The sequence below is a fragment of the Telopea speciosissima genome, chromosome 8, assembly GCF_018873765.1.
Source record: "Telopea speciosissima isolate NSW1024214 ecotype Mountain lineage chromosome 8, Tspe_v1, whole genome shotgun sequence".
NCBI classification, from domain to species: Eukaryota; Viridiplantae; Streptophyta; class Magnoliopsida; order Proteales; family Proteaceae; genus Telopea; species Telopea speciosissima.
Genome location: NC_057923.1, coordinates 27,374,152 through 27,446,240, shown reverse-complemented (window position 1 = coordinate 27,446,240; position 72,089 = coordinate 27,374,152). Strand labels below are relative to the sequence as shown.

At 42.6% G+C, this 72,089-nt stretch overlaps 1 protein-coding gene and 1 pseudogene across 1 annotated transcript; both read right to left on the bottom strand.

The window, feature by feature from the left end:
• Window positions 1–4,462: 4,462 nt before the first annotated feature.
• LOC122672217 lies at window positions 4,463–7,056 on the bottom strand. The gene is made up of 5 exons (XM_043869710.1): window positions 6,644–7,056; window positions 6,480–6,553; window positions 5,757–6,111; window positions 5,580–5,637; window positions 4,463–5,443 (listed from the first exon to the last, which is right to left on the bottom strand). The coding sequence occupies exons 1-5, from the start codon at window positions 7,054–7,056 to the stop codon at window positions 4,463–4,465; spliced, it is 1,881 nt and encodes a 626-aa protein (XP_043725645.1).
• A 20,697-nt stretch (window positions 7,057–27,753) lies between these two features.
• Window positions 27,754–60,158, bottom strand: LOC122672215 (annotated as a pseudogene).
• Window positions 60,159–72,089: the final 11,931 nt, after the last annotated feature.

Below are 72,089 nucleotides of genomic sequence, written 5' to 3'. Positions count from 1 at the left end.
GAAGAAGAAGGAGAGGAAGAAAGAATAAGAGGAAGGAAGGAGGAGGAGCTACCACCCCCAACCAAGGCTGGTTTGAGCTCTCTCAGACCTGCTCAGGTATAAAAATACTTGTATATGCCTGCTGTCCCCATTTCTTCTCTATGTTTGATGTGTCTCTGCTCCCTGTCCAGCCTAGAATAGCTAGGGTTTGCCCTGGACAGCTCCAGATCTACCATGCAAGCATAGAGCATGGAAGATCTATAATTTTTCTTAAATTTTATGAGTCTGGTTTATTGTTCTTGGAGCCAAATTCTGGCTGTGCACAACTGCACTGCCAGATGCTCTGTTGCTTTATGATTTGGAACCCTGGATGCAAGCTAAGGCTACACAGACCTAGCCCTAGGTGGTAGCAGCCCCAGAACCATGTTGCATGTGTAAATCCAGCCCTACATGTGGCTGAAACTGAGATCCATGCTTGAAGAAAACCCTGTGATACTATTCACTGGGTTGTCTAGGCAGCCTCTGGCAGCCAAATGGTGGGTCTGATGGAGGATCCATTTGGATCATGGGGTAGACCATCCCAGGGGCTACCTGACCCCCTAATATGTAGAGGGATCAGATCTAAGCATAGCCTAAAAAGCCCAACCTTGGGAACTCAGCCTAATGTCAATTTGAGGGCACTGGGCGATGCACCCAACGCCCAGAGCCATCGCCCAGTGAAGGAAATGCTACTATTTTTGCAATCAGACCTGGGGAATTTCACCCATTGGCTGTGGGACTGTGTGGGAAGGTGGGAAATGACATGAATGCCCTTCCCCACATCTGTCCATATTAAAGAAATACTTTGAAACCCTAGTGGACCCCGTAGGTAAAGGAAACCCTACTGTGCCTGGTCCTATAGCTCAGACAAGCTATGGACAGCACTGTGAACCTAATCTGACCTAGGGTCAGGTATAACTATTAGAAATGACCATTTTACCCTTATGCCACTGACTCTGGCCAAAGCACCGGGACATGAGCCTAAGGCCCAGTGTAAGGCCCAGTGATTCCAAGTGAGAACCAACTGAACACCCGATCAACCCAGCAAGCTTAGGCTAACCCTAGGATTGCCAGTGATAGACTAAAAACTTAATAAGACATTATCTGATTTGTATTTAGGATTTGATCCCGCGCTCGAGGTCAACAACCAGTCTACTTTTGAAACTGAGTTTGCAACTGAGGTCTTATAACCCAACTCAGGTGAGTGAATAATATTATCATATATGCATGTGTAATTATGATGCTATGCTGGAAATTAAGAATTTTAATCATGAATGCTGTGTTACTTACTTCTGATTAAAGTTACTCAAATCACTGCATAATGACTGTCTGTTGATCAACACTGTGAATTCTTATATAATGATTGTGAATGTTAGATTAGATGCCGTAGTCAGCTTGGAAATGAGGCTTGTGGTAGCCCGTAGAATGGGATGCGATTGATACCACCCGACTCATACGATGCCATATAGACATGGGGCTAGAGTTTCATCACCTGTGCTACGCACCCTTGCCAACAAGGGTTTAGGTGTTGGATGCCTGTGAGGGTGACCATATGAATATGTGAAAAGAGAAAAGAAATGAAAAGAACACCAGAATGGTGAATGAATGAGAAAGAACACCGGAATGGTGAATATGGGTTGTATGCCAAAGAAAAGAAAAGAAATGAGAAAAGAAATGGATTGCCCTACACGTTACGTTAATCAAAGAGGGATGGTCGGGCTGACCTTGGTGAACGAATGCGGGAGCTGACTGGTCCTCTTCGAGAACTCAATGGGTGTATCGCGGGAAGGGGTTAGAAGCCCGCACCAGGGATACAGGGTATTGTAGTAGCACTGACCTGACTTAGTTGTATTGCTAGGTGGCTAATAAATAATTTGGACTTGCATATCATGTAGGATCATATGAACTGTGAATTGTGATTGCATGTGCATGCATGATGATATGATTTGCTCACGAGCTCGGTGGGGCTCACACTCTGTTATACATTGTTTTTCTTAGATGATTTTATAGATCAATGCTGCTGTGGCATGGAGGCTCATCTCGAGGAGGAGAGTCCTGGTTGTTACGATGATGTTGGTGTGGACCCTGACGGAGGTCATACCGATCCTGCGTACATTCTCGGTGGTCATTGATGAAGACCGTTGAGGAGTACACGTGATGCTTTTTATCTTGGGGACTCCTTTTTATTTTTGTTAGGAGTTTATCCCTGTTTCTATTTGAAGTTGGTTGTAGTTCTTTTCTTTCTTTTTGGGGTTGAGTTATCTCACCCTGTATATATATATATGTATATGATAGTTCTAGCTTTGTTTCTGTCAGCTTTGTTCTTACTTTGTGGGTTGTTGGGAAATGTATCAGTACAATCTTACTTATGTATATATTATTGTTTGAGTTAAAATAAAACCGCAAGCATACGGGTCAATCGTAGCTACGAGTCGAACACGAGGAGATATACGCCACTCTATTTAATTAACTAAAAAGTAATGCAAAGTGTACCAAATTAAAGTGTTAAATTAAACTAATTAAACTAATAAAAATTAATGCATCATAACTCATAAGCATCTAACAAAATTAAGGGATTAAATTGGCGTCCTAACACATGAGCATCTAACCTATCAAACTAAAGCGAATTGAAAGGAATAACAAAAACGCAACCACGCTTCATAATCACATAAAAAGAAATAAGGGAATAAAAGTGCATCCACATACCACAAACACATAAAAAAAATAAAAGAAATAGAGGGAGAAGAAGAAGAAGATAGAGAGAGATAGAGGAGAGGGAGAATGAGATTGAGAGTTTAGATAGTAAAACCTTGATGTGCTTACATGAATGTAATTGAAAACCTTGAATACTTCATAAACTTACCTTGGCCTCCTCTTCTAAATCTTCAAGTCTTGTCATCAACTTAAGAACTTAGACTAGAAGGCTTAAAACCTAAACTAGAATTAAGAAATTACAACCCAATTGAAGACTTAAATTGAAATTAAAGCATAAACTAAACCTATTACAACCATTAAATAAAAATCAAAAAGCAAACTAGAACTTATAAAAGCCAAAAATCACAACTTAGAAGGAGAAGAAGAAAAGAAATTTTACTAAGTGAATGAACTAAAAATTACACTAAAAACTGAATTAAAATTGAACTAGAAACTAACTAAAAACTGAACTAAAAAACTAACTTCTTACAACCCAGAGGGCAAGGGGTATTTATAAGGGGAAGAGAGGAGAAGAGAGAAGAGGGAAGTGTAGGAGAAATATTCCCTAAGAAAAGAGAATATTCTCTTCTCCTTCCTCTTTTACAATGCCTTGAATCCTAAGAAAAAAGAAAAAAATAGAAAGAAGAAGAAGAGAAGATTGTTTACATAGACCTTCTATTTCTAGAAAAATAAACTTCCAATTCTAACAAGTGCTTCCTTTTCTTTGTAGATATCTTCTCCAAGCAATAAAATCAAAGCATCTTTGATTTTTCAACTTTCCATAGGTGAGAGAATATCTTTCAAAATAAATCTATCCCAAGTAGAATTCCAGAAGTGCCCTTGAGAAGTTGGAGGAGAGAGAGAGTAAGGGTGATGACTAGGATTCCTTCAAGAATAAATAAAATACCCATTCTGTCCTTCAGAAAACGTGGAGCATGGGGTGCTTATATAGGCCTCACCATTGTGTTCCTTGTGAAAAATCACCCAAAATAAACCCAAATTTCGTCCAATTTGGAGTTTGGGAGCCCAAGATATCTCAAGTTGAAGTTGGACTGTCCAGAGTCCTCCAAATGGAATCTTTCGGGTACAAGAAATATAACTTCTGGTTATTGCGTTAAGACCCCTAGCATCTGAACTTTTGCTTCATTTTGTCCCTGTCCGACTGTCAATAATTATAAATAAACCCTTACAGACCATTTTCGCACTTCGTTATGGAAACGGCCGTAACTTCTTCGTTTCAACTCGGAATCAAGTGCCTTTTGAACCATTGCGAAGCTGACTCGATGGGCTACGCATCCAAGCCATTAACACCTCTAAACAACTTAAAAACATTTTCTTAGCATCATCTCCTCCATTTTCACAAGAATTCACCTAAAACCTGAAAAGCACAAGAAAGCACCGAGTAACTCTGTCCAATGTGGTAAAATATATGTTTTATGCCCTAAGATTTCACACATAAGTGTGCTCATCAATTATCATCATTTCCCGTATCACTATGCTTCCTTTTATTATTGCGATTTGTTGTTTATCGGCAGCACTCTGATCTTGCTTATGGTAAGGAGATGAATGTGGTTCCATGAATGTAAGTACTGCTTCTAGATCCGTGGGATTTGGCGGATTGCCGTTACGTAATTTGGGTGACCTACCCAATTCCTCCTAGGTGGTGGTTTGGGGTGTGACATCTTCTGTCTGTCTTGTGCTGCCTTGATTCTTTTTTGTATGAGCTGTATTTTCTCCTGAGCTTCTTGTATCAATTCTGGTCCCATAACTTTCCATTCACCAACCTCATTCCAATGAAGAGGAGATCGACATTTCTTACCATATAATGCTTCATATGGGGCCAACCAATGGTAGCTTGAAAACTATTGTTATATGCAAATTCAACCAGAGGTAAGTGTTTCTCCCAACTTCCTTTCAAGTCTAGAGCACATGCTCTCAACATGTCTTCAAGTATCTGTATCACTCTCTCTGACTGTCCATCGGTCTGTGGGTGATAAGCTGTACTAAACTTTAGTCTTATCCCCAAGGCTTCATGTAGACTCTTCCAAAATCTGGACGTGAACCTCGGGTCTTTGTCTGACACTATCGAAACTGGCACCCCAAGAAGTTTGACTACCATATCAATATACAACTGCATCAACTTCTCCCGAGAATGCTTCATAGAGTAAGCAATGAAATGTGCCGACTTGGTCAGATGGTCTACCACTACCCCAACTGAATCATGTCCCTTAGGGGTCTTTGGTAGTGTCATGACAAAATCCATACTTATATGTTCCCATTTCCATTGCGGAATTTTCAATGGATGCAATAATCCTGATGGTCTCTGATGCTCAGCTTTCACTTGTTGACAAGTCAAACATTTTCCTACATACAGAGCAATTTCTCTCTTCATATTATTCCACCAGTAATGTTCCTTTAGATCCCGGTACATCTTGGTACAGCCCAGATGAATGGTGTAAGGAGAATGATGAGCCTCCTTCAAAATTAAATCTCCCAGCTCAGTGTCATTTGGCACATACAAGCGAGTGCCATACATCACAACCTCGTCCTCTGTCAACTGGAATAGTGTTTGTTTCCCTGCTTGGATTTCACCTCTGACCTTCATTATGTAAGGGTCTATAGTCTGAGCTGATTTAATTTGGTCAATCAATGATGGTTTGATAGTCAATTTGGCAAATAATGATGTGGGGCAACTGGCAATAAGTTCTAGTTCCAGGCTCCTTATGTCCTCCTAAAGTTGTATTTGTTCAGTCAAAATGGCTGCTAAAAATCCTTGTGACTTTCTGCTCAATGCATCTGCAACAACATTCGCCTTCCCTGGGTGGTAGTGAATGTCACAATCATAGTCTTTTATTATCTCTAACCACCGTCTCTGTCTCATATTCAGTTCTTTCTGGGTAAAGAAGTACTTTAGACTCTTGTGATCTGTGTAAATCTTACACTTCTCACCATACAAGTACTGCCACCAAATTTTTAGCGCGAACACCACCACTGCCAGTTCTAAATCATGTGTGGGATAGTTCTTCTCATGATTTTTCAATTACCTTGAAGCGTAGGCTACCACCTTAGCATATTGCATAAGTACGCAGCCCAAACCTCTGTGTGAAGCATCACTATAAATAACCATCCCTCCAATTCCTACTGGTATCGTCAACACTGGTGCTATCACCAATCTGTGCTTCAATTCTTGAAAACTTTTCTCACATTCCTCTAACCAATCAAATTTCACACCCTTCCTGGTAAGTCTAGTAAAAGGCATAGCAATTTTGGAGAAGCCTTCAATAAACCTTCTGTAATAACCAGCCATACCCAAAAAGCTTCTGATCTCAGTAACTATGGTTGGTCTAGCCCAATCTGTAACTGCCTTAACTTTAGCAGGATCAACTGAAATCCCACTAGCTGATATAACATGACCCAGAAATGTAACTTGGTTGAGCCAAAAATCGCACTTGCTTAGCTTGGCATACAACTATTTTTCTCTGAGTCTTTGCAGTACAGTCCTTTAATGTTCCTCATGATCTTCCTTGTTCTTGGAATATATCAAGATATCATCAATAAACACAATAACAAATTTGTTTAGGAAGTCATGGAATACCCGGTTCATCAAGTCCATAAATGCAGCTGGAGCATTAGTCAACCCAAATGGCATAACCACAAATTCATAGTGGCATAACAGGTCCTGAATGCAGTCTTTGGTATGTCTTCACCCTTGATCTTCAACTGATGGTACCCAGATCTCAAGTCAATCTTGGAAAAGACACTTGCACCTTGCAACTGATCGAACAAATCATCGATCCGGGGTAAAGGGTATCTGTTCTTGATGGTCACCTTGTTCAGTTCTCTGTAGTCAATGCACAATCTCAAAGTCCCATCCTTTTTCTTCACAAATAAAACTGGTGCTCCTCAAGGAGACACACTAGGTCTAATATACCCTTTCTCTAACAATTCTTGCAGTTGGTCTTTCAACCCTTTCAGTTCTAATGGTGCCATTCGGTATGGTGCTTTAGAGATCGGCGCCGTACCGGGTACTAGATCAATGATAAACTCCAATTCCCTATCGGGTGGTAACCCAACAAGGTCATCAGGGAACACATCTGGAAAATCCCTAACGATATGGATATCCTCCAACTGTTGCTCCTCTTTCTTCAAATCAACTAGAGAAGCCAAAAATCCATGGCAACCTTGAGCAAGTAACTTCCTTGCACGCACTACTGATATCAGAGGCGATGCAGGTTTACCCGTCCTTAACCCACTAAACTTAAATTCAGTCTCATTCTTGGGTTTAAAAACTATCTCCTTCTCATAACATTGTATACTGGCGTGGTAAGTAGACAACCAGTCCATGCCAAGTATGACATCAAAGTCTGTCATGTCTAGAAGAATTAAGTTTGCTGGCATCTCTCTACCCTCTATCTGAACCAAACAAGACTCAAACACAGTGTCTACAACCAAATTCTCTCCAGATGGTAGGGTCACTAATAAGGAGGGTTTCAATGGTCTAGGGTCAACACTAATATTCTCTAAAAATAATTTAGATAGAAAGGAGTGTGTCGAACCCGAGTCAAATAATACGTTGGCAAATATGGTAGAAATGTTCAGTGTACCTGAAAGATGTTCTAGGTTTTAGTTTTCATTTCCTAGTTTTAGATGCAATTCATTAATCACTCAAAGAAGTCATCAGTTATACTGTAAATCAAATCCTTAGATATAGGTTTACCTGTAACCATTATGGGTGAAGCCTCAACATCCTCTATCGTCAAAGCAAAAACTCTGGCCTGAGCCTTTTATGTTTCAACTGTCTGCGCAGTCTGATGTATCTGCTTTTGTTGGCTGTTGGTGTCCCTGGTGTGTCTGATGTGGATGTTGCCCCTGATATGGTAACCTCTGTGGTATCTGTTGCTGCCCATACGGTTGCATCTGATGCTACCTCTGTGGTGGTGTTGTTTGTTGTCCAAGTCGTGGTGCTTCACGAGGTAATGACGTAGGGTAGTCCTTCACCATGTAACCTCGTCCTCCTCATCTATAGCAGTTATCAGAATTCTATCTACACTGCCCACTGTGATGCTTGCCACAGGTATGACAAGGAGTCTGTGTGGTCTGCTCATAGTGAGTCCTCTGATGCCTCTGGGGTCTATCATCCCTAGAGTGTTGACTGTCAATAGGCCTCCTTCTCTGTACCTCACTCGAGTTGCCCTGTATAGTACCCTTCTGACTATCCTCCAATAATAGTGCTCTCTCTAACACCTCAGCATATGATCTCAGCTTCAATACTATGATGGATCCCTTCAATTGGGGATTCAAACCTCTCAAAAATTTCTTACCCCTTTTAGCATCAGTATCAATGTGTTCAGGTGCAAACCAAGCTCATTCTTCAAATTTCTTTTTATAGGCCATCACTGAATCTGATCCCTGAATCAATTGTAAAAACTCCACCTCCTTTCTCTCCCTAAGGCTTTCAGGGAAGAAGTTTTCGTAGAAGGCCTCTAAGAATCTCGCCCATGTAATTATTGGATCTTGAGCTTCCAGAATCTACCTCGAAGTCTTCCACCACATATTGGCTTCTCCCTGTAGCATGAATGTGGCGCAAGTGACCTTCTGGTGGTCGGTGCACTCCAAGACTCTGAAGATCTTCTCCATCTCGTTAAACCAAACTGATGGCCATAAGGGATCTGTACTCACTCCCTTGAAGACAAGTGGTCCCAATTTCTTGAACTTTTCCATCACCCTGTTGGTATCCTCTCTCCTTGGGGCTTGTTGCCCTGGTTATGGTTGGTTACCGCCAACTGTAGCCTGTTGTTGCACAAAATTCATAAAATTTATAGAAGCTCCCATAAAATCCTGTGGCGTAACCTCAGGTACAATAGGTGGTGGTGGGGGTAGATTCTCCTCAGCTGGTGGTGGTGGTGGAGGAATTGAGCATCCTCTGCGGGGAGGCATTGTACCTAACAATAAGAGGTACACTTTAGTCCAAAGCAGTATATCACTCCCATGCAAAAATTTCTAGTACACAGGAAACCAAGACAAACTACCCTATTGATTGGGGTTTAATCCTAGGTGTAATATCTCTATGATTAAGATCCTATGCCACCAATTCTAGTTCATACTCTACTCTAAAACTCCATTCTGATACCACCACTGTAATGCCACCAACACCTTAGTTTTGAATATTTGAATTTATATTAATCGAATGTTGAATTTAACTGCTTAAGTCTTCCACTGTGTTATATGATGGTATTATTGAGGATTTATTTGGGGATTATAACTAATGGTTCAATTTTGGTTCATCTATCTAAAACCATTTTGATCTTGTGGATTTATGTGATGACCCTTACCCCTAGGCCGGTTTGGGGCCGTTACAGGCGGTGCCTCACAGATGAGGACCTTCCTGACCCTGAGGCTAGGCAGGGTGCCTCACAGGTGAAGTCTTTGTTTCCTCACAGATGAGGACCTTCCTGACCTTGAGGTCAGGTAGGTTGCCTCACGGGTGAGGTCTTTGGCTCCTCATGGATGAGGACCTTCCTGAGCCTGAGGCCGGGCGGGGTGCCTCACAGGTGAGGTCTTTGGTTACTCACGGATAAGGACCTTCCTGACCCTGAGGTCAGGTAGGGTGCTATTTGAGTTAAAATAATACCGCAAGCGTACGGGTCAATCGTAGCTACGGGTCGAACACGAGGAGATATATGCCACCCTATTTAACTAAGTTAAAAGTAATGCAAAGTGAACCAAATTAAAGTGTTAAATTAAACTAATTAAACTAATGAAAATTAATGCATCCTAACTCATAAGCATCTAACAGAATTAAGGGATTAAATTGACGTCCTAACACATGAGCATCTAACCTATCAAACTAATGCAAATTGAAAGGAATAAAAATGCAGCCACACATAATAACCACATAAAAAGGAATAAGGGAATAAAAGTGCATCCACAAACCACAACCATATAAAAAAATTAAAGAAATAGAGGGAGAAGAAGAAGAAGATCGAGAGCGATAGAGGAGAGGGAGAATGAGATTAAGGGTTTAGAGAATGAGATACCTTGATGTGCTTGAACCGGATTGAACTTGCTTCCTCTTCTAAATCTCCAAGTCTTGTCATCAACTTAGAAACTTAGACTAGAAAGCTTGAAACTAAACTAGAATTATTACAATCATATTGAAGACATAAAATTAAAGCATGAATCAAAAGCATCACAACCATGAAATTGAAAGCATGAAATCAAACTAGAACTTAGAAAGCCAAAAACTAGAAGAAGAGAAGAAGAAATTTCACTAATTAATTAAACTAAAAACTACACTAAAAACTGAATTAAAATTGAACTAGAAACTAACTAAAAACTGAACTAAAAACTAACTTCTTACAACCCAAAGGGCAAGGGGTATTTATAGGGGGAAGTGGTAGAAGAAATATTCCCTAAGAAAAGAGAATATTCTCTTCTCCGTCCTCCTTTACATTGCCTTGAATCCCAAGAAAAAAGAAAAAAAATAGAAAGAGGGAGAGAAAAGAATCCTAGATACATAAACCTTCTATTTATTAAAAAGTAACTTTCTAATTCTAACTTGTGCTTCCTTTTCTTTGTAGGTGTCTTCTCCAAGCAATGAGATCAAGGCATCTTTGACTTTTCAACCTTCCATAGATGAGAGAATATCTTTCAAAAGCAATCTATCTCAAGTAGAATTCCAAAAGTGCCCTTGAAAGGTTGGAGGAGAGAGAGACAGAGCAAGGGTGATGACTAGGATTCCACTCATAATTAATAAAATGTCAAATCTATCCTTCAAAAAATATGGAGCATGGGATGCTTATATGGGCCTCACTGTTGTATTCCTTACGAAAAATCACCCAAAATAGACCCAAATTTCGTCCAATTTGGAGTTCGGGAGCCCAAGATATCTCAAGTTGAAGTTGGACTGCTCTAGAGCCTTCCAAATGGAATCTTTTGGCTGACAGAAAGATAACTTCTGATAATTGCTCTAAGTCCCCTAGAATCCGAACTTCCGTTTTACTTTGTCCTCGGCCGACTATCAATAATTACAAATAAACCCCTATCCACGAAAATGACTGTAACTTCTTCGTTTTAACTCTGAATCAAGTGTCTTTTAAACCGTTGCGAAGCTGACTCGATGGGTTACGCATCCATACTATTAACACCTCAAAATTATGCTAAGGGACCCACTGTAATCACATTCAAATTTGATTGATTGGCGTGATTCTTTCAGAGCTCAATCCAAACTTTATTTTCTCGACTCCTAGGTGCTTCCGGCTATTCGTAGCATCTTTTGCTTCATTTTCACAAGAATTCACCTAAAACCTAAAAAGCACAAGAAAGCACCGAATTAACTCTGTCCAATGTGGTAAAATGTATGCTTTATGCCCTAAGATTTCACACATAAATGTGCTCATCAGATTATCCCACACTTGAATGTTACTTGTCCTCAAGTAAAGCAAAAGAAAAACTAATCTAGAATGCAAAAAATCTTCACTTACTTTCGTAGGAATCACGGTTGCACTTAGCATGTGCAACAAGCTTTTAAACCCCTAGGTTACCCCTGGTGGACGAGTTTTGTCTCATGGACATTTGCAGTGAATATACACCCAAAATTCAATTGTAAATAAATGTTGTAAATTTTAATCATGGCATAAGTAGGACAGTGCACATAATCCCAAAAAGTGCTCAACTAAAGATCAAGGAGCCAAAGGTTCCCCCACACTTGAATTTTATCACCCCACATCAATTCAACCAATAAGCATGTATCAAGATTAAGGGATCTCCTCATATCTTCTGAACACTACTCACCTTCAGGTAAACCACTCATAGCATCGATGGAACCAAAGACTTAGGCTTTGAGTATTTTTTACTATACTTTCTTTTTAGGCTTTTCAGGCATTAAACTTTTCTTTCACAATAGAAAACTCTATTTCTACTCCACTACTGTTCTCTGAATGACATGGTAGAGCATACACCAGACACCCAAATACTTGGTAGCTTCGCTTTTTGCATATATCCATAAAGGCTTTGAGACATTGATGCAAGAGTTTTTCGAGTTTCCTTCCAAGGAATTTCGATCAAGTCACCCTGCTTCATGAGGCACAGTGCCCTGTCTAGTCCCAAGGAATTCCACTTTCTTTTCTGTTCCTTGTTCTTTTTTTTTTCTTTTTTTCATGCCTTGTCTTGCTTTGCCATAAACAAATTGGTCTCAACTACTAGCCAAAAGATCAAAGGGTCCATAAAACACATAGAGAAATGTAGCCATCAAATGAAATAACGCTCATATTTTCCAATTTAGTCCCTCTCACCGGATACAAACCAACTACCGTCCTTAAAAAGGGATTTTTTTATTATTTCGCGTGCTAGGGCACCTAATTCCCTCTTTCTCTCACTTTGCTATCAAAGAAACGTATGTACAAAACCAAACTACTGCCATAATCAAAATTTACCAAATAAGCAAGCTCACACCCCCCCACACTTAAGTCATGCAATATCCTCAATGCATGCATAAAAGAAAGAATAGGAACAAGGGAGGAGATGAAGGGGCTTACCAGATATAATAAAAAAGAGGATCATGAAGAGTCATGAGCTCTACAAAAAGTGCTAGGAGCAGCAACAGAAATCTCAATCCATGGCCAGTAAATGGAGAAATAGCTTCAGAACCAGAAAACACTTGACCATGAATTTTAGTAAAGCGAGAAATAATATAGAAGTTAAGCACAACTCAGAAATATCCAATAAAAAAATCTGTCCTTATGGGACAGTGGAAAATGAAGGCATTTAAACTCATGCCATAAATCCTCCCATTCTCTCCCGTTTGCAATGTAGAACACATGTCATGTTTAGAAAAACCAATCAAAAATGGATCATAGTAAGCATAAAAAGGATTATGAATAACCTCATCAAAATAATCATAAAAACGTCCCCTTCTAAAGGGCGACTATTCCAAAGATATCATGTCCTTTTTTGGGTTAAAAAAGGGGCGCCTTCCCCACTTTATGCATGGTCACCATATTGATGTTCTGGCGATTATTCGTCTCTTTGTGGGTCAACACAAGGGTGACCATGTTTTCATGGAGTGTAGGAAGAGGGCCTTTCTATTTTGGGTGATTGATCAATTCCTTCTTTGTTTTGGCGCTTGCGGTGCTTCTCCCGTGCTGATGGAGGTAGTCAATTAAATCCAATGAGGGGGTGACCTTATTCCCACCGTCTTAGCGAAAACAATGTCCTTATCCCCATTTGTATGGCAGGTTTGGCTTTGTGAGAGACTGTAATTTGTGAAACTGATGAGGGGAGACTTTAAGATCAAACATTATCGTCTCCGCTCAAGTGTAAGGGAGTATCATCATTGGGACTCTTGGGAACGTGCTCTTTCTTGCATTTCCTCTGATGATATCTGTTGGCGGTGCTCATGGTGGACTATTGATGCGTTGGTGTTCCATTCTGCTGGATGTAACTATGTGCGCTTAATGGGGCTTGGCCACAGTTCTTTCTATATACCCAATCGGCTGCGTCGACAGTTCAGACTAACTTAGGATGTGCCTATCAAACCTATCCCTAACTGACTGAGATTTTGGATGAAGGATAAGAACCTGTGACCAGTCACCCAAACACACTGTGGAGCATCACTCCAGTGGTTGAATTCAGTGGAGAGCCCCCGAGGATGTCATCCTATATGCCTGTTAGAAGATGGGTTGCAGACCTATGCAACTGCACTACTCACAGCCTGATGTACAACTCTAACTCTAGGTACACTCTCTCCTACCCAAATATATGGGGCCCACACCTGTTCAGATGTGTGTCTAACCTTGGAAGGGGTGTTGGTGCAATGCCTAAGGCATAGGCTTAACACTTGTGCAAGCCCAAGGTAAAAATAGCAAAGCTGTATTCTCTGGGTGATGCACTGGGCTATTGGCCCAAAGGCCCGGTGAAACGTCCAGAGTGTGTGAAACTGATTTATTGGACTCCAGACACCAGGGGACCATCCATACAGACCATGAACACCCTCTAGGGGTAGATGGGAATTTTAGAAACCATTACCCACCCCTGGGATCATGTGGACCCCACCAGTACAGCTAGAATGGCCCAGAATGCACTCAAAAATGCATTCTTGGGAAGTGGGACCTAAGGCCAAATAGGCCTTAGTCATCCTAAAACTATAAATAGGGAGGACCAGCTCCCATTTCGTTCCTACTGCTGCTACTGAAATAGAAAGAGAGAAAGAGAAGGAGAAGGAAAGAGAGAAAGAGAAGAAGGGAGGTAAGACCTGAGTTGTCTCTGACATTGAACCAGCCTGCATGCAAGATCCAGGTAATAATCTCAGCCTCTATATACTACTGTTCACTATGATAGACCATAGTTCTCTGGTCTGATTGGTGTGTATTTGACCTGTAATGCTCAGAACACCACTGGGATGCTTAGGAAATCTTGGGATCTTGCATGTAAGATCTGACCATCATATGGTCTGTTATACTGCTACTACTGCAGTTGAGACTGAAATCAGTCTCTGAGATGAGCTACACTACAGACTTGCACCCAGTACATGCAGTCTGGGTCTGGATCTCTGCATGCAATGAGATCTTTGCATACCTTAGCATAAGATCAGTATCATCTCATGTAAATACATATAAACCAAGCCATGCATGCAGCCAAAGATGGATCCAAAGCCTGAGCTCTATCTGGACAGCCATTCTTTGTGCTGTCAGAGCTCCCCTAGCTCCCAAATGGGAAAGCCAAGCTTGAATCCATTTGGACCAATGGATTTTGCTTTATTTTTGGTCCATGGTCATCCCATTTGCATCCTTGATCAAAACCATGGCTGGCCCTGCTGCAAAATCCAAGAATTTGTACCTAACCTTGTGTTAAACAGGCTCTGGGCGATGCACTGGGCGATTGGCCCAAATGCTTAGTAAAATGCCCAGAGATGGCAATTGGGCTCAAAAGTGAATGTGGCCTTTTGGACCTTCACCAATGGACCTAGGGCAGTATGGAGAGGATGTAAATGACCAAAATACCCCTCTCCACTTGTCCTTGCTGTCATCCATACTCTGGATGCTCAAGTGGGCTCCACAGGGCCATGTAACCATGCCTAGAGCTGGTTTCAGCTAGGCTGTGAACCTTTGTGTTGGTTTGAGAGGTTGTTTGGGCCATGCATAGGCAGGCTATGCCATGAAGATACCAAGAAATGTGAATCTTACATCTCTGGATGATGCACCGAGAGATAGACCCGACAGCCCAGTGCAAGACCTAGAGAATTCTAGGTAATACTTGTGTAAATACAAAGTCAGTACAATTAAGCCTACACCAACTCTGGGACACTAATGTAATCTTAAACTTTATTTGATACACATTTATGATCTGATAAACTAGGTTTTGATCCCGAGCTCGAGGTGCACAGTCAGTTACCAACCAGGATCGAGCCGACAACTGAACCACTAGGACTAGAACAAGGTGAGTGAAATTACACCGTGTGTGTAAATGTAACATTGGTAATGAGTCATGGCAATTATAATGATGCTTTTTATTCTGTTCACTTATCTCAATTACTGTATATTCTGTTAAGCAAAGAATGCTTGACTGGTGAATACTGTGAATGAACAATGAATGCTTGTGTGTGAATTGTTAGACTAGATGCCGTAGTCGGCTTGGAAATGAGGCATGTGGTAGCCCATAGAATGGGATGCAGTTAACACCATCTGACTCATACTATGCTATATAGATGCATTGGGCTAGAGTATAATCACTTGTGCTACGCACCCTTGCCAACAGGGGTTAAGGTGTTGGATGCCTGTGAGAGTGACCATATGAATGAGAAAAGAAAAGAAAAGAAATAAAAAGAGAAAAGAAATGGAAATGCGATGAAAAGAGAAAAGAAATGGAAATGTTATGTATCGAAAAGGTGTTTATGAAGCTATATGCCAGAAAAAGAAATATGATATGTTGAAATGGATGGATGCCTCACAGGTTAATCCTAGAGGGTTGGTTGGGCTGACCTTGGTAACTGATGTGGGAGCTGATCGGTCCTCTCTGACAACTCAATTGGTGTATCGTGGGAAGGGGTTAAAAGCCCGCACCAGGGATACATGTATTGGGGATTGTAGTAGCACTTACCCGCCATAGTAGTGATGTTAGGTGGCTAATAAATAAAATGAACTGCACATCATGTAGGACTCATATGGTTGTGCTTGCATGTGCATGCATGGTGATATTTCATTCATGGGCTCGGTGGAGCTCCCACTCTTTTGTATATGTTTTTATTAAATGATCCTTCAGGTGGATGTCTCTGTGGTTGGGAGGCTCATCTCCCGGAGACGGGCTTTGGTTACTATGACAATATTGGTGTGGACTCGGACGGAAGTCATACCCCTGGTGCGAGTCTTCTCGATGATAGTTGAGGAGGACCCGTGAGGGGTGTGCAGCTGACACTATTTTTCATTGTGGGATTTCTTTTTGGTTTTACTAGGGATCCCTCTTTTGTACAACTTTGTTTTGGGGCTCGGGTTGCCTTGCCCTGCTTATATTCTTTTGTAAAGCTGGGCCGAATAGAGTCGGGACTGCTGTTGTTAGAGATCGAGAGAGAACTAAACAATGTCCTTTGTTTTCTTACTAGTTTAATGTAAACAATAGCTTTCCGTAGCACTCTGTGTTAGACATCTTGTATTATTGTGGATGTGTGTGTCCGAGAATGGATTAACAACTTCTAAATCCTTGGGGTTTGGCGGATTGCTACCATGCAATTCGGGTCACCTACCAAATCCTCCTAGGGGTGGTTTGGGGTGTGACAGAGCTTGGTATCAGAGCGAGAAGCTCTTTTTACATTCACGGACAACGAAATAGGATTAACAACTTGTAAGAAGTTAAACATGTAATAATTAAATTAAAGAGGGGGTAAAATGTAAATAATAAATAGTAAAAAAAGATAGAACACTAACAATAAGATTCAATAAAGTTCAAAATATGGTGGAAGCCATTACATAGATGTTCAAGTTGGAAGTACTACTTCTGGTTACAACCCAGTAGGAAACAGACATAAAGATAGAGACTGAAAATAGAGAAACACATAAGCCATGACAAAAAAAAAAAAAAAAAAAAAAACACTAAGAAGTAAAGCTGAAATGAAAGACCAAATCTAAAGTAGGACACTGGAGCCAGAGGAACTACTCCTACGGAGGATCATCGCTCTGTGGAGGCCGAGCCTGTCGTGAGTCAACCCGGTAGTAGGAATCGTAGAAATCAAGGTGCTGCTCGACAGGACCTACTCTCCCTTCCAGGGAAGTGAAACCCTGGTCCATCCGTGATGACATCTGGGCAAGCTGAGTGTGAAGACCTCGGAACTGTGCCATTGTGTCTGCCTAACCATAGGACTCTGGCACCTGAGGTGGTACCTGTGAACTAGAAGCTCCTATAGGCTCATAGGGAGGTAGATCTCCAAACTGTGTGTCCGGATCCACTGGGTCACCCTCCTGCTCCCTTTGCTACCTCGTGTCCCTCCTCCATCTCTTCCTCCTCAAACTCTAAGTCGCTCTCTGGCTCTCCTAACATCCTCATCTTCTGGATGGAGGTTTTGCTAATAGGCTTCGACCCATCTCCTCCCTCGTACTCACCACTAAGAGAGACCCCAAAGTGCAGGAACACCTGGGTCAGGAATCTCCCATAAGGCAGGTTCCCATCAGAAGGGTTCTGCGCATGATAGAGCATGACTTGCATAAATAAGTAATGAAGGTTGATCACAGGACCTCCCTTGCCTGCCCTCAGCAAACAGTAGGTGATGTACGCTCGAAGCATAGAGATGCTGCCCCAGTTCCCACCATTGGGGTAGATGTTGTAGGAGATGCACCTACTTATAATTCTCGCAGTGGGCTTGTAATGCCCCTCAGATTTTGGAGTCCGTTCGACCCCAGTCAGAGCTTTGAAGACCATTCTCCGAGTCTCCAATGAAAACATGTCAAAAATATCAACCCTAGGCTTGTAGTAGCACTTGTCACCTATATCCGGTATCCCCAAAATTTTGGCCAAGGTGGTGCGTGTGAATTTCATGTCCACCCCTTTGACCCTGCTCTCTAAACCAAATCCTTGCACCCCAAAAGCCGGTACAAGGTTATAGTAGAAATACCGAACCAAGTTCGGGTAGCACAGTAGTGTAGTAGATAACATAGGTGCCCAACCTAGGGCTTTGAACTTGGCAAAGAGCCCAAACTGGTGGAAATTGTCTACTTGCACCACCCTACCATTCACGATGTTCTTGGAAGAGAACTTCACCCAATCCTGGGAATGCTCGTACTGGGAGAACCAGTATCGATTCTTCGGATGAGGAATCCTCTCCAGGTGATGGAGAAGGTACTGTCGATGGTGATGATGGCAGTGGGTCTGACCGCAAGTGCTTGCGGGTCACTGCCTTCCTTGTCGTGCTGTGTTTGCTACTTGATGACATGGCTGCAACATGGCAAAGAGAAGGAGAATAGGGAATTAGGGCATAAACAGTAAAAATCAAAGAAAAGGAGAAGGAAATGGGGACAACAATACAAATAGGAATAGAAAAGTACCAAAACTTACCTTGGGCTCATGTAGGTGCGCGGGGAACTCGATTGAATGCTTGGAAATAGTGGTGAAGTAGTCTAGGAACCCTTTCGAACACAGCCTTGGAGGTTTGGAGCTCTCAAAACCAAATTAGAAATGAAAAATAGAGCTCTCGGACTGTTTATAACTGTGCCCCAATTCTCTGGGTGATGCACTGGGCGATTGAGCCAAACGCCCAGAGAATGGAAAAACAACAGAAATGAAATTTTTATTAAATGGGCTCATGGTTCCTACATTATAAAGGTATAATTGAGTTCCTTGAAGCATTTATTGGATAATGTGAATAAACTAAATATATATATATAAATAATATACATATATGCATATAATGTATGATAAACAAATAAGCAATGATGAGAGGCATGTAAAAAAAAAAACTAAGCAAATGCAAGGTAAAAGTGGAATATTTTTTTTTACAACCTGTTACGGGCATAAATATTATACATAAAATAAAGCATATAACCTTGGTTGTATGAACCTCTGTGCGGGTAATGGGTGTGGAAACCCAAACATAGATACATAGGAATGTATGATAGTGTGTAGTTGCGGTATTACAGGAATTTAGACATTACTTATGACACCTTGCCTACATATAGGTCATACCATACCCACAGCCTAACCGGATCACGGATGAAACACAATAGGGCATAGGGAGAAATAAGTAATTTATTCACCGCACATGTCTCTACCTGAGTGGTGTGTTAGACTCGATAGGACACTGTGATTCTGTGCACAACCTTGAGCTGACCCATTTAACTTCCTAATTATGTTGTTTAATTTCCTGTAGTGTTAAGTATGTTAATGAGATAAGGTAACCATAGGAACCTAATACCTAGAGCTTCTCCATGGCAGGATCTGACTGTGTTGTTCGGGCTTGGAGACCCCAGCAACATGCTTTACATTAGGCGACTAAGAAAGAGATTAGCTTGGATTCGAGAAATTCAGTCCCGGGCAGAGAAGCAATTGATTGTTTACTTAGCACTTACAGACACTAGTGGTGCAGCGGATCTTGCCATTTACTTTGCCCTAGAAGATGAGGTTAGGAGCGATATGGAATACCTACATATACAGGCTTTTATGACCAGGAAGAGGTTGGAGAGACTCGCATGTTAGGCACAGGTATAGACCAAATAACTACCCATTAACATGAACCTTTAATTTGTCATCTTGCATAAAATACCATGATATAAAACACATTACATGCATGAAACTATTAGCAACAGTAACTTAGCTGGGAACATCCTTAGTAATTATCACTTCTTACTAAAATACTAGCCTTATTACATTAGAACAGTAGAAATGACAACTTACATGTGTTAGTTGAAAATTGTAAATTTTTTCCGTTAAGGATGTGGGAATATTAAACACAAAGCTTCTTTCAGAAATCAATCATGGTCAATACTAGATCCAACCAGGGTGGTCATCGTGGGAGACACCCTCGATTTGTTCCAGAAGTTGAGCTACCAGACAGAGCCGAAGCTCAGAACTTTGAAGTATCAGTTACTTCACCGAGGGTACCATGAGTCGTCCCAAATCCGATACCGATGGCTGCCCAAGCTACTGCTGCTACACTTCAGCCAGGTATGGCAGTCGGAGAGGTGAACACCATCATGACCACCATGATGCGAACTATGCAGCAACAACAGCAGTAACAACAGGAGTTGCTAGGTTAAATGTCTACACAGTTCGCAGCCATGATGTAACAGCAAGCAGTGCCACCATCACCACCCAACCAACCCATACAATTTCCACCACCTGTGCCCCAGCACGTGGCGGAAGGCTCCACAACTAAGGTAATGGAGAGATTCAAGAAGCTCCAGCCGCCCACATTTTCCAAACTAAACTCTGAGGCAATGTAGCTGGAAAGGTGGATTAGCACCTTGGAGAAGGCATTCGACGTACTTGAATGTACGGATGTGCAAAAACTGATATGTGCTGGATATCAACTACAAAACGAGGTGGAAGTATGGTGGAGGGCAACAAAACCTAATTTGGAAGCAGTTGATCCTAATCCCACCTGGGGACAATTTAAAGAAGTCTTCTTTAAGAATTATTTCCCTGAGAGTTTTAAAGACAAGAAGGAAGCCGAGTTCTTTGCTCTCGTGCAAGGATCCAAGACCGTGCTGGATTACTAGCAGCAATTTGAAGATTTATTTCATTTTACCCCAGAGCATATGAAGGGGGAAGCCAGTAAAACAAAGAAGTTTGAAAAAAGGACTCAAACCAGAGATCGGGTCTATTCTGTTAGTTTTAGACATTCAGGACTACACTCAAATGGTCGACAAGGCGAAGACCATGGAGGACAGATTGAAAGAGAAAGAGAAGGCTACAACGTCGCCTAGCTTTGGCAAAAGGCCAAGCAACTATCAAAATTTTGGATGGCCAAACAAGGTTTTTTGAGGGACTAGCTCGAGTCCTAGCCCGACTCAATATCAACGGCAAGATGTGGGCCAAACCCCTTTTCACCCCACTTACAGCCGGCCCCCAACCCACTGCAAGCCACGCGACAACTGTAGCTCAGCCAGCCCATCTTGCAACACGTCAAGCTAGCCAAGCCTCTTCTCCAGCCGCGTTGTTCAACAGATGCTACGTGTGCCACAAAGTAGGACACATGGCTAGGGAATGCATACATCACAGATACAACACATACCCGCTAGTCTAGTCCCACGCTTGACCCTTTTAGCCATGGGACGATCGGGCGAGAAGAAAGGTGTTCGTGTTGACCAATGAAGAAGCAAAGGCGAATCCCGAGGTGACAACAGGTATGTCTACCTAACACTGCTAAATTGTAGGAATTAACCTATGTATGCAAGAAAACTTAAATTGCATCCTTATTCTATACAAACCCTAGGTACCCTGATTGTCTCGTCCGCCCCCACGCGAGTGTTATTCGACTTGGGTGCATCCCACTCTTTTGTTTTCAATGCTTTTGCGAGTAGGATGACCATCCAACCAAGGGATATAGGGCATGATTTAGTAATTAACACATAAACTGGTAGTGTCGTAAGCCTGAAGGAAGTATACGACCTCTGTTTGGTGGAAATTTATGGGAAGAACTTAACTGCCCGTCTGACATGAAGGACTTTGATGTGATACTAGGCATAGATTGGCTATCCGCCTATGGGGTGAACATCATATGTGTGGAGACGAAGATCACATTCAAGTTGAATGACGGCTTGGTTTTCATCTACCAAAGTGAGCCAATGAAGAAGCCCAAAAGAGTAACCTTATCCACCCTTCAAGCGCAAAAATTGTTGAATGAAGGATGTCAAGGCTATTTGGCCACGGTAATGGATACCGAGGCAAAGATTAAGCCATTGGAAGAACTCGACGTCGGTAGAGAATTTCCCGATGTTTTCCCGGAAGATCTGACCCAGCTATCGCCTGATCACGAAATAGAGTTCGTAATCGATCTAATTCCTGGTGCAGCACCGGTATCCAAAGCACTATATCGAATGGCACCTATAGAATTAAAAGAGCTACAGGTCCAACTACAAGATTGGTTGAAGGAAGGACTCATTCGACCTAGCGTGTCTCCTTGGGGAGTACTTGCGTTGTTCGTGAAGAAGAAGGATGGTAGCATGCGAATGTGCATCGACTATCGAGAATTGAATAAACTTATGATCAAGAATCGATACCCGTTGCCATGCATCGATGACCTATTTGATCAACTGTAAGGAGTAAGAGTCTTCTCTAAAATTGATCCTTAGGTCTAGATACCACCAGTTGAAGATCAAGGGCAGCGACATTCACAAAATGGCGTTTAGAACTTGATACGGACATTATGAATTCTTGGTGTTGTCATTCGGGTTAACCAATGCCCCGACTGCGTTCATGGACATGATAAATAGGGTGGTCCACGATGTGCTAGATAAGTTCATCATTGTATTCATCGATGACATTCTAGTTTATTCTAAAAGTGAAGAGGAGCATGCTCAACACCTTAGGTTTGTGCTGCAGTGTTTGCGGGAGCACCAGCTATTTGCCAAATTAAGCAAGTGTGAATCTTGGCTTCACCAGATTAGATTCTTGGGATATATCGTCACCGAGGATGGCATCAAGGTAGACCCAGACAAGGTAAAAGCGGTTCTCGAGTGGGAGACTCAGAAGAATGCCACTGAGATCCATAGCTTCTTAGGTTTATCTAGGTATTACCATCGGTTTATTAAGAATTTCTCGTGCATCTCCGCACCCATGACAAAGCTAACAAAGAAGGGTGCAAAATTTGAGTGGACCGATGCTTGCGAGAAAAGTTTCCAAGAATTAAGGAATTGATTGGTGACGGCACCAGTGCTGACCATTCCAGATGGCACCGGTAGCATGGTAGTATACACCAAAGCATCCCGAACGGGATTGGGTGGTGTGTTAATGCAGAAAGGTAAGGTGGTTGCCTATGCCTCAAGGCAATTGAAGGAACACGAAAAGAACTACCCCACTCACGACCTAGAGTTGGCTGCGGTGGTTTTCACATTAAAGATTTGACGACATTATCTCTATAGTGAAAAGAGCGAGATCTTCAGCGACCACAAGGGTCTGAATTATTTCTTCACCCAGAAGGAATTAAATATGAGACAAAGGTGGCGGTTAGAATTGGTAAAGGATTTCGACTGTGAGATTCAATACCACCCTGGCAAGGCCAACGTCGTGGCTGATGCATTAAGCAAAAAATCCCAAACCGCATCCCTCGCTTCCATGGTTGTCAAACCCTGCTCCTGACTGGCTGGAATTTTGATTAAAGGATAGGAACCCCTGATCAGGCAACCAAGAACACTGTAGAGTATCACTCCAGTGATTTGGATTGATGAAGAAACCCTGTCTAGATCATCCTACATGCCTGTCAGTAGGTGGATCACTGACCCTTACGGCTGTACAGCTCACAGCATGATGTATTGCCTGGACACCAGGTAATCTCCCTCCTCTCAATAAATGTGGGACCCACCTCTAGAAAAGTGTGTAAAAATATCCAAATGGCATGTGGGGACAATGCCTTGACCAAGGGTCAAACCCCTGTGCAAGCCCCACTGAGATTCAGCTTTGCTGCAATCTCTGGGCGATGCAGACAAGGCCCAGAGACATCGCCCAGTGAGTGAAACAGCATATTTTAATGGATTTTACTTATGAAAACCACCCAACATGGATATGGTCACCCTCTATAAATAGAGGGGAGTCTGAGGGACCACCTCATACCCTTGGTTCACCATGGACCCCACCAGTGTGCCCAAAATCACTCAGAATCAGTTTAAAAACTCATTTTACAAATGTGCCTTAACAGCCAAACAGGCCTCAGTGTGGGCTGGGTCTATAAATAGGAATACCTTGGGCTCATCTAGAGCCCTTAGCACTGTTCAATTCATGGGAGATAAGAGAGGAAAGAAAGGAGAGAAAGAAGAGAAAGAAGAAGAAGGAAGAGGAAGAAGGTGAGGCTGCCACCCCATCCAAGGATGGATCGAGCTTCTCAGACCTGGGCAGGTATAACAACCATTGTTCCTACCTGCTATTGCCTTTGGATGCATATTTTTAGTTATGTTTCTGCTCTCTGGGCAGTCCAAAATAGCTAAAATTTACCCTGGACAGCCTCAGATTTGCCATGCAAGCATGGAGCATGGGAGATCTGAGATTTTTGTTAAAATTTATAAGTCTGGTTTGCTGTTTATGAGAGCCGAATCTGGCTGTGCATGGCTGTACTGCCCAAATCTACTATTGGCTTATTGTTTGGAACCCTGGATGCAAACCATGGCTACACAGACCTAGCCCTGGGTAATTTCGACCTTGAATCCCTATATTACATTTGTTTCTAGCCTTGCATGTGGCTGAAACTGAGATTCATGCTTGGAGAAAACCCTGTGACACTATTCACTGGGCTGTCTGGACAGCTTCTAGCAACCAAATGGTGGGCCTGATGGAGAATCCATCTGGACCAAAATGGAGATCATCCCTAGGGTTACCTGACCCCCTAACATGTATGGGATGATTTTGAGAACACTGCCTAAGAAGCCCAACCTTAGAATCTCAGCCCTTTGTCGAATTGCAGACTCTGGGCGGCACCCAATGCCCAGAGCCATTGCCCAGTGATTGATTTGCTGCAGTTTTTGCAATCTGACCTTGGGGACCTCACCTATTGACCATGTGATAGTGTGGGCAGATGGGAAATGACCAAAATGCCCTTTTCCACATCTGTCCTTAAGAAGGATTGGCTTTGGAACCCAAGTAGGCCCTGCAGGTGAAGGAAACCCTACTGTGCTTGGTCCTACAGCAAAGACAAGCTGTGGATAGCACTGTGAACCTAATCTGACCTAGGGTCAGGTACAATTACTGAGAATGACCATTTTACCCCTAGACCACCATCTCTGGATGATGCACCGGGACATAGACCTAAGGCCAGTGCTAGTCCCAGAGGATTCCAAGTGAGATCCAACTGAACAATCGGGTCAACCCAGTAAGCTTAGGTTAACCCTAGGACTACCAGAGATAGGTTGAAAACTTAACATGACAATTTCTGATTTATATTTTGGATTTGATCCAGCGCTCGAGGTCAACAACCAGACTGCTATTGGAACTGAGTTTGCGACCGAGGTCTTAGAACCAAACTCAGGTGAGTGAAATATTATCATAGATGTACTTGTAATCTGTGATGCAGTGCTGGCAATTAAATTCAAATATTAATGCTGTGTTTATGAAATTCAAATCAATTATTCAAACTGTTACTCATTGACTATCTATTGATCAACACTGTGAATCTTATATGATGATTGTGATTGTTACACTAGATGCCGTAGTCAGCTTATAAATGAGGCATGTGGTAGCCCATAGAATGGGATGCGGTTGACACCACCCGACTCATACAATGCCAATTAGACATGGGGTTAGAGTTTCATCACCCGTGCTATGCACCCTTCCCAATAGGGGTTTAAGTGTTGGATGCCTGTGAGGGTGACCATATGTGTATATGAGAAAAGAAATGAAATGAAATGAAAAGAAATGTGTTTACACCAGAATGGTGATTTTGAGCTATATGCCGTGCTATATGCCAGAAAAGAAAAGAAATAAGAAAATGTAATGGATTACCCTACAGGTTAATTACAGAGGGCTGGTCGGGCTGACCTTGGTGAACAAATGCGGGAGCTGACTGGTCCTCTCTGACAACTCTATGGGTGTATCACGGGAAGGGGTTAGACGCTCGCACCAGGGATACATGTATTGGGGATTGTAGTAGTACAGACCTGACTTAGTTGTATTGCTAGGTGGCTAATAATTAATCTAGACTTGCATATCATGTAGGATCATGTGGATTGTGGTTGCAAGTGCATGCATGATGATATTTTTGCTGACGAGCTCAGTGGGGCTCACACTCTGTTATATATGTTTTTCTTTAGATGGTTTTACAGATCGATGCCGCTGTGGCATGGAGGCTCATTATGAGGAGGAGAGCCCTGGTTATTATGATGATCTTGGTATCGACCCCGACGGTGGTCGTGCCGATGTTGCTTGCATTCTCGGTGGTCATTGATGAAGATTGTTGAAGAGCGCACTTGATGCTTTTTGTCTTGGGGACTCCTTTTTGTTTTTGTTAGGAGTTTATCCCCGTTCTAACTGTGGTTCTATTGTAGTCTTCTTACTTTCTTTTTGGGGTTGAGTTAGCTCACCCTGTATATATTTATGTATGTATTTTCCTTGGTTTTGTTTCCTTTCAGTCTTACTTTTCAGTTTGTGGGTAGTTGGGAAATGTATCAGAACAAACTTATCTATGTATATATTATCATCGTTTCCCGTATCGCTACTCTTTCTATTTGTTATTGCAATTGTAGTTTATCTGCAGCACTCTGATCTTGCCTTTGGTAAAGTGAATGAATGTGGTTCCATGAATGTATTAACTGCTTCTAGATTTGTCGGATTTGGCGGATTGCCATTACGTAATTCGGGTCACCTACCTAATCCTCCCAGGGGGTGGTTTGGGGTGTGACAGAGCTTGGTATCAGAGCGTGAGGCTCTTCTTACATTCATGGAATGCAGATTAGGGTTAATAAGCTATCAATATTAAAAAAAATATATAATAAGTAAAAAATTAAAGGCTACAAGGGAGGTAAATGTAATTAAATAAAAGTGCATAGTTTCCATTAAACACTAAAGAAGACTGTGCTTAAGATACTACATAAGCTTTAATTACATGAAGCGCAATTCAATAATTACATAAGCTGACAAAAAAAAACAGCACTAAACTATAAACTTTCCAACCAAAGAAAATTGCATAAGTATAAAAAAAAGAAGACAGTCATAACCACATAGCATAAATCGACAGGAACTACTCGGTAGGAGGTAAGTTGCTCGGAGGAGGCTGTGTCTGGCGAGAGTCAACCCTGTAGAATCTGTCCCAAAAATCTAGATGCTACTCCATAGATCCTACCCTGCTCTCCAAAGAAGTGAAGCCCTGGTCCATCCTGGTCGCCATATCTAAAAGCTGGGTACCGAGGCTCTGGAAATGTGACATCATCTGCGTCCACTCGGATGGCCCTGGAATCTGAGAACTGGTGGCACCCATCGTCTCATAAGCTGGTAAGTCAGTGAACTGAGTGTCAAGACCCTCGAAGTAACCCTGACTCACATCCTGTGCACCAACAAACTGCTCCTCTTCTTGCATGCCCCCGATGTCACCCTGCTCCTTCACATCCAACCCCTCATCTCTCTGCTGCATCTCTATCTGCTCCTCACCCTCTGGTGGATCCTCCCCAGGCACCTTCATCTTCAGAATGGAAGTCTTATCAATAGGCCTGGATTTGTCCTTCTCCATGTACTCTCCCGCCAAAGGAACCTCAAAATGACGAAAGACTAGGGTGAGGAACTTCCCATATGGAAGGTTCCCATCCGATGGGTTCTGCGCATGATATAGCATAACCTGGAGTAAAACATATGGGAGTTTGATGACTGGACCCCCTCTGCTATCTCCCAGGAGACAATAAGTGATGCAGGCTCTCATCATAGGTATGCTACCCCGATTGCCACCCTTGGGTAGATATTATAGGTAACACGCTTACTAATCACTCTAGCACTGGGCTTGTAGGAAGCCTCAGATTTCGGTGTGCTCTGTGACCCTGTCAATGCTTTGAAGACTATCCTCCTAGTCTCCAAAGAAAACATCTCAGAAATATCCATGCGAGGTTTGTAATAACACCTCTCTCCTATATTGGGTAAACCCAATATCCCTGCTAGTGAAGCAGTGGTCAAATGGATGTCCACTCCTTTCACCCTACTCAATAGTCCAAACTCTTGTGCTCTAGATGGTACCAAGTTGCAGTAAAAGTATCGAACCAAGTTGGGATAACAAGGCTCGATAGGTGACAACATAGATGCCCAACCTAGGGCATTAAATCTAGCAAAGAGACTGTACTGGTGGAAGTCCTTTACTCGAACAACCCGGCCATTTACAATTTTTAGGGATCTAAAGTTGTCCCATTCCTTAGAATGCTCATATCTAGAGAAATGGAATCAATCAAATTCAGGTTCCTCCGAAGAGGAATCATCCCTAGATGAAGGTGGAGGTACCATAGATGAAGATGATGATGAACGTTCACTTTCAACTCGAAGTCTCTTCTGTGCTACGGATTTTCTAGCTGTGCGGTGGCTTGTAGACATTTTCTACAAAAAGAGAAGAAAAGAGATAGTTAGGGCAAGAAGTTTTGGCAAAACCCTAGCCAAAACGTGGGGAAAACAAAAGGAAGAGCTAAAATAGGGAAAGCAACCAAAAATCTTACCTAGGCACATGTAGATTCGCAAAGATCACGAAGAAATGTGTGGGATTGGTGTGGGAACAGTCACATTACCCTCCAAGGACCTTTCCCAAGTGTTTAGAGAGGTTTAGAAGAAGTTAGGTTTGAAATGGGCCCCTCTCGGACTCATTTACCTACGCCCTGATTCTCTGGGCGATGTGTCCAACACCCAGAGACATCGCCAGTGAATGTATTTTGCTGGATTTTAGATTTTAGCTCATGGGAACTTAGGATTTACCTAAAATAACCTTGAAAAAATACATAAAAGTACAGACTTTTATTAATGTTTTAAAAATATATATATGAATGGATAAATAATTTATTAAGTCAAGAAATTAAACAAATATAACTTTCATAAATTTAAGGGAATGCCATTTACACATGGGTTTGAGTAAAGCAGATAGGGACTTGGAAAATTTTTGTTACTATGTTTAATATGAGTATCTAATATATATATATATATATATATAAATATATATATGTATACATACTTATGGGAATTGGTGTATGTAATGTTAAATTATTACGTGCTTGAATATTGAGATGTACGAACTGTGTGGAGTGTTGTTATGCAAAACAGAACTTAGTTATGTAGGTATGTTGTAATATGTATTTACTACATGGAGGGAGCATAGATCTTACCTATCCGAAGACTAGGACAGCCAAGAATAGAATCTGATAGGTTGTCAAGCCAATCAAAACACTTTAGTCGCTAAGGTACCTCGAGCCAACCCAAGTATATTTTATTGATATTTTTATTTTAGTCATCTAAGTTCCAGTAGACATGTACTTAATTCTCTTAATTAAGTATGACCTGATGCTTAGAACCATTTTCTATGACATGACCTATTACCTCAGCCGAGGCTGGAGACCCCAGCACCATGATCTATATTAGGCAGCTACGAGAGAGACTGAGACGAATACGACTAGTACTACCCCAAGCCGAGAACAGATTGGACTTTTATTTAGCCCTTGCTGCCATTGGTGGACCGGAAGAGAGAGACTATTTTATGACCTTAGCCGAAGAAGTAAGAGCTGACATAGAGTACCTGCTTGCAATGGAGTTTGTAACCGGGAAGAAGCTAGAATTGCTTGCCTGTTAGACTAGGTAATTAATTAAAAGTCTTTTATATAAAAATTTGAAGCCTCTCATATAGTGTCATGCATAGCATATTGTTACATAAAATGCTTAAGAAAGAGAAACGAAACACAAAGCAAAAGAAAACATCTCACAATAAACCAAGATAACATATCTAACAATCCACCTTACTGGTGCGACTCATGAGATTCACTGGAACTACGGACTAGGTTTGTACCTACACTAACTAGGAAAATAATTGTTGACCCTGATAAGCGATATTGGAATATTGAACACGCCCCTCTTTTCAGAGAAGCAACAATGGTCAACAACAGAAGGAGTTCACGTGGTGGTCGCAAAGGAAAACAACCTCGAGTTGTATTAGAGGTTGAACTGCTTAACGGGACTGAGGCTCAAAATTTTGAGGCATCGGCTATTTCATCAGAGGCACCAGCGGCCGCACGAGCCACTGTTGTAGCACCTCAGCCAAATATGGCAGCCGGCGACATAACTGCATTCATGACCACAATGATGTGGACCATGCAACAACAACAAGAATTACCTGGTCAGATGTCCACACAATTTGCAACCATGATGCATGAACGTGCAGTTCCACCACCACCGCCCAACCGGCCCATACTATGTCCACCACCTATGCCTCAACATTTAGCAGAGAACTCTACCGCCAAGGTCATGGAGAGATTTAAGAAACTCTAACTGCCTGCGTTTTCTAAAAGAACTTCTGAGGCAATGCAGCCGGAACGGTGGGTTAGTGCAATAGAGAAAGCATTTGAAGTGCTGGAATGCACGGACGCACAGAAGTTGATATGTACGGGTTATCAGTTGTAGAATGAAGCCTAAGCTTGGTGAAAAGCTACTAAACCTAATTTGGAAGCTACTCATCCAAACCCCACGTGGGAGCAATTTAAAGAAGTTTTCTTCAAGAACTACTTCCCAGAGAGCTTCAGGGATAGGAAAGAAGCTGAATTTATCGCACTGGTGCAAGGAACCAAGTCAGTACTGGATTACCAACAACGATTTGAAGACTTGTTTCATTTTGCTCCAGAGCACCTGAAGGGGGAAGTTAGTAAGGCTAAGAAATTTGAGAAAGGACTCAAAACTGAGGTCGGATCAGTACTGTCAATCATGGACATTCGGGATTATGCTCAAATGGTCGACAAGGCGAAGACAATGGAAGATAGGTTTAAGGAAAAGGAGAAAGAAAAGGCTGTGACGTCGCCTAGGTTAAACAAAAGCCTAAATAATTTTCAAACTTTTGGGTGGCCAAATAAAGCTTATCGAGGAACAAGTTCAAGCCCAAATCCGACTTCGTATCGTAGGCCGGACGTGGGTCAGAACCCTTTCCGCCCCACATTCAATCGACCTGCCCAACCGGCGATGAGTCAAGCGACAACTGTAGCTTTGCCAGCCCGACCAGCAACACGTCAAGGGAGTCAAGCCTCAACACCTGTTGTTCCACCCTATAAGTGCTATGTGTGTAATAAGGAAGGACACATGGCTAGAGATTGTGGATCACATGGATATAGCAACAACTCGCCGAATCAGCCCTATGCTAGATGTTTGAGTTAAAATAAAACCGCAAGCGTACGGGTCAATCGTAGCTACGGGTCAAACACGAGGAGATATACGCCACTCTATTTAACTAACTTAAAACTAATGCAAAATGAACCAAATTAAAGTGTTAAATTAAACTAATTAAACTAACGAAAATCAATGCATCCTAACTCATAAGCATCTAACAAAATTAAGGGATTAAATCGGCGTCCTAACACATGAGCATCTAACCTATCAAACTAAAGCGAATTGAAAGGAATAAAAATGCAGCCACACATACTAACCACATAAAAAGAAATAAGGGAATAAAAATGCATCCATAAACCACAACCATATAAAATTAAAATAAAAGAAATAGAGGGGGAAGAAGAAGAAGATAGAGAGAGATAGAGGAGATGGAGAATGAGATTGAGAGTTTAGATAGTAAAACCTGGATGTGCTTGCATGAATGTAAATGAAAAGCTTGAATACTTGCATAAACTTACCATGGCCTCCTCTTCTAAATCTTCAAGTCTTGTCATCAACTTGAGAACTTAGACTAGAAGGCTTAAAACCTAAACTAGAATTAAGAAATTACAACCCAATTGAAGACTTAAATTGAAATTAAAGCATAAACTAAACCTATTATAAGCATTAACTAAAAATTATAAAAGCAAACTAGAACTTAGAAAAGCCAAAAATCACAAATTAGAAGGAGAAGAAGAGAAGAAATTTCACTAAGTGAATGAGCAAATTTTTACAAGAGAGGTAGGGGGTATTTATAGGTGGAAGAGAGGAGAAGAGAGAAGATGGAAGTGTAGGAGAAATATTCCCTAAGAAAAGAGAATATTCTCTTCTCGTTCCTCTTTTACAATGCCTTGAATCCTAAGAAAAAAGAAAAAAAATAGAAAGAAGAAGAAGAGAAGATTGTTTACATAGACCTTCTATTTCTAGAAAAATAAACTTCCAATTTTAACAAGTGCTTCCTTTTCTTTTGAGATATCTTCTCCAAGCAATAAAATCAAAGCATCTTTGATTTTTCAACCTTCCATAGATGAGAAAATATAAATCTATCCCAAGTAGAATTTCAGAAGTGCCCTTGAGAAGTTGGAGGAGAGAGAGAGTAAGGGTGATGACTAGGATTCCTTCAAGAATAAATAAAATACCCATTCTGTCCTTCAGAAAACGTGGAGCATGGGGTGCTTATCTAGGTCTCACCATTGTGTTCCTTGCGAAAAATCACACAAAATAGACCCAAATTTCATCCAATTCGGAGTTGGGGAGCCCAAGATATCTCAAGTTGAAGTTGGACTGTCCAGAGCCTTCCAAATGGAATCTTTCGGGTACAGTAAAGTAACTTCTGATAATCTCATTAAGGCCTCTAAAATCCGAACTTCCGTTTCACTTTGTCCCCATCCGACTGTCAATAATTATAAATAAACCCTTGCAGACCATTTTCACGCGTCGTTACGGAAACGGCCATAACTTCTTCGTTTCAACTCGGAATTAAGTGCCGTTTGAACCATTGCGAAGCTGACTCGATGGGCTATGTATCCATTTACACTTCTAAAAAGCTTAAAAACATCTCCTTAGCATCATCTCCTTCATTTTCACAAGAATTCACCTAAACCCTGAAAAGCACAAGAAAACACCGAGTAACTCTGTCCAATGTGGTAAAATGTATAATTTATGCCCTAAAATTTCACACATAAATGTGCTCATCAGATTCCCCCACACTTGAACGTTACTTGTCCTCAAGTAAAGCAAAAACAAAAACAAACCTAGAATGCAGAAAATCCTAACTCACTTTCGTAGGAATCACGGTTGCACTTAGCATGTGCAACAAGCCTTTAAACCCCTAGGTTACCCCTAGTGGACGAGTTGTGTCTCGTGGGTGTTTGCAGTGAATATACACCCAAAATTCAATTGTAAATAAATGCTGCAAATTTTAATCATGGCATAAGTAGGACAGTGCACATAATCCCAAAAAGTGTTCAACTAATGATCAAGGAGCCAAAGGTTCCCCCACACTTGAATTTTATCACCCCACATCAATTCATGTAACAAGCATGCATCAAGTTCAAGGGATCTCCTCATATTTTCTGAACACTACTCATCTTCAAGTAAACCCCCCATAGCATCGATGGAACCAAAGACTTAGGCATTGAGTATTGTTGACCATACTTTTTTTTTTTTTCAGGCATTAAGGCAAAAGTTTTTTCTTTCTCAACCACAAACTCTATTTCTACTCCACTCATGTTCTCTAATGACATGGTGGAGCATATACGTACACCCAAATACTTGGTAGCTTCGCTTTTTGCATATATCCATAAGACATTGAGACATTGATGCAAGAGTTTTTTTTTTTTTTTTTTTTTTGAGTTTCCTTCCAAGGAATTTCGATCAAGTCACCCTGCTTCATGAGGCACAGTGCCCTGTCTAGTCCTAAGGAATTCCACTTTCTTTTCTGTTCCTTGTTTTTTTCTTTTTCTTTTTTTTTCATTCACTTCCACTTTCATGCCTTGCCTTGCCACAAACAAATTGGTCTCAACTACTAGCCAAAAGATCAAAGGGGTCCATAAACACATAGAGGAATCTAACCATCACATGAAGTAGCACTCATATTTTCAAACTCAATCCCCATCACCGGATACAAACCAACTACCATCCTTGAAAAGGGATTTTTTTATTATTTCGCATGCTAGGAGGGCACCTAATTCCCTCTCACTCTTGCTTTGCAATTTGAAGAGACTTATGCACATACCCAAAAACTATCGCCACAATCAAAATTCATAAAATTCAAAATTCACAAAATTCACAATTAAAGTCCAACACACCCCCCCACACTTAATTCATGCAGTGTCCTCAATGCATGCAGAAAAGAAAGAATAAGGACAAGGGAGGGGATACATACCAGGATATCAGGGGTCTAGGTAAAGAGGCTCATGGAGATTCATGACCTCTTCGTCAACTGGAGTAGGCATCTCTATGTACGGCTTCAATCTTTGGCCATTGACCTTAAAAGTAGCTCCTGTACTTGGATTGAGGACTTCAACAGTCCCATGAGGATAAACTTTTTGAACAATATAGGGCCCATCCCATCTAGAACGCAGCTTACCTGGAAAGATATGCAAACGAGAATTGTACAACAAAACATTCTGGCCTACCTCAAAAGATTTTCTCAAAATGTGCCTATCATAGAAAGCCTTGGTTTTTTCCTTGTAAATTCGGGCATTCTCATATGCCTCATTCCTAAGCTCTTCCAACTCAGATAGTTGGAGTTTCCTATGGGCACCTGCAGTGCGTAGGTCAAAGTTAAGCTTCTTGATAGCCCAAAAGGCCTTGTGCTCAATCTCTACAGGTAAGTGACATGCCTTTCCATACACCAGACGGTACAGAGATTGATCAAGATCGGTCTTGAAGGCTGTGCTATGGGCCCACAACGCATCTACCAATCGGTTAGACCAATCCTTGCGGTTCGGGTTGATGATTTTCTCAAGAATTTGTTTGATCTGCCTATTTGAAACCTCAACCTGGCCACTGGTCTGGGGATGGTAGGGTGTGGCCAACTTATGGACGACACCATACTTTTTTATGAGGGCCTCAAAAGGCTGATTACAAAAATGCTTGCCCCGATCACTAATGAGAGCCCGGGGAGTACCAAAACGGGAGAAGATGTTCTCCTTCAGAAATTTCACAACCACCTTGTGGTCATTGGTCTTACAAGCAACTGCCTCAATCCATTTGGACACATAGTTCACAGCAAGTAATATGTACAGGTTACCAAAAGAGTTAGGGAAAGGCCCCATGAAATCAATACCCCATACATCAAACACCTCAACCACCAGAATTGGGTTGAGGGGCATCATATTTCTCTTAGTAAGACGCCCTAAGGATTGGCATGAAAAACATGCCCTGCAATAAGTAAAAACATCTTTAAACAGACTAGGCCAATAAAATCCACACTGTAAAACTTTGGCCGCAGTCTTATTAGGCCCAAAATGGCCTCCACAAGCCTGATCATGGCAAAAAGATAAGACAAATTGTTGCTCATGATCAGGGACACATCTCCGGATTACTTGATCCGGGCAGGTCTTAAAAAGATAAGGATCATCCCAAAAGAAGTACTTAACTTGTGAAAAGAAACGATTCTTATCTTGGGTGGACCAATGTGCAGTGTCACACCAGTAACCGGATAATTAACAATGTCGACAAACCAAGGTTCACTAGACACTGCCATCAGATACTCATCAGGAAAATTCTCGTTGACTGGAGAATCAACAGTCAAGGAATTAGGCAGCCGGGATAGATGGTCTGTAACTAAATTTCCACACCCTTTCTTATCCCTAATTTCAAGATCAAATTCTTATAACAAAAGGACCCACCTAATGAGGCGAGCCTTGGCATCTTTCTTCTGCACAAGATATTTGATAGCTGCATGGTCAGTATAAACAATCACATGTGATCCAACCAAGTAGGGCCTAAACTTCTCTAAAGCAAACACAACAGCTAAAAATTCTTTCTCAGTGGTGGTATAATTAAGCTGTGCATCATTAAGAGTCCTACTTGCATAATAAATCACATGGGACAATTTATTGATTCTTTGCCCAAGAACAGCCCCTATAGCAAAATCAGAGGCATCACACATAAGTTCAAATGAAACTGTCCAAATTGGAGCTTGAATAATGGGGGCTGAAGTCAACGCTCTTTTTAATTGCTCAAAACTATCATGACACTCAGAAGAGAAATCAAATGGGCAGTCCTTTGCCAAAAGAGAGGTGAGAGGTCTAGCTATCTGGCTAAAGTCCTTGATGAATCTTCTATAAAAACCTGCATGGCCAAGAAAAGATCGAATGTCCTTCACACTCTTGGGTGGTGGTAAATTGGCTATAAGGTCCACCTTAGATCTATCAACCTTGATCCCTTCTTTGGACACAATGTGACCAAGAACTATACCTTGCTTTACCATGAAGTGGTACTTCTCCCAATTCAGGACCAAGTTCTTTTCTATGCATCTTTTAAGAACCAAAGAGAGATGATGCAAGCAATTAGAAAAAGTAGAGCCATGAATAGAAAAATCATCCATAAACACCTCTAGGAAGTGCTCTACCATATCAGAAAAGATACTCATCATGCACCTTTGGAATGTAGCAGGGGCATTGCAAAGCCCAAAAGGCATACGCCGGTAAGCAACGGTTCCATAAGGGCATGTGAAAGTGGTCTTGTGTTGGTCCTCTAGAGCAATAGGAATTTGGTTATAGCCTGCATAACCATCAAGAAAACAATAATATTCATGGCCAGCTAGTCTCTCTAACATCTGATCAATAAAAGGTAAGGGGAAGTGGTCCTTCCAAGTTGCCGCATTCAATTTCCTATAGTCAATGCACACTCTCCATCCTGTTTGGATACGGGTTGGAATCAACTCATTATTAGCATTCTCAACTACAGTGACTCCTCCTTTCTTAGGCACAACCTGCATAGGACTCACCCATTGGCTATCAGAAATAGGATAAATGATGCCATGATCCAAGCATTTTAGGATCTCTTTCTTGATTGCCTCTTTCATCACAGGATTAGCCCTCCTTTGGGGTTCCCTAGAAGGTGTGGAACTCTCCATCAGATGTATATGATGTTGAACAATGGAGGGGCTAATACCTTTGATGTCAGACATGGTCCAACCTATGGCTTCCTTATTATCCTTTAGAAGCTTAATCAACTCTTCTTCCTGAATAGAAGTCAAATCAGAAGCAATAATAACAGGAAGAGTATGATCATGTCCTAAGAAGACATATTTGAGGTTGGAGGGCAATGCCATCAACTCTAATGTGGGGGACTCAATAATAGAGGATTTGGGAATGGAAGTGGATAGGGGTCCAAGGGGCTCCAAAGGTGGTTGGATGCTCCAGACCTCAGATAAGGGAGTATCATCAACACCCTCCAATTCTTGCATACATTCTTGAAATCCCGAATCAAAATCAATCTCAAAGAACGTATCAATATCATCGGAAAATCCTTGAAGCATATGCACCTCTTCATCCATGTCAGGCTGCTTGCCCAACCTAAACACATTGAAGTCAACAGAAGTATTGCCAAAAGATAATTTCATGAGACCATTCCTGCAATTGATTAAAGCATTACTGGTAGCTAGGAATGGTCTACCCAATATGATTGGGATTTGGTCCTTGAAGTTGGCAGTGGGTTGGGTATCTAAAACAATAAAATCTACAGGAAAAATAAATTCCCCAACCTTCAACAGGACATCCTCAATCATTCCCTTAGGAACTTTAACCGACCGATCTGCAAGTTGAAGAGTAATTTTGGTCGGTTTCGTTCTCCCAATCCCAGTTGTTGGTAGACATGAAAGGGTAAGAGGTTCACACTTGCACCAAGGTCCAATAAGGCATGATCAATAGTAGTATGGCCTATAGTGCAAGAGATGGTGGGGCTTCCCGGATCCTTATGCTTGGTCACTCGGGCCGTGAGATTAGAGAACTAATGTTAGCAGCCAAGAATGCCTTTTTGGGCACATTGGTGGTCCGCTTTTGGGTGCATAAGTCTTTGAGGACTTTAGCATAAGCGGAGATCTGGGCAATAGCATCCAACAAGGGGATATTCACCTGAACCTGTTTGAACACATCCAATATCTTCTCCATAGAAGGAGACTTCTTGCTAACCAACCTATTTGGGAAAGGGGCAGGTGGGGTATAAATTCTTTCAGGGTTGGTCTTTTTGACTTCCTCAACAGAATCCTCTTTGGTTTCCTCAACCAAATCATCTGGTATATCTTTAGGTTCATCAGACGAACCTGAAACTGTAGGCACTTCAATGGCCTCTTCAGAAGGGGGAGAGTCAACAGGAGTATGAGATGATAAAGACTGAGGTGCACTAGCTTGTTGATACTCACGGCCACTCCTTAAAGCATAAACAACATTTACCTGTCTAGAGGGCCCTTGGTGCTGTTGGCCTTGTGCAACATTGGTTGGAGGAGCTTGGGTACCTTCTTGAATATGAACCGATGCCTAGGATTTGGCTCAGCCGGCTAGGTAACTTCCCTGTTTCCCTCTCATGCAGGATTGTGACAAGCTGGGTGAGTTGTTTTTCCATGTTATTGTGGCTTGTCATGAGAAGAGCTATCTTGTTGTCCATCTCATTCAGTCTTGTTGCCTCTCCTGTATTGGTAAACCCTGGGGGTTGCTGATAAGGTGCAAGGAGAGGAGGCCTAGCAGAATTAATAGAAGGTCCTGGATGAGGACGAGGGGGAAAGGGGTTAGGAGACATTCCTTGGCTTTGTGGTGCATAGTTGGTCCTTTGAGCACCAACCTGGCCTTGATGGTTAAAGTTGGATGGGCCTGCTTGGTTCCCTTGATTCCATGAGAAATTAGGGTGATTTCTCCATCCTGGATTGTAAGTATTGCTATATGGGTTATTTTGGTAGAGAGCACTTACATTCTCAGTGCTGGAATTGCCCACCAAGGTGTTGGGGCATTCCTCAGAAAGGTGTCCAGGGGTTTGACACCAACTGCATACCGACACATGGTTGACCTGATTGACCGGATTAACTGGTATAGACTCTTTAAGAACTATGGACTCCAACTGTTTTATGAGGCTATCAAGTTTGGCCTCCTTGGCTGGTATACCCTCAATGACATACCCCTTAGTGGTCCTTTCAGCCTCTTGGGAAGATTCCCATTCCCTAGTCTTATCAGCCAAGTTGGTTAAGAATGTCCATGCATCATTCTCCTCAGAAAAAGAAGTAAAGCCTGCTGGACACATAGACTCTACAAGTTGCTTGGTCTAATAATCAATACCCTCATAAATAATTTGGCATAGCTGCCACAAGTCAAAACCATGGTGAGGGCATTCTAATGGGAGGTCCTTGAATCTTTCCATGAATTTAGAAAAGGACTCATGTGGTTTCTGCCTGAACTGGAGGATGTCACTTTTAAGCTTATTGGTCTTGTGAAGAGGGAAGAATTTTCTCAAAAAGACAATGGTGAACTCATCCCATGTATTAATGGAGTTTGTTGGCAGTCCATAGAGCCACTTCTTGGCCTGGTCTTTCAGGGCAAAGGGTATAAACCTAAGCCTAACTGCATCATCAGTCAAATTCTGGACCTTAATTAGAACACAGACCTCCTCAAATTCCCTAAGGAAGAGATATGCATCCTCATTAGCCATCCCATGGAAATGGGGTAGCATGCTGATGAAGTTGGTCTTGAGTTCATAGTTATTCCCTGTAACAACAGGCAGACTAATGCATGAGGGCTGTGCAGCCCTGGTGGGGTAAAACCTATCCTTAAGAGTCTTGGTTTGTTGGTCACCCATGGTCAAAGGTGGTAGAGAAGGTGGTCTTCTAATAAGACGATTACTTGAATCACGAGTCCACACCTTAGCCACCTAAATAGATATGAGGTCTCCTTTAGAAAAATTAAAACCGCAAGCGTACGGGTCAATCGTAGCTACGGGTCGAACACGAGGAGATATACGCCACTCTATTTAACTAACTTAAAAGTAATGCAAAATGAATCAAATTAAAGTGTTAAATTAAACTAATTAAACTAACGAAAATCAATGCATCCTAACTCATAAGCATCTAACAAAATTAAGGGATTAAATCGGCGTCCTAACACATGAGCATCTAACCTATCAAACTAAAGCGAATTGAAAGGAATAAAAATGCAGCCACACATACTAACCACATAAAAAGAAATAAGGGAATAAAAATGCATCCATAAACCATAACCATATAAAATTAAAATAAAAGAAATAGAGGGGGAAGAAGAAGAAGATAGAGAGAGATAGAGGAGATGGAGAATGAGATTGAGAGTTTAGATAGTAAAACCTGGATGTGCTTGCATGAATGTAAATGAAAAGCTTGAATACTTGCATAAACTTACCATGGCCTCCTCTTCTAAATCTTCAAGTCTTGTCATCAACTTAAGAACTTAGACTAGAAGGCTTAAAACCTAAACTAGAATTAAGAAATTACAACCCAATTGAAGACTTAAATTGAAATTAAAGCATAAACTAAACCTATTATAAGCATTAACTAAAAATTATAAAAGCAAACTAGAACTTAGAAAAGCCAAAAATCACAAATTAGAAGGAGAAGAAGAGAAGAAATTTCACTAACTGAATGAGCAAATTTTTACAAGAGAGGTAGGGGGTATTTATAGGTGGAAAAGAGGAGAAGAGAGAAGATGGAAGTGTAGGAGAAATATTCTCTAAGAAAAAAGAATATTCTCTTCTCTTTCCTCTTTTACAATGCCTTGAATCCTAAGAAAAAAGAAAAAAAATAGAAAGAAGAAGAAGAGAAGATTGTTTACATAGACCTTCTATTTCTAGAAAAATAAACTTCCAATTTTAACAAGTGCTTCCTTTTCTTTGTAGATATCTTCTCCAAGCAATAAAATCAAAGCATCTTTGATTTTTCAACCTTCCATAGATGAGAAAATATAAATCTATCCCAAGTAGAATTTCAGAAGTGCCCTTGAGAAGTTGGAGGAGAGAGAGAGTAAGGGTGATGATTAGGATTCCTTCAAGAATAAATAAAATACCCATTCTATCCTTCAGAAAACGTGGAGCATGGGGTGCTTATCTAGGTCTCACCATTGTGTTCCTTGCGAAAAATCACACAAAATAGACCCAAATTTCATCCAATTCGGAGTTGGGGAGCCCAAGATATCTCAAGTTGAAGTTGGACTGTCCAGAGCCTTCCAAATGAAATCTTTCGGGTACAGTAAAGTAACTTCTGATAATCTCATTAAGGCCTCTAAAATCCGAACTTCCGTTTCACTTTGTCCCCATCCGACTGTCAATAATTATAAATAAACCCCTGCAGACCATTTTCACGCCGTTATTTAAAACGCCATAACTTCTTTGTTTCAACTCGGAATTAAGTGCCGTTTGAACCATTGCGAAGCTGACTCGATGGGCTATGCATCCATTTACACTTCTAAAAAGCTTAAAAACATCTCCTTAGCATCATCTCCTTCATTTTCACAAGAATTCACCTAAACCCTGAAAAGCACAAGAAAACACCGAGTAACTCTGTCCAATGTGGTAAAATGTATAATTTATGCCCTAAAATTTCACACATAAATGTGCTCATCACTAGACCTTTCCAACCACGGGACAAACGGAAGCGAGGAAAGGTGTTTGCAATGACGAATGAAGAAGCTGAGGCGAACCCCGATGTATTGACAGGTAAGTTTGCTGAACACTACTAAATTATAGGGAATAAATGGCTTACTTCATGTAACCTAAATTACCTACAAACCCTAGGTACCCTGAATGTCTCAACCATACCCGCATGAGTATTATTCGACTCGGGTGCAACCCACTCTTTCGTCTCTTCAACCTTTGCGAGTAGGATGAAAGATCAACCGAGAGACATCGGGCATGAGCTAGTAGTCAGCACACCGATAGGAAGTTTCGTGAGCTTGAAGGAGGTCTACGACCCTTGCCAGATAGAAATTTGTGGGAAGAATCTAACCGCACGGTTGATAAAGATGGAAATAAAGGATTTTGAGGTGATACTAGGCATGGATTTCTTATCTGCTTATGGTGCAAACGTCCTACGTGCGGAAAAGAAGATAAGGTTCAAGCTGAAAAGTGGGTCAACCTTCACCTATCAAAGTGAACCCAAAAGGAAACCCAGGAGAATAATTTTGTCAACCCTTCAGGTGCAGAAGTTGCTTGACGATGGATGTCAAGGCTTTTTGGTCACTGTGATAGACACAGAGGCGAAGTTAAAACCCTTGGAGGAACTAGAAATTGTAAAAGAATTTCCTGATGTTTTTTTAGAAGATCTGACGTAGCTACCGCCTGACCGTGATATAGAGTTCATAATTGATTTGATCCCTGGTGCAGCACTAGCATCCAAGGCACCATATCGAATGGCACCTATCGAATTGAAGGAATTGCAGGTCCAACTTCAAGACCTGCTGAAGAAGGGATTTATACGACCCAGCGTGTCGCCCTGGGGAGCACCCGTGCTATTCGTTAAGAAGAAGGATGGTAGTATGGGGCTGTGTATCGACTACCGCGAGCTAAACACACTGACCATTAAGAATCGGTACCCATTGCCACGCATCGATGACCTATTCGATCAGCTATAAGGAGCAAGAGTTTTCTCTAAGATTGATCTCAGGTTGGGATACCATCAATAGCTGTGATATTCACAAAACGGCGTTCCAAACTCAATACGGACATTATAAATTACTGGTTTTGTCGTTCAGATTCACCAACACTCCGGCAGCATTCATGGACATGATGAACAGAGTATTCCATGACGTGTTGGATAAGTTCGTCATTGTGTTTATTGACGACATCTTGGTATAGTCCAAGAGGGAGGAGGAACACGCTCGATACCTTACTTTCGTGTTGCAACGGCTGCGAAAACACCAGCTTTACGCCAAGTTCAGTAAATGTGAATTTTGGCTTCACCAAATTGGATTCCTGGGACACATCGTTACCAAAGACGGCATCAAAGTAGACCCAGGCCAGGTGAAAGCGGTTCTCGAATGGGAAACTCTGAAGAGTGCCACTAAGATCCGAAGTTTCTTAGGTTTGGCCGATTATTATCGACGGTTTATTAAAAATTTCTTGCGGATTGTGGCACCTATGACAAAACTTACAAAGAAGGGAGCCAAGTTTGAATGGAATAAAGCATGCGAGAAAAGTTTTTAGGAGTTGAAAAACCGATTGGTGACAGCCCCAGTCTTGACCATTCCGGATGGCACCAGAGGAATGGTAGTATATACTGATGCATCCAGGATAGGATTAGGTGGCGTCCTGATGCAGAAAGGTAAAGTAGGCGCCTACGCCTCCAGACAATTAAAGGAACACGAGAAGAACTACCCCACACATGACTTAGATTTGGCGGCGGTAGTCTTCGTGTTGAAGATATGGCGGCATTACCTATATGGCAAAAAGAGTGAAATTTTCAGCGATCATAAGAGTCTGAAGTATGTCTTCACCCAGAAGGAGCTGAACATGAGACAGAGGCGGTGGTTAGAACTGGTAAAAGATTATGATTGTGAAATTCATTACCACCCTGGTAAGGCCAACGTTGTAGCTGATAGGTTAAGTAGAAAATCTCAGACTGCATCTCTCGCTTCCTTGGTTGTAAGTGAACAACTATATGAAGAAGCTTGAAAGCTTGATCTGGAACTCGTGATCGAAGGAATGACTATGCAATTAGCAGTTATGGATCTACAGCCGTCGATACGAGAGGAGATAATTGTGAAGCAACCATTGGACCCCGCGCTGGCCAAGATCATATGGGAAGTACAACAATGTGTCCATAAGGACCCAGATTTTTCCTTGGCCCATGACAGTGCATTGAAGTTTCGAGATTGATTGTGCTTGCCTGATGATTTTGACGTCCAAGACTGAATTCTTAAAGAAGCACACAACTCACCCTATACAATCCACCCTGGAAGTAAAAAATGTACAAGGATTTGAAGAAGTATTACTGGTGGATGGGAATGAAGGAAACCATAGCAATATACGTGTCCAAGTGCCTCACCTATCATACGATAAAGGCAGAGAGACACCGACCGTATGGTTTATTGCAGCCACTTCCCATACCTGAATGGAAGTGGGAAAGAATCACTATGGATTTCGTGACAAATCTTCCCAACACCAGGAAGGGCATGAATGCAATTTGGGTGATTGTAGACGGACTAACGAAGGCGGCACACTTCATACCAATCAAGATAAGTTACCCAATGGAGAAGCTTGCCCAGATATACATTGAAAACATAGTCCGCTTACACGGCATGCCTATCAGTATTGTGTCTAACAGAGATCCTCGGTTCACCTCAAGATTTTGGAGAAGTTTGTAGAAGGCATTGGGATCTCAACTAAATCTTAGCACAGCTTTCCATCAGCAGATGGATGGACAGTCAGAAAGAACTATTCAGACTTTGGAGGACATGCTCCGAGCCTGTGTTTTGGAGGTGAATGATAGTTGGGATGCTCACATACCTCTGGTGGAATTTGCATACAATAATAGCTATCACTCCACCATCAGCATGGCACCATTCGAAGCATTGTATGGACGGAAATGTAGAACTCTGTTATATTGGGATGAGGTTGGCGAACAGAAGTATCTCGGGCCTGAAATGATACAAGCGACATGTGACAAGGTGGATGTCATAAGAGAGAAGATCAAAGCAGCCCAGTCAAGACAGAAAAGTTATACGGATAATTGTAGGAAGGACATCGAGTTTGAAGTTGGAGAAAAAGTATTCCTTCAAGTGTCTCCAACTAAAGGATTGCTACGTTTTAACAAGAAAGGCAAGTTGAGCCCAAGATTCATTGGTCCTTATGAAATACTCAACAAAGTGGGACCCATAGCACACTGACTGGCACTACCACCATCTTTGTCAGGAGTCCACAATATTTTTAACGTGTCAATACTGAGGAAATACATTAACAATCTGACGAATGTACTATCAACTGAACTTGAACAGTTGGATGTGGTTATGACCTACGAAGAGCAACCTACGGAGATATTGGACAGAAAGGAGCATAACCTCCGTAACCGCACTGTCGCTTTTGTAAAGGTTCATTGGGGAAATAACCCAGTGGAAGAAGCTTCATGGGAACGAGAAGAAGAAATGAAGGAGAAATATCCCCAGCTCTTCGAATTGCAAGGTAAGCAAATTTCGAGGACAAAATTTTTGTAAGGTGGGGAGAAATGTCAAGCCCTGCTCCTGATTGGTTGGAATTTTAATTGAAGGACAGGAACCCCTGATCAGGCAACCAAGAACAATGTGGAGTATCACTCCAGTGATTTAGATTGATGAAGAAACCCTGTGTGGACCATCCTACATGCCTATCAGTAGGTGGATCACTGACCCTTGCGGTTGTACAGCTCACAGCATGATGTATGGCTTAGACACCAGGTAATCTCTCTCCTCTCAATAAATGTGGGACCCACCTCTGGAAAAGTATGTAAAAATCTCCAAATGGCATGCGGGGACAATGCCCTAACCAAGGGTTAAACCCCTGTGCAAGCCCCATTGAGAGTCAACTTTGCTGCAATCTCAATGTGATGGCACTGGGCGATGCAGACAGGCCCAGAGACATCGCCCAGTGAGTGAAATAGCATATTTTAATGGATTTTAATTATGGGGACCACCCAACATGGATATGGGCACCCTCCATAGATAGAGAGGAGTCTGAGGGACCACCTCATACCCTTGGTTCACTGTGGACCCCACCAATGTGCCCAAAATCACTCAGAATCAGTTTAAAAACTCATTTTACAAATGGGCCTTAACAGCCAAACAGGCGTCAGTGTGGGCTGGGTCTATAAATAGGAATGCTTTGGGCTCATTTAGAGCCTTTAGCACTGTTCAATTCGTGGGAGAGAAGAGAGAAAGAAGAAGAAGGAAGAGGAAGAAGGTGAGGCTGCTACCCCATCCAAAGCTGGATCAAGCTTCTCAGACTTGGGCAGGTATAACCAACACTGTTCCTACCTGCTGTTGCCTTTAGATGTATATTTTTAGTTATGTTTCTGCTCTCTGGGCAGTCCAAAATAGCTAGAATTTGCCCTGGACAGCCTCAGATTTTCCATGCAAGCCTGGAGCATGGGAGATCTGAGATTTTTGTTAAAATTTATAAGTCTAGTTTGCTATTTATGAGAGCCGAATCTGGCTGTGCATGGCTGCACTACCCAGATCTACTGTTGGCTTATTGTTTGGAACCCTGGATGCAAACCATGGCTACACAGACCTAGCCCTGGGTAATTTCGGCCATGAATCCCTATATTACATCTGTTTCTAGCCTTACATGTGGTTGAAACTGAGATTCATGCCTGGAGAAAATCCTATGACACAATTCATTGGGCTGTCTGGGCAGCTTCTGACAGCCAAATGGTGGGCCCGATGGAGAATCCATCTAGACCAAAATGGAGATCATCCCTAGGGCTACCTGACCCCCTAACATGTATGGGATGATGTTGAGAACACTGCCTATGAAGCCCAACCTTGGAATCTCAGCCCTTTGTCGAATTATAGACTCTGGGCGATGCACCCAATGCCTAGAGCCATCGCCCAGTGATGGATTTGCAGCAATTTTTGCAATCTGACCTTGGGGACCTAACCCATTGACCATGTGATAGTGTGGGAAGATGGGAAATGACCAAAATGCCCTTTTCCACATCTATCCTTAAGAAGGATTGGCTTTGGAACCCAAGTGGGCCCCGTAGGTGAAGGAAACCCTGCTGTGCATGGTCCTACAGCACAGATAAGCTGTGGATAGCACTATGAACCTAATCTAACCTAGGGTCAGGTACAATTACTGAGAATGACCATTTTACCCCTAGACCACCATCTCTGGATGATGCACCGGGACATAGACCTAAGGCCAGTGCTAGTCCCAGAGGATTTCAGGTGAGAACCAACTGAACAACCGGGTTAACCCAGTAAGCTTAGGTTAACCCTAGGACTACCAGAGATAGGTTGAAAACTTAACTTGACAATTTCTGATTTATATTTAGGATTTGATCCCGCACTCGAGGTCAACAACCAGATTGCTATTGGAACTGAGTTTGCGACCGAGGTCTTAGAACCAAACTCAGGTGAGTGAAATATTATCATATATGTACATGTAATCTGTGATGCAGTGCTGGCAATTAAATCAAATACTAATACTGTGTTTATTGAATGCAATTCAATTGTTCAAACTATTACTCATTGACTGTCTGTTGATCAACACTGTGAATCTTATATGATAATTGTGATATTTAGACTAGATGCCGTAGTCGGCTTGGAAATGAGGACTATGGTAGCCCGTAGAATGGGATGCGGTTGACACCACCTGACTCATACGATGCCATATAGACATGGGGTTAGAGTTTCATCACCCGTGTTATGCTCCCTTGTCAATAGGGGTTTAGGTGTTGGATGCCTGTGAGGGTGACCATATGTGTATATGAGAAAAGAAATGAAATGAAATGAAAAGAAATGTGTTTACACCGAAATGGTGATTTTGACCTAGATGTCGGGCTATATGCTAGAAAAGAAAAGAAATGAGAAAATGTGATGGATTACCCTATAGGTTAATCACAGAGGGCTGGTCGGGCTGATGTTGGTGAACGAATGTGAGAGCTGGCTGGTCCTCTCCGACAACTCAATGGGTGTATCGCAGGAAGGGGTTAGAAGCCCGCACCAGGGATACATGTATTAGGGATTGTAGCAGCACAGACCTGACTTAGTTGTATTGCTAGGTGGCTAATAATTAATCTGAACTTGCATATCATGTAGGATCATGTAGGATCATGTGGATTGTGGTTGCAAGTGCATGCATGATGATATTTTTGCTCACGAGCTTAGTGGGGCTCACACTCTGTTATATATGTTTTTCTTTAGATGATTTTGCAGATCGATGCCGCTGTGGCATGGAGGCTCATTACGAGGAGGAGAGCCTTGGTTATTATGATGATCTTGGTATGGACCCCGATGGAGGTCGTGCCGATGTTGCGTGCATTCTCGGTGGTCATTGATGAAGACCATTGAAGAGCACACTTGATGCTTTTTATCTTGGGGTCTCCCTTTTGTTTTTGTTAGGAGTTTATCCCCGTTCTAACTGTGGTTATGTTGTAGTCTTCTTACTTTCTTTTTGGGGTTGAGTTAGCTCACCCTGTATATATTTATGTATGTATTTTCCTTGGTTTTGTTTCTTGTCAGTCTTACTTTTCAGTTTGTGGGTAGTTGGGAAATGTATCAGAACAAACGTATCTATGTCTATATTATCATCGTTTCTCGTATCGCTATGCTTTCTATTTGTTATTACAATTATAGTTTATGTGCAGCACTCTGATCTTGCCTTTGGTAAAGTGAATGAATGTGGTTCCATGAATGTATTAACTACTTCTAGATCTGTGGGATTTGGTGGATTGCCGTTACGTAATTCGGGTCACCTACCTAATCCTCCCAGGGGGTGGTTTGGGGTGTGACAATGGTTGTCAAGCAACCGCTAATAGAAGAAGCTCGAAAGTTTAATCTAGAACTCATGATCGAGGGGACGGCTATGTAACTAGTAGCTATGGACATACAGCTATCGATCCGGGTAGAGACAATTGAGAAGCAGCCCAGTGACCCCAATCTAGCCAAGATAATCTAGGAAATAAAGCAAGGTGTCCACAAGGACCTAGACTTCTCATTGGCCCACGACGGGGCATTGAAATTCAGAGACAAATTGTGCATGCCTGGTAACTATAATGTGCAGGACCGAATTCTTAGAGAAGCACATAATTCACCCTACTCAATCCACCCTGGGAGCACAAAAATGTACAAAGATTTGAAGAAGTACTATTTTCTGAGTGCCACACCTATCAGCAATTAAAGGAGGAAAGACACAGATCGTATAGGTTATTGCAGCCACTCCCTATTCCTGAGTGAAAATGGGAAAGAATTACCATGGATTTCGTGACCAATCTACCCAACACCAGGAAAGGAATGAATGCAATCTGGGTGATTGTCGACGGATTGACGAAAGCGGCTCACTTTATCCCCATCAAGATAAACTACTTGATGGAAAAGCTTGCCCAACTATACATTGAAAATGTAATCCGCCTACATGGTATGCCCGTCAGCATCGTGTCCGACAGGGACCCCCGATTCACTTCAAGATTCTGGAAGAGTCTGCAACAGGCACTGGGATCCCAACTAAATCTCAGCAAGACTTTTCATCCTCAGACGGACGGACAGTCCAAAAGAACCATTCAGAATCTGGAGGACATGCTCAGAGCCTGTATATTAGAAATGAAAGACAGTTGGGATGCCCACATACCCCTGGTGGAATTTGCTTATAGTAACAGCTACTACTCCACCGTTGGCATGACACCATACGAAGCTTTATATGGTCGAAAGTGCTGCACACTGTTGTATTGGGACGGAGTCAAGGAACGGAAGTATCTTGGGCCTAAAATGATATAGGCAACCTGTGAGAAAGTGGATGTGATCAGAGAAAAGATTAAACCAGCCCAATCCAGACAGAAGAGCTATGCCGACAATTGGAGGAAAAATATTGAATTTGGAGTCGGAGAGAAGGTATTTCTTTGAGTTTCTCCAGCGAAAGGATTCTACGCTTTAACAAGAAGGGTAAACTGAGCCCAAGATATATTGGTCCATATGAAGTCCTCAACAAAGTGGCACCCATAGCATATTAACTAGCACTACCGCCATCCTTGCAAGGCATCCATGATGTTTTCCATGTGTCAATGCTAAGGAAGTCCATCAACAACCAGGCACATATGCTCTCAGCTGAACCCGAACAACTAGATGCAGATATGACCTACGAGGAGCAGCCAATAGAGATATTAGACAGAAAGGAGCATAGCCTCTGTAATCGCACGGTCTCATTCATTAAGGTTCGGTGGGGAAATTGTCGCACGAAGGAAGCATCGTAGGAACGCGAAGAGGAAATGTGGGAAAAGTACCCTCAACTCTACGAGGAAAAACGGTAAGCCAATTTCGAGGATGAAATTTTTGTAAGGTGGGGAGAAATGTCAAACCTGCCCCTAACTAACTGGGATTTTGGATGAAGGACAAGAACCTGTGACCAGTCACCCAAACACACTGTGGAGCATCACTCCAGTGGTTGAATTCAGTGGAGAACCCCCGAGGATGCCATCCTATATGCTTATTAGAAGATGGGTTACGGACCCATGCAACTGCACTACTCACAGCCTGATGTACACCGCCAACTCCAGGTACTCTCTCTCCTACCCAAATATGTGGGGCCCATACCTGTTCAGACGTGTGTCTGGCCTTGGAAGGGGTGTTGGTGCAATTCCTAAGTCATAGGCTTAACACCTGTGCAAGCCCAAGGCAAAAACAACAAAGGTGTATTCTCTGGGTGATGCACTGGGTGATTGGCCCAAAGGCCCAGTGAAATGACCAGAGTGTCTGAAACTGATTTATTGGACTCTAGACACCAGGAGACCATCCATATAGACCATTAACACCCTCTAGGGGTGGATGGAAATTTTAGAAACCATTACCCACCCCTGGGATCATGTGGACCCTACCAGTGCAGCCAAAATGGCCTTGATTGACTCAAAAATGCATTCTTGGGAAGTGGGACCTAAGGCCATATAGGCTTTAGTCGTCCTAAAACTATAAATAGGGAGGACTAGCTCCCATTTCGTTCCTACTGCTGCTATTGAAATAGAAAGAGAGAAAGAGAAGGAGAAGGAGAAGGAAGAAGAAGAGAAGGAAAGAGAGAAAGTGAAGAAGGGAGGTGAGAACTGAGCTGTCTCTGACACTGAACCAGCCTACATACAAGATCCAGGTAATAATCTCAGTCTCTGTATACTGCTGTTCACCATGATAGACCACAGTTCTCTTGTCTGATTGGTGTGTCTCTGACCTGTGATGCTCAGAACACCACCGGGATGCTTAGGAAAGCTTGGGATCTTGCATGCATGAGCATTGCATGCAAGATCTGACCATCATATGGTCTTTTATACTGCTACTACTGCAGTTGAGACTAAAATCAGTCTCTGAGATGAGTTACACTGTAGACTTGCACCCAGAACATGCAGTCTGGGTATGGATCTCTGCATGCAATGAGATCTTTGCATACCTTAGCATAAGATCAGTATTATCTCATGTAAAGACATATAAACCAAGCCATGCATGCAGCCAAAGATGGATCCAAAGCCTGAGCTCTGTCTGGATAGCCATTCTCTATGCTGTTAGAGCTCCCCCCAGCTCCCAAATGGGAAAGCCAAGCTTGAATCCATTTGGACCAATGGATTTTGCTTTATTTTTGGTCCATGGTCATCCCATTTGCATCCTTAATCAAAACCATGGCTAGCCCTACTGCAAAATCCAAGAATTTAAGCCTAAACTCGTGTTAAATAGGCTCTGGGCAATGCACTGGGTGATTGGCCCAAAAGCCCAGTGAAATGCCCAGAGATGGCAATTGGGCTCAAATGTGAATACTACATTTTGGACCTTCACCAATGGACCTAGGGCAGTATGGAGAGGATGTAAATGATCAAAATACCCCTCTCCACTTGTCCTTGCTGTCATCCATACTCTAGATGCTCAAGTGGGCCCCACAGGGCCAGGTAACCATGCCCAGAGCTGGTTTTAGCTGGGCAGTGAGGCTGTTTGGGCCATGCATTGGCAGGCTATGCTGTGGAAATACCAAGAAATGTGAATCTTACATCTCTGGACGATGCACCGGGAGATAGACCCGAAATCCCAGTGCAAGACCCAGAGAATTCTAGGTAATACCTGTGTAAATACAAATTCAGTACAATTAAGCCTGGACCAACTCTAGGACACTAATGTAATCTTAAACTTTATTTGACACACTTTTATGATCCGATAAACTAGGTTTTGATCCCGAACTCGAGGTGCACAGTCAATTACCAACCGGGACCGAGCCGACAGCTGAACCAGTAGGACTAGAACAAGGTGAGTGAAATTACATCGTGTGTGTAAATGTATCATGGCTAACGAGTCCTGGCAATTACAATGATGCTTTTTATTTTGTTCACTTATCTCAATTACTGTATATTCTATTAATTAAAGAATGCTTGACTGGTGAATACTATAAATGAACAATGAATGCTTGTGTGTGAATTGGTAGACTAGATGTCGTAGCCGGCTTGGAAATGAGGCCTGTGGTAGCCCGTAGAATGGGATGTGGTTGACACCACCGGACTCATACTATGCCATATAGATGCATTGGGCTAGAGTATCATCACCTGTGCTATGCACCCTTGCCAACAGGGGTTAAGGTGTTGGATGCCTATGAGAGTGACCATATGAATGAGAAAAGAAAAGAACAAAAATGAAAAGAGAAAAGAAATGGAAATGTTATGCACCGAAAAGGTGGTTATGAGGCTATATGCCAGTAAAAGAAATATGATATGTTAAAATGTGGATGGATGCCTCCCAGGTTAATCCCAGAGGGTTGGTCGGGCTAACCTTGGTGACTGATGTGGGAGCTGATCGGTCCTCTCCGACAACTCAATGGGTGTATTACGGGAAGGAGTTAAAAGCCCACACTAGGGATACATGTATTAGGGATTGTAGTAGCACTTACCTACCTTAGTTGTGATGTTAGGTGGCTAATAAATAAAATGAACTGCACATCAGGGAGGACTCATATGGTTGTGCTTGCATGGTGATATTTCATTCACGGTCTCGGTGGAGCTCACACTCTTTTGTATATGTTTTTGTTAGATGACCCTGCAGGTGGATGTCTCTGTGGCGGGGAGGCTCATCTCTCGAGGATGGGCTTTGGTTACTATGATAATATTGGTGTGGACCCGGACGGAGGTCATACCACTGGTGCAAGTCTTCTCGGTGATAGTTGAGGAGGACCCGTGAGGGGTGCGCAGCTGACTCTATTTTTGACTGTGGGATTTCTTTTTGGTTTTACTAGGGATCCCTCATTTGTACAGCTTTGTTTTGGGGCTCGGGTTGCCTTGCCCTGTTTATATTCCTTTGTGAAGCTGGGAGTTGGGACTGCTATTGTTAGAGAGCGAGAGAGAGAGAGAACTAAATAATGTTAGTTGCATATATTTATTTTCCCTTTGTTTTCTTACAAGTTTAATGTAAATATTAGCTTTCCATAGCACTCTGTGTTATATGTCTTGTATTATTGTGGATGTGTGTGTCCGTGAATGGATTAACAACTTCTAGATCCTTGGGGTTTGGCAGATTGCTACCGTGCAATTCGGATCACCTACCTAATCCTCCCAGGGGGTGGTTTGGGGTGTGACAGTGCCTGAGGATTTGGTGAATTTCCATCCTCTGGAGTAACTGGACAAGGAATTGGTGGGAAGGATTGCGATTCTATGGCAATCCAAAACAATATTGAAAACCATGGGAACTGTTGGTGATGGTGGGATGATTGAGGAATATGAGGACTAGGTGAAGGCTCAAGGAAAGAAGAAAGAGAGGACTGTAAGGAAGCGGTTGACATGGGAGAAAAAGAAGGCTTCAAGTTCCTAGCGTTCTAGAGAAGTGGAAGGAGATGATGAAGACACAGACAATTCGGTGGTTTTGAAGGCAAGGATTGCAAAGTTGCAGAAGAAGGTGGAAGACCTGAGTTATTAGGATATTTGGATTGCCAAGAATAGTGCTTTACTCTCTCTTTTTTTTTTTTTTTTTTGCATTGGTACTTTGTTCTCCTTCTTTTTTTGAACATTGATGTGGCTTAGACTTTGAACTTCAAATTGAACCTTAAATCGGTTTGAAAGTTTGATTTTTTTGATGTGACCGGTCCTGATGTTGTTTCACCAAGATGCCTACGTACCCTTAAGTTTTTAAGGGATCAGGTCGAACATAGTTCCTATTGTGTAGGGAACTTTAGACATAGTATTTCTTGAGCTGATCCATGTTTGTTAAGTAGGGGAGCTCGATCCCGTCTAGGTCTACAACTCGTATTGCTTGGCCAGGTAGTATCTTCTTGATCATGTAGGGGCCACTCCAATTGGGCCTAAATTTGCCTCGTGGATCATGTATGGGGGCTCATTGCTCTTTGAGTACTAAATCACCAACTAATAGTTGGCATGGTACTACCTTCTTGTTAAAGGTTTGTATCACCCTTTGTTGGTATTTCTTCATGTTGTCAATGGAACATATCCTTTCCTCGTCAACGAGGTTCAACTCTAGGAATCTTATCTTGATCCAATTTGCCTCTGGAATTTCACTATCCATCATGACCCGAAGAGAGGGTATCTCCAATTCGACTGGAAGGACTGCTTCCATTCCATAGACTAACAAGTAGGGTGTTGCCCTAGTCGAAGTTTGGATGGACGTTCTGTATGTCCAAAGTTCGTAGGGTAACTTGTCGGCCCAATCATTGTGTCTCTCGGCCATTTTCTGTATTATCTGTTGGATGTTCTTGTTGGTGACTTCCACCGCGTCATTAGTTTGAGGACTGTAAGGTGATGATGTATGTCTTTGAATGCTCATCTTGTCACATAGTTTCTTCACTTCTCCCCTGAAGTGGGATCCTTGGTCTGATATGAGCTCTTGAGGGACTCAATACCAGCACATAATGTTGTTGCTTATGAATTTAGTGACCTTGGTTTCCGTTAGTTTGGCGTAAAACTTTGCTTCCACCCATTTGGTGAAGTAGTCAATGGATACCAGAATGTACTCATGACCATTAGATGACTTAGGGACCACTTGTCCGATGACATCGATGCCCTAAGTGGCGAATGGCCAGGGAGAACTTAAACTGTACAATTATGAGGGTGGTGTATGTATTAGATTGCCAAATATCTAACACTTGTGACATCTCTTCACATATTGCATATAACTGGCTTTCATGGTATTCCAATAGTAGCCTAGTCTGAGGATCTTTTTGGTCATCATCCTTGCATTCATGTGGGGCCCACATATTGTGAGGAACCGTTCCCTCCCAGAACCACACGCTCCCTGGTGCTTGGTTCGGATGGGGTTTGGGTTACGCTCCTCTATTGGAGAGAGAGAAGGAATGCGTCTTCTCAATGGTTATGATTTATCGGGGGATGGGGGTCATACAATTAAATGAAATGGAGTCGCCACCTAGGATTAGGGCCTAGGACCCATTAGTGTAGCCCTGTGAAGGGCTACGGGACTTCGTTTGGTCTGGTTAGAGATTCAGGGTAAGTGGTCAGGTTATGAGAGTGGGAAGGTGTTAGGCACCCACCTCACCCAGGTAAACCGGTCTTTCTACTAGATGTTGGTTTTTGAATATTCTCCTTTTATAAATGTCCTATTCCCACATGTAAGGCTAAAATGATGCGCAAACTGCTTAATTAAAATTAAACTAATTTATACTAACTACTGTACACTTCGTAAGAATACTTAAAAGACTACATTGTGCATAAATAAAATATTAATGATAGAAATGTATACCTGTACGCTTTAAACCAATACAATTATGAAAAGTGTAGTATGGGCAGCGTCCCCCAGCTCAGGTGGAGACAAAAGACTGACTTTATCCTTTATCGGACAGAGTAACGACTTACGATGATTGAGTTAAACTCTATCAGACAGAGTAACAGCGACGGGTATTGAGGTGGACTCTGTAGAATAGAGTAGCGGCGTCGGGTATTGAAATGGGAAACTAATTCAGCAGGGTAACAACATCCGGTAGTGAAATGGGAAACTACTTCAGCAGAGTAATGGTGTTGGGTAGTGAATGGGAAACTACTTCGGCAGAGTAACAGCATCGGGTAGTTATGGGAGAACTCGGCTCTCAGGCAGAATAACTAGGCCATAAGGACTTTTCTAGGATTGGGTGCGAAGGAAGTTTGGAAACTCGGGCTTGGATAGACGGACTTTGGGCAGAGGGACTAGGCTTAGCACAAAATCTAGGAGTTGGAGGGGGTGAACCTCAGGACAAGGAAAGCAGGACTTCAGGAAGGTAAACGGGCAAAGGTTTGGAGCCTAGGAGCTCCCCCTCTCTTGGGAACTTGGAATGTGGAAATGAGGGGTGGAGGAGGGGTATTTATAGGAAAAAATCCCATCTGGCAGTGCCGTGGTTAGGCAGTGCCATGGTTAAATCTACGGCACCACCGGGCAAAAAAATCACATTTTGGGTTCCTTGCAGCACCTCCAATCGGGGCACGGCACCGCAAGGCAATTTTCCCCGCAGGGTACCATGTTACCGCGGGACGTCGTGGCCGTGTGCAACACTGCCGTGTTCAGGGAAGGTGGGCAGTACCTCCTTCAATACCAAGTAAAAGGGTCTTGTAAATTGTTTTTAGGGATATGGAGGGGGCGATATGGCTCGTGTATGGGAGAAAAAATCTTTTGGGGGACGTCGTCAGTCATTCATGTTCGATTGTCATCATTGCCGAGGGTGGTGACAAAATTCAGTGTCTACACACATGTCTTGGTGAATTTGATCCATTACCAGCCTTGCTTGTTCTTCATCAACACATAACTATTGTACTCGGTCATACGACCTTTTGTATAGGATGTCTTCCAATTGAAAGAATTGTGTAGCATATCTCCTCAAGAAATGCTTCTCTTTGGTTGTAGCATCTCTAGGGTATCGCCTTTCTAGGATGAAATCCACTATGCTTGCGTACTATGGTCTTCCATCAACCGTCAACGTATGGATGTGATTGGCATATGCTGGTTGATGTCTTAGGTTTATTGAGAATGGATGTACTTTTGTTTCAGATTCCATCTTAACCATGGATGCCAGTGTAGCTAGTGCATCGGCGAACTGATTGTTATCCCTTGGCAAGTAGGAGAAAGTAATCTCTTTGAATTCCCTAGATAGTGTTTCCACATGTTCTTGGTAGGGAATTAGCATCTCATCTTTAGTTTTCCATTTCCCTTGCATTTGGCAAATGACCAATGAAGAATCCCCATAGACTTCCAGTCTCTTAAGCCCTATTGATAATGCTGCCTCAAGTCCTATGGCGCAGGCTTCGTATTCAACCATGTTGTTGGTGCACTCAAATTTTAGCTTAAATGCCCTGGTCATATGTGCCCCATCGGAAGTAATTAGTAGTATGTCGGCTCCACAACCCTTGTGATTGGCTACTCCGTTAAATAGTAACTGCCAAACTGTATCAGCTTCTTCTGGTTCCAAATATGCAATGTCATCATCGGGAAATATATCTTCCAACGGTCTGGTTTCAAGGGTTGGATGTGCTGATAAGTGATCAACAATTTCTCGTCCTTTGATTGACATTTGTGTCACATGTTTGACATCAAATTCTGACAACAAGAGCAACCATCATGCTAATCTCCAGGTTAAGGTGAATTTCTCGAATAGGTACTTGATTGGACATCCTCGAGATTAGGAATACATGGTGGGCGATCATGTAATGTCTCAACGGCCTCGTGGCCCAGATCAAACTTGTGCAGACTTTCTCTAATGGCGTATACCTAGTCTCATAGTCCACAAATTTTTTGCTCGAGTAATATAAGTTACAACCGCACCCAGAACCCTAATATAAAATTGTAATGTTGTGCCACATAGGTGAGGCAACTACGTATGTCGAGGAGTTATTTGCGATGGTCATCAAGCCAACTCATAAGATCATTGACCGAAGCACCGGACTCCCAGTTGAAGAGAGGTTCCTTAATCGAGACTAGGGAAGGTCCGTGGACGGCAATTTCCTAGATTGCCCTCCTAGCACTTGTCCCAAAAGTGAAGGGGATCGCAAGGAGAACCCAGTGGCCTCGTGCACCAACAAGTGGTGCCTCTGTGCCATATGCATTGAAAAGAGACTACTGTACGGGGTACGGGAACTAAGCTTGGATGAAAGGTGAGCAATGCCATGGGCATAGTCCTTACCCTAACACTCACATGGTTGGACCCGCCTCGAAGCCCTTGAAGTGCGGGTCAAAGCCCATGACATTTCTTGGCTTATTCAACCTTGACAGTAGGAACAAAACAATGAACAGAACCACTGCTAGTGAGTCCATTTGCTCATTTGTTCGACCTGTCAGGATTGTTTTGGGAATTTTGGTCCATGGAACCCACAACCCCACACTCCAGACAAAGTGTCTATGCCCCCAAGTGTGGTAAGCCCCACCCTTGGCCTTTACTTACTTTGTTCGCCACATAGGTGGGCCCACAAGGTTTAATTTAGACAAAAGTAAGTTTCATAACTTGGGGCAGCCAAACAGGGCCTTAGGGCCATTTAACTAAGTAATAAAGGCATGCCTCAATGGCTCATTCATTGCTACACCAACCAAAAAGTGGAAGCTTGGGTTTGGGAAGAAGAAGGAAGGTGGAGAAGGAAAAGGGAAGGCCAAGGCTTGATCAATTGGTGGTGGGTGCCCTCAACTCCCACATTGATTGAGGTAGGTCCTCATCCCATCTCTCTCTCTCTTTCCCTCTACTCTATTTTGGGTTTGGGGATCTTCTAGGGAATGGATTTCACATAGGATTCCACATGGAACCTAAGGATATGAACTTAAATGTGCAATGGGTTCCACTAATGGGTTCTACACCCCAACTACAACCCTATGAAGCCCCTTTTCAACCTAATTGCTATCTAATGGCTTCCCCAATTCTAAAACCCTAGAAATAGACAAAGGGAGTTGAATGCTTGTGAGCCATAGAATCAATGGAGTGTTGGGATCATTGTGACCCTAGGAAGGCTTAGGATACCCTCTCCTAGCCTTTGTGGCTGATGAATCCCAAGGAAAAAGGTTGGGAGATGGAAGTCTACGAAATCACTGGGTTGCCTCAAATGGAACAACGAACGGAACCAATTATCATGGTTTCGTTCCATGTAATTGGGTAACATGGTCGGGCGGAACAACGAACGGATCCAAGGAGTGATTCCGTTCGTGGTTCCGTTCCTCCTAGCTAGGCCTCACTCCTGGGTGGAACAATGAACGGAACCATAAGAGTGCTTTCGTCTGATGTTCCGTTCCCCTCAGTTTGGTCTTAGTCATGGGCGGACGGACATACAGAACCAACGGTAGGTTCCGTCCGATGTTCCGTTCCACCTATTTGAGCCCAATTGCCTAGGCGGATCCAAGGACGGACTCACCTGCTGCCTCTGCCCCTGAATCCGTTCGTGCTGTGCTTAATAAAATTAATAATTATTTTGGGGGGGGCCCTCCTACACTTTCTAACCATGTTTACGCATCCCTAGGTGATCTAATTAATATGAGGGAGCTTATATCTAGGCAATCCATATCAAACACACTAAACAATACGTGGACGACAAGTGAGTGGGTTTGGGCTTTGTTTGGGTTTGCCTATATACATCTATACATTTAATAATACTGCTTACATCATTATGATCATGCTTGCATTATTGCATGTATCTCTTTTGATACTGATGGTATGGATTATGGAATACATGTGATGTGACTTAAGTTATACTGGTATGTGGGTTTCAGTTTCGGGTCATATCGACACTGGGACGCAAGATTGAGAACTACTATTGCATGTCATGATGGCCTATATGCACCATGTTGTGCTGGTACCTGGGTGTTAGATGGAATGGGACGTTGATACACCCGAAATATCTCTCGACATGATAGGAAGCATATAGTATAACTACAGTTAGGACTTCGTTCCCTATGCTATGACCCTTACCAACAGGGGTTTAGGTGTTGGGTAATCATAGCACCTGATACCTATGGAGAGTTAAAGACGCCAGGTCAAGGGTAGTAATGGTTATCGGGGTTTGCCTTTGGGTGGTGATGACTACGGCCAGTGTGGGCTCCAATGTGGTAATTGAGGTTGCATTGTGGCATTGAAAGGAAGGACCCACAGTGTATTCCCAAATTACCATAGTAGCATATACCTGTTGATGTAGCATTGTGTGCTAGGTGAAAAATGAACTAATAATGGCATACACTATGGACTATTTGTGTTATTGTGTGTATGTGCATCCCCATTCCCTCACTGGCTCAGTGAAGCTAACCCCCATGTACACAATCTTTTAGATGATAATGTAGGTACTGGCTGTCTTGCTGGTCTCGAGGTTGAACCCTCGGGATATGATAATAGCGACACTGGGGATTCAAAGATTGTGATCAAGGAACATGGTGATGGATGCCTGTGTAATGGTTGTGCCTACGGGCCATGGTGATTCTTGGGATGTGGTCCCCTTTTTGTTGATTTTGGGCCTCGAGCCTTGTATAAACATTTATATTATACTATATTTTGTGTAGTTATGTCATGGTCAGTCGGTGATGGTAACAGAACTATATTATGTATCATTAGCCAGTTGAACATACTGTAACTACTACCTTCTTAAATGCTTCCACTTATACACTTGATGATTGGGAATGTCATATTTAAATCCTTTCTGCACTCTGATATTGATGTGACATTAATGTTAGTTTAGGACTGTGGATTGGGACACTGCATCTGTGATCCTGGTAGTGTTTGGGATGACGTGTATCATCCTAGTCATCCCTAGATATATTATTATATTCCTTATTGGAATGGGGGCGTGACAACATGGTATCAAAGCGTGATGCTCTGCACCAACCACAGTCTAGCAAAGACTGTTGATTTACTCCACACAATTAGGGTTAATTTAAAAGCCTTCAAAGAAAATAATTGATGTGTGTGCAAACATAGGAAGAAGACTAGCTAGGTGTGAAAGCCAATAACTATAGTAAATAATAGGAGGCTACATTGAGAGAAAAAGACCATATATACATATCTATTCCATATCAATCCAGCTGATTACAAGAAAACCTCCCTTGGAGGCAAGCACATCAAGTCCAAAACCCAAAGCAAGATTACATAATTTCAACTGATTCATGAAGCCCATACACAAGCTGAGAACTAAAGAGTTGAAAACTACCACAACACTAAAACAATAAAAGAAAAAGATAACCCTGATCTTATGGAGCCTAATCCTCCATGCCATCACTGTACTCGTTGTCCGCCTCCTCATCATTGCCTTTATAGTAGAGATAGGCATTGATGTCATAAATGTCCTTCTCGATCCACTCGAACCTTCTGCCATAAGCAGTAAACTGACCCCTGATGTCAGTAAATCCCTGTGTCATGCTAGTGTTAAGCTAGGCCATACTGGTACCCAACTGACCGATAACAACAAGAACCATATCTATGTCGGTACTCCTCGAGGTGGAAGCCCTCGTCCTCCCCCTACACTTGATACTCCACAAGTCCAAGCTATGGCGCCAGTTTAGGCCGATGCCTCCAAGTTATCGGAGGAGTTCCAAAAGCACCATCCCCCAACCTTCTCCAAGATAATCCATGACTCTTTGTTTCTAGCAACCTGGATCCGGGATCTTGAAAGGATTTTTGAAGTCCTGCAGTGCAATGACTTGGACAAGATCAGATACACTGTGTTCTAGCTTCGAGGTAACGCGATGCCTGGTGGCATTTCTATAAGGGAAATTTTTTGGCCAAGTACCCCAATGTTACTTGGGCTCAGTTCATTGAAACCTTCTTAGAGAACTACTTTCCGTGGAACTTTCATGACAAGAAGGAAATAAAGTTCTTGATTCTGAGCCAGGGATCTAAGTCAGTCCTTGAGTACCAACAGGCTTTTGAGGACTTGTTCTACTTTGCCGTAGAACACCAAAAGCCTGACAACATCAAGGCCAGAAAGTTTGAGAAGGGACTCAGGCACAGCATTAGCACTTCTGTGGTGCTACACAACTACCCCACCTATGCTGAGGTGGTTCAGGCTGCCAAGATCATTGAGGATCAACAGAGGGAAAGCTACAGGGCCATTGAAGCTGGCAAAAGGCCCATGAGTTCACCTGGCTACAAAGGGGCTAGTAAATTCTAGAGGGGATCCTACACCACTGCATCCCCAGTTTGGTACTACAAACTCGATGCAACTTTGGTGCCCAAGATGGCTGCAACACCTTATTATGGCACATAAACTTTGGTGTGCTATAACTGCGATGAAACTGGGCATATGATTAGAGACTATCCACAGCCTCAATGGGGAGGCCCTCCTGCTGCTCTTCCTTCTAAGGCTTCCCAAACACAGACTGTGAGTCGTCCACATCTTGTTCCAACTGCGAGTTGGACCCAAGGGCAAATCTACTCAATCACTAATGAGGAGGCCCAGGCTGATCCAAATGTCATTACAGGTATCACAACTCAACCCTTAACATGGTACACACATGGAGATTTTTTACTATGATTGGTTGTTAATGTCATCTCAGGTATAATTTTTGTATGCTCATAACCTCGCATATGTGTTATTCGATTCGGGGGCTTCTCACTCATTCATCTCCCCATCATTTGCTGAGAAGATAAGCACAAAATCGAGATAGTTGTCTTAAGGCTTGAGGATTAGTACGGCTATTGGCAGTGTCACTGAACTTAACCAAGTATATGAACCCTGCCATGTTCGGGTAAATGATAAAGGAAGAGTAGCTCACTTGATAGAATTGGACATGAAGGATTTTGACGTAATTCTGGGGATGGATTGGTTGTCAGTACACGGAGCCAGCCTAATCTATGCGGAGAGGAGGATACTGTTCGAATCAAGGAAGGGTGTAAGGTTTGAGTTCAAGGGCAACGAACGTAAGAAACCCAAGAAGTTAATTGTCTCCGCATTTCAAGTCCAAAAATTGATAAATGTGGCTATTTAGTGTTAGTGATAGATATTGAGGTAAGGGTTAAACTACTCGAGGAAATCAGTATGGTAAAAGAATTCCCGGATGTCTTTCCGAAAGACCTCACACGATTACCACCGGACCGAGAGACAAAATTCATGATTGATCTGGTGTCGAGTACAGCCCCAGTGTCTAAAGCTCTCTACAGGATGGCACCATATGAGTTGAAAGAACTACAAGTACAACTTCAAGACCTGTTGAAGAAGGGCTTCATCAGACCCAGTGTATCCCTGTGGGAGCACCGATGCTGTTTGTGAAAAAGAAGGACAGTAGTATGCGAATGTGCATCGACTACCATGAGCTTAACAAGTTGACGATCAAGAATCGATACCCCTTACCCAGAATTGATGACTTGTTCGATCAACTGCATGGTGCCAAGGTGTTTTCAAAAATTGACCTCCGATCGGGGTACCACAAGCTGAAAATCAAAGGTAGTGACATAAGCAAGACAATGTTCAGATCTAGTTATGGTCATTATGAATTTCTGGTTATGTCCTTCAGATTGACCAACGCCCCGGTAGCTTTTATGGAGTTAATGAACCGAGTGTTTTAAGATGTCCTAGACAAGTATGTCATCTTGGTCATTGATGACATCCTGGTTTACTCCAAGAGCGAAGAAGAGCACGCAGGCCATCTCCGCTTGGTACTGTAGAGATTGAGAGAGAAACAATTGTACGCCAAGTTCAGTAAGTGTGCATTTTGGTTGCAACAAGTGGCTTTCCTGGGGCATCTAGTTTTCGCTAGGGGTATTGAAGTAGACCCCGACAAGGTGAAGTCGGTGGTTGATTGGGAGATACCCAAGAATGCAGCGGACATTCGCAGTTTCCTGGGCTTAGTCGGTTACTACAGAAGATTCATCGAGAACTTCACAAGAATATCAGCCCCATGACTCGACTGACTTGAAAGGGAGTGAAGTTGGAGTGGTCTAGTGATTATGAAAAGAGCTTCCAGGAATTGAAGCAAAGGTTGGTTTCTGCTCCAGTACTCACCATTCCTAATGGTACTGGAGGTATGGTGGTTTATAGGGATGCATAAAAAATGGGCCTGGACTATGTACTAGTGCAAGACGGGAAAGTAGTAGCCTATGCTTTGCGACAACTGAAGGATTATGAAAAGAATTACCCAACTCATGACTTGGAGCTTGCGGATGTACTCTTTACCTTGAAAATCTGGAGGCACTATCTTTATGGAGAAAAGAGAGAGATCTACAGTGACCACAAGAGCCTCAAGTACTTTTTCACCCAGAAGGAGCTCAACATGAGACAGATGCAAGGGCTGGAACTGATGAAAGATTATGATAGCACTATCCACTACAATCCAGGTAAGGTGAATATTGTAGCAGATGCGTTGAGCCGGATATCTCAGACCTTGTCACTAGCATCACTGGCTATCAATGAGATACTCATTGAAGAAGCAAGGAAGATGGACCTAGAGTTACTGGTAGAGGGTGTTGTTGACCTATCCTTGGTAGCCCTATCAGTACAGTCAACCTTGGTGGAAAGAATCTGGGCAGCCCAGGCGTTCGATGAAGGTTTTCAAGAGATTATTGAAGCTATTCAAAAAGACACACAATAGGAACTAGACTTTACATTGATCGAAGATGGCATCCTCATGTTTAGAGATTGATTGTGTGTGCCTAAGGAGGAGCAGCTGCTAAAGGACATCCTGGCAAAAGCCCATAACTCTCCCTATTCAATCCATCTAGGTAGCACCAAGATGTATCAGGATCTGAAGGGCCACTGCTAGTGGAGTGGAATGAAGAAAGATGTGGTCGAATTTGTAGCAAAGTGCCTTACCTGCCAACAAGTGAATGCTGATAGGAAGTGACCATATGGTCTACTACAATCCCTACCAATTCTTGAGTGGAAATGGGAACATGTTACTATCGACTTCATCACCAGGCTACCCCATACACCTAGGGGTGTCGATGCCATATGGGTGGTCGTAGACAGATTGACAAAGACAGCCTACTTCATTCCTATGAAGGTCACGTACTCGATGGACAGGTTGGCTCACTTATACATTAATAATGTGGTTCGCTTACAAGGAGTACCTATCAACATCATTTCTAATAGGGGATCCCAAGTTTACTTCAACATCGATAATGTCCTTAAGGTACGTAGGCAACTTGATAAAAGAATAATCAAGTTCGGTCATCCTACATATATAGTCCTCCGTTCATGCATTTGCTTCTTATCTCTTCTACTCTCCATATTTCCACTCTATTCCCTCATTTGTTAGTATCTCTCTCTTTGATGCTGCCAAATGATAGATAAAAAAAAAGAAAAAAAAAACAGCCTGTCAACCAGATCAAAGGAATTTATGGTTTATAAAATCCTAAGGATCGGAGCGTCAGCAGTAGTGTACTCATCCTTTTAACCAATAAGGTGACTAGAGGAATACCAGAAGAGGAATCAAGTTGTCACTGGGGAAATCTCTATCCGAGATGATGGGGCATGAGGAAGAAAGTTTATTTCCCTGGGTCAGTCTACTGGGAAAGAGCATCTGAAATACAAGGGGCATCCTGTCCATGGAGATCAGTTCCTAATCATTGAAGAACCTCGATGACCACACGGAAAAGAAAGACAATGCTACCCATGGAGGAAGGGAAGAATGACCTATCCACCCTTCTTGGCCGCATCCATTCTGACCTGCTGGGGTAAAGTTCTGCCCATTCGATTTTGGCCCCTCAACGTCTGTCGAGCCTATGCGAGTAACAGGGACGTGAATAATATGCATACGTGCAATAGGATTTCAAAATGAAATACTTTTGCAAATAAAAATTTTTTCAAAAGAAAAATAAAAAAGAAGAAAAAAAAAAGAAGTGAATCATAACCATGAAAAATATTTGTCTCTACCTAGATTTTTTGTGCTGCCATAACATTTATGCACTAACCATTTATGAAGAACAGATGTTGTGTAGTACAGAAATGAAGGATATTTGGTAAGCATTTATGATTGTATATGATTGCTTTTCATTTGCCCTTGTTTGCATCATAAACATTTGCATAAAATTGATTATTTCATCTCGTTACAAAAAAATAAAAACTTTTCATCATGCATATGGATTGCATTGTCACATATTGTCTAAACGTTGATTTCTGTTGCACTCACATACAACCTGATCTCATATCATTTGACTCCTACCATACTCACGTATGGCTTGACCAAACCTTCGATATCTTCTGCACTTGCATGCAATTTGATTATTCAACCCTACTGAATTCATCAATGACCTTTAAAAATATTCTGCACTCTTGTGCATAACTTGATCATTTCAATCCCACTATACTCGCGTATGGTATAATCACATGTGAATCTTCTGGTTTCAACCATACTCGCATGCAAATTGATTGCGCAATTTGATCCTATTAATCTCTACTATACTCGTGTATAACTTGATTATTCTTGCTATACTCATGTATAGTTTGACCATCCTATGAATCAGACCCCCCCTTATACTCACGTACACTTAGATTGTTGACCTTTTTGATCCTTGATATACTCGTGTATAGTTCGATCACCCCATAAATCTTTCGATCCCCGTTGTACTAACGTATAAATTGACCCATCATCTGTTCATCCTTGCAAGTTAATCCTTAACTCTTCTGATCTTTGCTAAACTCGTGTATAATCCGACCTCCCATGGTCCCTTAATTTCCGTTGTACTCACGTATAGACCGACCTCCCGTGGTCCCATAATCTCTGCTATACTCGCATGTAGTCCAATCTCCCGTGGTCTCCTAATTTCCGTTATACTCGCGTATAGATCGACCTCCCATGGTCCCTTGATTTCTGCTATACTCGTGTAAAGTCCGACCTCCCATGGTCCCTTGATTTTCGCTATACTCACGTATAGACCAACCTCCCGTGGTCTCTTGATTTTCGCTATACTCGCGTATAGATTGACCTCCCGTGGTCTCTTGATCTCTTCTATACTTGCGTATAGTCCGACCTCTATGGTCTCCCAATTTCTGCTATACTCGCATATAGACCGACCTCCTGTAGTCCCTTGATTTCTGCTATACTCGCGTATAGACCGACCTCCCATGGTCTCCTAATTTTTGCTATACTCGCGTATAATCCATCTTCCCGTGGTCTCCTAATTTTTTCTATATTCGTGTGCAGTCTGACCTCCCATGGTCTTCCGATCCCTGCTATACTCGTGTATGGTTCGACCTCCCGTGGTCCTCTGATCTCCTCTATACTCACGTGGGTCCGATCTCCTGTGGTCTTCTGATCTCTGATATATTCGTGTATGGATTGATCACTCATTGACCCCATCCTTCTGGTTGAGTGATGCCACCTCATCCTCAAAATCTAAATCTTGTCAAGCACTGCTTAAAATCAAAACCCTGCCTAGCGTTGCTCAAAATTAAAACCCTACCGAGCATTGCTTAAGATCAAATTCCAGCTGAGCGTAGCTCAAAATCAAAACTTTGATGAGCGTTGCTCAAAATAAAAAATTGTTGAGCATCGCTCAGAATCTAAATCCTTGTTGAGCATTGCTCAAAATCAAATCCCAGCTAAGCATTTGCTCAAACCCAAAACCCTATTAAGCGTTGCTTAAAATTAGATTCCCATCGAGCGAAGCTCAAAACCAGATCCCTGTCAAGCGATGCTCAAAACCAAACTTTGCTGAGCGTTGCTCAAAAACCAAAAATTCCCACCGAGCGTTGCTAAAGATCAGATTTTTTTATTGAGCATTGCTCAAAACTTTACTGAGTGCTGCTCAAAATCGAAAAATTCTAGCCAAGCGTTGCTCAAGGTCAGGTTTCCTACTGAGCATCGCTCATAAATCAGAATTCAACGGAGTGCCACTCAAAACCATTACCCCATTTGATCTGTTGATCACCCATTGTCATCCGATCCTTGGATCACCTGTTACCATTTGATCTGTTGATCACCCATTGTCATCCGATCTCTGGATCGCCCACTGCAATTTGACCTTTTGATCACCCATTGTCATTTGATCTATTGATCACCCATTGTCATCCAATCCTTGGATCACCCGTTGCCATTTGATCTGTTGATCACCTATTGTCATCCGATTCTTGGATCTCCCGTTACCATTTGATCTATTGATCACCCGTTGTCATCCGATCCCTGGATCGTCCGCTGCCATTTGACTTTTTGATTACCTATTGCCATTTGGTCTGTTGATCACCCATTGTCATCCGATCCTCGGATCACCCATTGTTATTTGATCTGTCGATCGCCCATTGTCATCCGATCCTTGAATCGGCCATTGCCATTTGATCTGTTGATCACCTGTTGCCATCCGATCCTTGAATCGCCCGTTGCCATTTGACTTTGTGATTATCCGCTGTCGTGTGATCTGTTGATCACCCGGTGCCATCAGATCTTCAATCTCCCATTGACACCTGATCCTCTAGATTTATTGATTGAGTACCAGTTGCTACCGAATGGTTTACCAAGATAGATTTTATTGTTCAAAACAAAAGATTTCATTGGGCGTTTTACCGAGATAGGTTTTATCATTCAAACAAAAGATTTCGTTGGACGGTTTGCCAAAATAGGTTTTATCATTCAAAACAAAAGACTTCATCGAGTGATTTGCCGAATTAGGTTTTATCGTTCAAACTGTCGTCACCTATGAGCAAAATGGAGATAGTAGTTGCTCAACCCGAGGAAGTTTACCGAAAGGTTTACTAAGGGATCTTCGTCACCTATGAGCAAAGCGATGGTAATAGTTGCCGAGGGAACACCGTCGCCTATAAGCAAAGCGACGGTCATAGTTGCTCAAAAGATTTGCCAAATTGTTTACCGAGACACGGTTTTAATCATTCAAATCTACCACCTATGAGCAAAGTGGCGGTGATGCATGCTCTTGGTGAAAAAATCAAGCAGTCTTTTATCTTTGCCCTTCGACTGTGGGCACAGGCCTCAGCTAAAGAGGAGCAAACTATAGACGCTGGATTTTGCCACCCAGCGATGATGACAACTAGACCCGAAGCAATGCTTTTTAAATACTCCTTTCCTTCGAGGGGTGACTCGAACACCCCTTGTTCCACCTTGTTTCCACCCGTGGACCCCCACATCCCCAAAATGACATCACATGACGCCCTCGCCTGAAGCCCTGACCTAGCGGCATCGTACGTGGCCACGACACTGCATGGCAGCATCTCGTGCAGTCACGACATTAGGTAGTAGCATCACACGCGATCACGGCACTGCACGGCAGCACCGTGCTCGGATGAGGCATCGCATGCCAGTGCCGCGCCTGGCAGCGGAACCGTTCGGCAGTGCCATGCTTAGCCGTGACATCGCCCGGCCACGACGCCACCCGACAGCATCGCGCCTGGCCACGACGTCTCACGATAACACCTCGCCCTGCCCCTTGCGATGCCACGCCCCGAGCTGTACCACCGCCAGGTACCCCAAACAAAATTTTTTTGGTTTAGCGGCGCCGCCAATTTTATCGCAGCGCCGCCAAATGGATTTTTGGCTATAAATAGCCCCCCACCCCTCATTTCAACAAGTCTCAAGTTGAGGAGAGGGGGCACCCCTAGAGATCCAGTTTTCAATTTTTTTCCTTTATTCCTAGTTTTGGGGCCCTGCCCCTATCTGATTTCGAGCTTTCGAGCCTTGTCCCTCTGTCTAGAGTCCAGGTCCTCTGGATCTGCCTTTCCTAACCCATTTCCGCCCAAAATCCTAAAGCCTCCCATGGGCTAGTCACCCTGTACAACGTCCTAATTCCTAGTCTCTGAAGCGCTTTTCGACGTCGTTATTCTATTCGAGGTCCTAGTACCTGACACCCGTTCGCCGTTATTCTGCCCGATATTTGAAGAAGCCTAGTTTTCAAAGCTTTCTGATGTTGTTATTCTGTCCGAGGTCCTAGTACCCAACACCCGTACGTTGTTACGCTGCCTGACATCCGGGTAAGTAGTCTCCAGATATTTTTTGATGCTGTTATTCTGCTTGATATCTAGGTAATTACTTTTCGATGCCGTTACTTTGTCTGACGATGGACAAAGCCAGTCTTTTGCCACAACTTGAGCTGGGGGATGGGATTCGTCCTATATAACTGCATTGGTTTAAACATATAGAGGTATTTAATCCTTTCATCGCATTTTAATTCCGTAACGATGTAGACTTTTAAATTATGCCCGTGTAATGTACAATAGTTAGTTTAATTAAGCAGTTTGTGCATCATTTTAGCTATACATGTGGGAATAGGATATTTATGAAGGAAGAATATTCAAAAACCAGCATCTAGTAGAAAGATCGATTTTATCGGGCGAGGTGGGTGCCTAACACCTTCCCACTCTCATAACCTGACCACTTACCTCAAACCTCTGACCAAACCAAACGAAGTCCCATAGCCCTTCACAGGGCTACACCAACGGGTCCTAGGCCCTAATCCTAGGTGGCAAATCGATTTCATTTAATTGTATGACCCCCATCCCTAGATAAATTATAACCTTTGAGAAGACGCATTCCTTCTCTCTCTCTCCAACTGAGGAGCACAAACCAACTCCATGAACCAAGCGCCCCAAGAAGAGGAACGACGCAGGCGTGGTTTCGGTAATGGATCCTTATAGAACTGGGACTCAGAACTGGAACTAAAAGAACCAAAATGTAAAATAGGACTAGGACTAGAACTATCGACGCCTTCTTAGAAGCAGTATTCTGAAAACTGGGTCCAATTGGGTATAGCTCTTTCGGCCGGGTAGATTAATGCTTGCGGATTGGGCTCCAATCTTCAGGGCCATCTAGTGTGGTGATCAGTCCTTCGAATAGGCTTTCAAGTTTGAAAGAAACCGCTTCATTTTGCCAGTATTTGTTGGAGTCCACACGACCTTCATGAAGGATCTCCAACCAGTCCATTTGATCTCAACTTTTGGGCTCTTTGACTTCTTCACCCTCTTGTACTTCACAGGGTCCTCTTTGTATAACTTTTTCATGTAAGCTTCTCTCCTCTTCTGTTTCTCTTTCTGGGCCCGTTTGAAGAGATCCTCCTTGGTTGGGTTGTAATCTAGACCATGGTACTCTTTGTTGTGAGAGGGCAAGATGAATTCTGACATTCCTTGATGAGACTTTTCAAGGCTCATACCCAGAAAATACCTCATTTTCTTGAGCATGTTTGGAACTGTTGTATTGTGGCTGTTCAGATGGGTAAGGGGGAGCTTTTCCCTAAGGGTCGTGCCAAGTATGTAGCACACACGGTGTCGAATTGGAAATCGGCTAGCTGGGAGTCTGATTCCTTTCTGGCTTCTACATTGGCTAACATGCTTATGACTTCAGGATTGGCTAGAATGGTGACAACCTTATCATTGATTATGAACTTGAGCTTCTGGTGGAGAGAAGATGGTACTACCTCGGCTGCATGAAGCCATGGCCTTCTAAGGAGCATGTTGAAAGATGAAGCGATGTCAATGACTTGGAACTCGACTTGGAATTTGGTCGGTCCCATGATGATTTTGGTGTTTAAAATACCAATGACATCCTTCAAGTATTGTCGTAGGCTCTCACTCCTTGTGTAGGGGTTATAGCTTTGATGGATCGATCGCTATGTGTTGGATGGTTCGTAGTGGGCAGACATTCAAGGTTGAGCCATTATCCACTAAGACTTCAGGGATACGACTTTCATTCCAATCAATTGTGACATAGAGCGCCTTCGTATGATTTGGTCCCTCAGGTGGAAGATCTTTGTCAAAAAACATTACAGCTTTAACTGCATAGAAAGCTCCAACTATATTGGCTAGCTGGGCTGGTTCGGTTTCGATTGGTACATGTACACTAGCCAATGCTTTTAGGACTGCCTCTCTATGGGTTTGAGAACCGGTTAGCATTCCCTAGATTGAGATGTTGGCTTGAGTTTTCTTGAGTTGTTTGAGAACCTCATTTTCTGGTTCAATGGTAGAATGGTTCTAGTTCCTTGCCAACTCAGCTGGGTTGTCTACATTGAGCCGGGCTGGTTTGAAATTCTTCCCACTTCTAGTGTTGGCATTGTTACATTCTTCATCAAATGGGAAGCAAAGTTTGGAATCGAACTGGGCTAGAAGGTGATCGACATCCTGATCAGACTTGTCCAATTCCCCATCACTTATGATGATCATGTTGATTTTGAGTTCATCGACAACCGGGGTGAGTTCTTGAAGCTTGACGCATAGTGCCCATATCATGCTTCGATTGTTTGGGTTTCCTCATTTAATTATTTGAGGTGATCAAAGATCTCATCTTCATGGTAAGGGAAGGGCAGGCTAGTTTGTCGCCTCGAGCTTAGGTTGAGTCCTCCAAGTACATTTTTGAGAATGTATGCATTGGACCCTTGGACTAGTTCATTGATGGCTATAATTTGATTTCAGACACAATTCCAAACGTTGGTATGCCTATCCCATAAAGGTCGGTGTGCCTATCCCATAGTCTCTAATAGCATTCATCCATTTTTCGATTGACATTGCAGAGTTCCTCCATTCGCTCCTTTTGGGCCGCAATAATGTTTCAGCTCTCTTGAACCAACTCTTTATTTTGATCCCGACGTTCTCTGAATTATGTTTGCATGCCCTGCCGATGATTGTCCATGTCCCTAGTATGCCCTTTCATGAATTGGCCCAGATTCTTGAGTTCTTGAGCTATCCCTGGTAAGGACCTTATATCTTCGACTTGCTCATATTGCTAATACGCTTTTTGACTATAGTGTCCACATGGGTATGGGCTTCTTGCGATGTGGATCCTAAGGTACGAATTGGCCTCTTTTAAGATGTGATAAGTCCTTTCCAAGATGTTGTACAGATTCTCATCCCACTCCTGATGATCATGATCGAGAGCTATGATTGCATGCCTCAACTGTTGGACGGTTATGACCAGCCCATCCCTTTCTTGGGTATGACCATGTGACCAGTCATCTTCATTCGTGCCGTCGGGTGGACTATGATGCGGGTCGTGTAATTGCTCATCGATAGTAACATCAACATAATAGCCTTCTTGGCCCTCTTTATTTAGACATCTTTCGGGTATCGACTCGACGTGGATTTCCTCCTCTTAAGGGGAAAGTTCTTCATCAAGTTCTTAAGAATCTTCATCACTATCAACCCCTATGTTTATCATTAGGACATCATCAGGTAAAGCTTTCGCCAGAATGAGAGCAGTCAAGGCTTAGACCAATTCTTCAGTCCATTCTGTGACGGGAGGATCGGGTTGATTCTCGACTGGTGTGATCAAGGCTTACAAATTAGTGGGCTGGTCCTCCTCTTTGAGGTTGTTAACAGACTTGGAATTTCCATCATGCTACGGAAGGGGGTTGTTTTGAACATTGGGTTGATTTGATTGAACTACAAATTTCCCCTCATCGAGTAGATCTTGAACTGCATG

Excerpts from the sequence above, each read along its gene's own strand:
- LOC122672217 (XM_043869710.1), bottom strand. The coding sequence starts at position 7,056 with ATGGACTGGTTGTCTACTTACCACGCCAGTATACAATGTTATGAGAAG. Across the intron at positions 6,112-6,479 it reads TTTGTTCGATCAGTTGCAAG|CTAGTGGGATTTCAGTTGAT; the intron begins GTGCAAGTGTCT and ends ATGTTATATCAG. Across the intron at positions 5,444-5,579 it reads CTGAATATGAGACAGAGACG|GAGGACATAAGGAGCCTGGA; the intron begins GTGGTTAGAGAT and ends ATACAACTTTAG.